Genomic DNA, 72089 nt, shown 5'->3' with positions numbered 1-72089 from the left:
TAGCACTGGGATTGGAGGGGCCCGGTCACATCTAGTGTCAGTGTAGTGGTAGCACTGGGACTGAAGGGGCACGGTCAAATCTAATGTCAGTGAAGGGGTAGCACTGTGTCTGGAGGGGCACGGTCATAGCTAATGTCAGTGAAGGGGTAGCACTGGGACAGGAGCGGCACGGTCATATCTAATGTCAGTGAATGGGTAACACTGGGACTGGAGGGACACGGTCACATCTAGTGTCAGTGTAGGGGTAACACTGGGACAGGAGTGGCACGGTCAAATCTAGTGTCAGTTTAGGGGGAACACTGGGAAAGGAGGGGCATGGTCACATCTAGTGCAAGTGTAGGGGTAACACAGGGACAGGAGGGAACCGGTCATATCTAATGTCAGTGAAGGGGTAACACTAGGACTGGAGGGGCATTGTCATATCTAACGTCAGTGAAGGGGGAAAACTGGGACGGGAGGGGCGCGGTCAAATCTAATGTCAGTGAAGGGGTAGCACTGGGACTGGAGGGGCACGGTCATATCTAATGTCAGTGAATGGGTAACACTGGGAGAGGAGGGGCCCGGTCACATCTAGTGTCAGTGAAGGGGTAACACTGGGACAGGAGGGGCACGGTCACATCTAGTGTCAGTTTAGGGGTAACACTGGGACAGGAGGGGCACGGTCATATCTAGTGTCAGTGTCGGGGTAACACTGGGACAGGAGGGACACGGTCACATCTAGTGTCAGTTAAGGGGAAACACTGGGACAGGAGGGACACGGTCACATCTACTTCCAGTGTAGGGGGAACACTGGGACTGGAAGGGCACGGTCACATCCAGTGTCAGTGTAGGGGGAACACTGGGGAAGGAGGGGCGCGGTCACATTTAGTGTCAGTGTGGGGGTAGCACTGGGACAGGAGGGGCCCGGTCATATCTAATGTCAGTGAAGGGGCAAAACAGGGACTGGAGGGGCACGGTCATGCCTAATGGCAGTGAAGGGTGAACACTGGGACTGGAGGGGCACGGTCAAATCTAATGTCAGTGATGGGGTAACACTGGGACAGGAGGGGCACGGTCACATCTAATGTCATGGAAGGGGTAACACTGGGACACGAGCGGCACGGTCATATCTAATGTCAGTGAAGGGGGTACACTGGGACTGGAGGGGCCCGGTCACAGCTAGTGTCAGTGTAGGGGTAACACTGGGACAGGAGGGGCACGGTCACATCTAGTGTCAGTGTAGGGGTAACACTGGGACAGGAGGGGCACGGTCACATCTAATGTCTGTGTAGGAGTAACACTGGGACAGGAGGGGCACGGTCACATCTAGTGTCAATGTAGGGGTAACACTGGGACAGGAGGGGCCCGGTCACATCTAGTGTCAGTGTAGGGGTAACACTGGGACAGGAGATACACGGTCACATCTAGTGTCAGTGTAGGGGTAACACTGGGACAGGAGGGGCCCGGTCATATCTATTGTCAGTGTAGGTGTAACACTGGGACAGGAGGGGCACAGTCACATCTAGTGTCAGTGTAGGGGTAACACTGGGACAGGAGGGGCACGGTCATATCTAGTGTCAGTGTAGGGGTAACACTGGGACAGAAGGGACACGGTCACATCTAGTGTCAGTGTAGGTGTAACACTGGGACAGGAGTGCCCGGTCACATCTAGTGTCAGTGTAGGTGTAACACTGGGACAGGAGGGGCACGGTCACATCTAGTGTCAGTGTAGGGGTAACACTGGGACAGGAGGGACATGGTCACATCTCGTGTCAGTGTAGGGGTAACACTGGGACAGGAGGGGCACAGTCATATCTAATGTCAGTGAAGGCGTAACACTTGGACTGGAGGGGCACGGTCATATCTAATGTCAGTGAATGGGTAACACTGGGACTGGAGGGGCAAGGTCATATCTAATGTCAGTGAATGGGTAAAACTGGGACTGGAGGGGCACGGTCTCATCGAGTGTCAGTGTAGGGGTAACACTGGGACAGGAGGGGCCCCGTCACATCTAGTGTCAATGTAGGGGTAATACTGGGACTGGAGGGGCACGGTCACATCTTCTGTCAGTGAAGTGGTAGCACTGGGATTGGAGGGGCCCGGTCACATCTAGTGTCAGTGTAGTGGTAGCACTGGGACTGAAGGGGCACGGTCAAATCTAATGTCAGTGAAGGGGTAGCACTGTGTCTGGAGGGGCACGGTCATAGCTAATGTCAGTGAAGGGGTAGCACTGGGACAGGAGCGGCACGGTCATATCTAATGTCAGTGAATGGGTAACACTGGGACTGGAGGGGCACGGTCACATCTAGTGTCAGTGTAGGGGTAACACTGGGACAGGAGTGGCACGGTCACATCGAGTGTCAGTTTAGGGGGAACACTGGGAAAGGAGGGGCATGGTCACATCTAGTGCAAGTGTAGGGGTAACACTGGGACAGGAGGGACCCGGTCATATCTAATGTCAGTGAAGGGGTAACACTAGGACTGGAGGGGCACGGTCATATCTAATGTCAGTGAAGGGGGAAAACTGGGACTGGAGGGGCGCGGTCAAATCTAATGTCAGTGAAGGGGTAGCACTGGGACTGGAGGGGCCCGGTCATATCTAATGTCAGTGAATGGGTAACACTGGGAGAGGAGGGGCCCGGTCACATCTAGTGTCAGTGAAGGGCTAACACTGGGACAGGAGGGGCACGGTCACATCTAGTGTCAGTTTAGGGGTAACACTGGGACAGGAGGGACACGGTCACATCTACTTCCAGTGTAGGGGGAGCACTGGGACTGGAAGGGCACGGTCACATCTAGTGTCAGTGTAGGGGGAACACTGGGAAAGGAGGGGCACGGTCACATCTAGTGTCAGTGTAGGGGTAGCACTGGGACAGGAGGGGCCCGGTCATATCTAATGTCAGTGAAGGGGAAAAACAGGGACTGGAGGGGCACGGTCATATCTAATGTCAGTGAAGGGGTAACACTGGGACAGGAGGGGCACGGTCATATCTAATGTCAGGGAAGGGGTAACACTGGGACACGAGCGGCACGGTCATATCTAATGTCAGTGAAGTGGGTACACTGGGACTGGAGGGGCACGGTCACATCTAGTGTCAGTGTAGGGGTTACACTGGGACAGGAGGGGCACGGTCACGTCTAGTGTCAGTGTCGGGGTAACACTGGAACAGGAGGGGCACGGTCACATCTAATGTCTGTGTAGGAGTAACACTGGGACAGGAGGGGCACGGTCACATCTAGTGTCAGTGTAGGGGTAACACTGGGACAGGAGGGGCCCGGTCACATCTATTGTCAGTGTAGGTGTAACACTGGGACAGGAGGGACACGGTCACATCTAGTGTCAGTGTAGGGGTAACACTGGGACAGGAGGGGCACGGTCACATCTAGTGTCAGTGTAGGGGTAACACTGGGACAGGAGGGGCACGGTCATATCTAGTGTCAGTGTAGGGGTAACACTGGGACAGGAGGGGCACGGTCATATCTAGTGTCAGCGTAGGGGTAACACTGGGACAGGAGGGGCACGGTCATATCTAGTGTCAGTGTAGGGGTAACACTGGGACAGGAGGGGCACGGTCACATCTAGTGTCAGTGTAGGGGTAACACTGGGACAGGAGATGCACGGTCACATCTAGTGTCAGAGTAGGGGTAACACTGGGACAGGAGGGGCACGGTCACATCTATTGTCAGTGTAGGTGCAACACTGGGACAGGAGGGGCACAGTCACATCTAGTGTCAGTGTAGGGTAATACTGGGACAGGAGGGGCACGGTCACATCTAGTGTCAGTGTAGGGGTAACACTGGGACAGGAGGGGCACGGTCATATCTAGTGTCAGTGTAGGGGTAACACTGGGACAGGAGGGACACGGTCACATCTAGTGTCAGTGTAGGGGTAACACTGGGACAGGAGGGACACGGTCACATCTATTGTCAGTGTAGGTGTAACACTGGGACAGGAGGGGCACGGTCACATCTAGTGTCAGTGTAGGGGTAACACTGGGACAGGAGGGACACGGTCACATCTATTGTCAGTGTAGGGGTAACACTGGGACTGGAGGGACACGGTCACATCTAGTGTCAGTGTAGGTGTAACACTGGGACAGAAGCGGCACGGTCACATCTAGTGTCAATGTAGGGGTAACACTGGGACAGGAGGGACATGGTCACATCTAGTGTCAGTGTAGGGGTAACACTGGGACAGGAGGGGCACAGTCATATCTAATGTCAGTGAAGGCGTAACACTTGGACTGGGGGGGCACAGTCATATCTAATGTCAGTGAAGGGGTAACACTGGGACTGGAGGGGCAAGGTCATATCTAATGTCAGTGAATGGGTAAAACTGGGACTGGAGGGGCACGGTCTCATCGAGTGTCAGTGTAGGGGTAACACAGGGACAGGAGGGACACGGTCACACCTAGTGTCAGTGTAGGGGTAACACTGGGACAGGAGGGGCACGGTCACATCTAATGTCAGTGTAGGGGTAACACTGGGACAGGAGGGGCCCGGTCACATCTATTGTCAGTGTAGGTGTAACACTGGGACAGGAGGGGCACGGTCACATCTAGTGTCAGTGTAGGGGTAACACTGGGACAGGAGGGACACGGTCACATCTAGTGTCAGTGTAGGGGTAACACTGGGACAGGAGGGGCACGGTCATATCTAGTGTCAGTGTAGGGGTAACACTGGGACAGGAAGGACACGGTCACATCTAGTGTCAGTGTAGGGGTAACACTGGGACAGGAGGGACACGGTCACATCTATTGTCAGTGTAGGTGTAACACTGGGACAGGAGGGGCACGGTCACATCTAGTGTCAGTGTAGGGGTAACACTGGGACAGGAGGGACACGGTCACATCTATTGTCAGTGTAGGGGTAACACTGGGACTGGAGGGACACGGTCACATCTAGTGTCAGTGTAGGTGTAACACTGGGACAGAAGGGGCACGGTCACATCTAGTGTCAGTGTAGGGGTAACACTGGGACAGGAGGGACACGGTCACATCTATTGTCAGTGTAGGTGTAACACTGGGACAGGAGTGCCCGCTCACATCTAGTGTCAGTGTAGGTGTAACACTGGGACAGGAGGGGCACGGTCACATCTAGTGTCAGTGTAGGGGTAACACTGGGACAGGAGGGACATGGTCACATCTCGTGTCAGTGTAGGGGTAACACTGGGACAAGAGGGGCACAGTCATATCTAATGTCAGTGAAGGCGTAACACTTGGACTGGAGGGGCACGGTCATAGCTAATGTCAGTGAATGGGTAACACTGGGACTGGAGGGGCAAGGTCATATCTAATGTCAGTGAATGGGTAAAACTGGGACTGGAGGGGCACGGTCTCATCGAGTGTCAGTGTAGGGGTAACACTGGGACAGGAGGGGCCCCGTCACATCTAGTGTCAATGTAGGGGTAATACTGGGACTGGAGGGGCACGGTCACATCTTCTGTCAGTGTAGGGTTAACACTGGGACTGGAGGGGCACGTTCAAATCTATTGTCAGTGAAGTGGTAGCACTGGGATTGGAGGGGACCGGTCACATCTAGTGTCAGTGTAGTGGTAGCACTGGGACTGAAGGGGCACGGTCAAATCTAATGTCAGTGAAGGGGTAGCACTGTGTCTGGAGGGGCACGGTCATAGCTAATGTCAGTGAAGGGGTAGCACTGGGACAGGAGCGGCACGGTCATATCTAATGTCAGTGAATGGGTAACACTGGGACTGGAGGGGCACGGTCACATCTAGTGTCAGTGTAGGGGTAACACTGGGACAGGAGTGGCACGGTCACATCGAGTGTCAGTTTAGGGGGAACACTGGGAAAGGAGGGGCATGGTCACATCTAGTGCAAGTGTAGGGGTAACACTGGGACAGGAGGGACCCGGTCATATCTAATGTCAGTGAAGGGGTAACACTAGGACTGGAGGGGCACGGTCATATCTAATGCCAGTGAAGGGGGAAAACTGGGACTGGAGGGGCGCGGTCAAATCTAATGTCAGTGAAGGGGTAGCACTGGGACTGGAGGGGCCCGGTCATATCTAATGTCAGTGAATGGGTAACACTGGGAGAGGAGGGGCCCGGTCACATCTAGTGTCAGTGAAGGGCTAACACTGGGAAAGGAGGGGCACGGTCACATCTAGTGTCAGTTTAGGGGTAACACTGGGACAGGAGGGGCACGGTCATATCTAGTGTCAGTGTCGGGGTAACACTGGGACAGGAGGGACACGGTCACATCTAGTGTCAGTTAAGGGGAAACACTGGGACAGGAGGGACACGGTCACATCTACTTCCAGTGTAGGGGGAGCACTGGGACTGGAAGGGCACGGTCATATCTAGTTTCAGTGTAGGGGGAACACTGGGAAAGGAGGGGCACGGTCACATCTAGTGTCAGTGTAGGGGTAGCACTGGGACAGGAGGGGCCCGGTCATATCTAATGTCAGTGAAGGGGAAAAACAGGGACTGGAGGGGCACGGTCATATCTAATGTCAGTGAAGGGGTAACACTGGGACAGGAGGGGCACGGTCATATCTAATGTCAGGGAAGGGGTAACACTGGGACACGAGCGGCACGGTCATATCTAATGTCAGTGAAGTGGGTACACTGGGACTGGAGGGGAACGGTCACATCTAGTGTCAGTGTACGGGTTACACTGGGACAGGAGGGGCACGGTCACGTCTAGTGTCAGTGTCGGGGTAACACTGGAACAGGAGGGGCACGGTCACATCTAATGTCTGTGTAGGAGTAACACTGGGACAGGAGGGGCACGGTCACATCTAGTGTCAGTGTAGGGGTAACACTGGGACAGGAGGGGCCCGGTCACATCTATTGTCAGTGTAGGTGTAACACTGGGACAGGAGGGACACGGTCACATCTAGTGTCAGTGTAGGGGTAACACTGGGACAGGAGGGGCACGGTCACATCTAGTGTCAGTGTAGGGGTAACACTGGGACAGGAGGGGCACGGTCATATCTAGTGTCAGTGTAGGGGTAACACTGGGACAGGAGGGGCACGGTCATATCTAGTGTCAGCGTAGGGGTAACACTGGGACAGGAGGGGCACGGTCATATCTAGTGTCAGTTTAGGGGTAACACTGGGACAGGAGGGGCACGGTCACATCTAGTGTCAATGTAGGGGTAACACTGGGACAGGAGGGGCCCGGTCACATCTAGTGTCAGTGTAGGGGTAACACTGGGACAGGAGATACACGGTCACATCTAGTGTCAGTGTAGGGGTAACACTGGGACAGGAGGGGCCCGGTCATATCTATTGTCAGTGTAGGTGTAACACTGGGACAGGAGGGGCACAGTCACATCTAGTGTCAGTGTAGGGGTAACACTGGGACAGGAGGGGCACGGTCATATCTAGTGTCAGTGTAGGGGTAACACTGGGACAGAAGGGACACGGTCACATCTAGTGTCAGTGTAGGGGTAACACTGGGACAGGAGGGACACGGTCACATCTATTGTCAGTGTAGGTGTAACACTGGGACAGGAGTGCCCGGTCACATCTAGTGTCAGTGTAGGTGTAACACTGGGACAGGAGGGGCACGGTCACATCTAGTGTCAGTGTAGGGGTAACACTGGGACAGGAGGGACATGGTCACATCTCGTGTCAGTGTAGGGGTAACACTGGGACAGGAGGGGCACAGTCATATCTAATGTCAGTGAAGGCGTAACACTTGGACTGGAGGGGCACGGTCATATCTAATGTCAGTGAATGGGTAACACTGGGACTGGAGGGGCAAGGTCATATCTAATGTCAGTGAATGGGTAAAACTGGGACTGGAGGGGCACGGTCTCATCGAGTGTCAGTGTAGGGGTAACACTGGGACAGGAGGGGCCCCGTCACATCTAGTGTCAATGTAGGGGTAATACTGGGACTGGAGGGGCACGGTCACATCTTCTGTCAGTGAAGTGGTAGCACTGGGATTGGAGGGGCCCGGTCACATCTAGTGTCAGTGTAGTGGTAGCACTGGGACTGAAGGGGCACGGTCAAATCTAATGTCAGTGAAGGGGTAGCACTGTGTCTGGAGGGGCACGGTCATAGCTAATGTCAGTGAAGGGGTAGCACTGGGACAGGAGCGGCACGGTCATATCTAATGTCAGTGAATGGGTAACACTGGGACTGGAGGGGCACGGTCACATCTAGTGTCAGTGTAGGGGTAACACTGGGACAGGAGTGGCACGGTCACATCGAGTGTCAGTTTAGGGGGAACACTGGGAAAGGAGGGGCATGGTCACATCTAGTGCAAGTGTAGGGGTAACACTGGGACAGGAGGGACCCGGTCATATCTAATGTCAGTGAAGGGGTAACACTAGGACTGGAGGGGCACGGTCATATCTAATGTCAGTGAAGGGGGAAAACTGGGACTGGAGGGGCGCGGTCAAATCTAATGTCAGTGAAGGGGTAGCACTGGGACTGGAGGGGCCCGGTCATATCTAATGTCAGTGAATGGGTAACACTGGGAGAGGAGGGGCCCGGTCACATCTAGTGTCAGTGAAGGGCTAACACTGGGACAGGAGGGGCACGGTCACATCTAGTGTCAGTTTAGGGGTAACACTGGGACAGGAGGGACACGGTCACATCTACTTCCAGTGTAGGGGGAGCACTGGGACTGGAAGGGCACGGTCACATCTAGTGTCAGTGTAGGGGGAACACTGGGAAAGGAGGGGCACGGTCACATCTAGTGTCAGTGTAGGGGTAGCACTGGGACAGGAGGGGCCCGGTCATATCTAATGTCAGTGAAGGGGAAAAACAGGGACTGGAGGGGCACGGTCATATCTAATGTCAGTGAAGGGGTAACACTGGGACAGGAGGGGCACGGTCATATCTAATGTCAGGGAAGGGGTAACACTGGGACACGAGCGGCACGGTCATATCTAATGTCAGTGAAGTGGGTACACTGGGACTGGAGGGGCACGGTCACATCTAGTGTCAGTGTAGGGGTTACACTGGGACAGGAGGGGCACGGTCACGTCTAGTGTCAGTGTCGGGGTAACACTGGAACAGGAGGGGCACGGTCACATCTAATGTCTGTGTAGGAGTAACACTGGGACAGGAGGGGCACGGTCACATCTAGTGTCAGTGTAGGGGTAACACTGGGACAGGAGGGGCCCGGTCACATCTATTGTCAGTGTAGGTGTAACACTGGGACAGGAGGGACACGGTCACATCTAGTGTCAGTGTAGGGGTAACACTGGGACAGGAGGGGCACGGTCACATCTAGTGTCAGTGTAGTGGTAACACTGGGACAGGAGGGGCACGGTCATATCTAGTGTCAGTGTAGGGGTAACACTGGGACAGGAGGGGCACGGTCATATCTAGTGTCAGCGTAGGGGTAACACTGGGACAGGAGGGGCACGGTCATATCTAGTGTCAGTGTAGGGGTAACACTGGGACAGGAGGGGCACGGTCACATCTAGTGTCAGTGTAGGGGTAACACTGGGACAGGAGATGCACGGTCACATCTAGTGTCAGAGTAGGGGTAACACTGGGACAGGAGGGGCACGGTCACATCTATTGTCAGTGTAGGTGCAACACTGGGACAGGAGGGGCACAGTCACATCTAGTGTCAGTGTAGGGTAATACTGGGACAGGAGGGGCACGGTCACATCTAGTGTCAGTGTAGGGGTAACACTGGGACAGGAGGGGCACGGTCATATCTAGTGTCAGTGTAGGGGTAACACTGGGACAGGAGGGACACGGTCACATCTAGTGTCAGTGTAGGGGTAACACTGGGACAGGAGGGACACGGTCACATCTATTGTCAGTGTAGGTGTAACACTGGGACAGGAGGGGCACGGTCACATCTAGTGTCAGTGTAGGGGTAACACTGGGACAGGAGGGACACGGTCACATCTATTGTCAGTGTAGGGGTAACACTGGGACTGGAGGGACACGGTCACATCTAGTGTCAGTGTAGGTGTAACACTGGGACAGAAGCGGCACGGTCACATCTAGTGTCAATGTAGGGGTAACACTGGGACAGGAGGGACATGGTCACATCTAGTGTCAGTGTAGGGGTAACACTGGGACAGGAGGGGCACAGTCATATCTAATGTCAGTGAAGGCGTAACACTTGGACTGGGGGGGCACAGTCATATCTAATGTCAGTGAAGGGGTAACACTGGGACTGGAGGGGCAAGGTCATATCTAATGTCAGTGAATGGGTAAAACTGGGACTGGAGGGGCACGGTCTCATCGAGTGTCAGTGTAGGCGTAACACAGGGACAGGAGGGACACGGTCACACCTAGTGTCAGTGTAGGGGTAACACTGGGACAGGAGGGGCACGGTCACATCTAATGTCAGTGTAGGGGTAACACTGGGACAGGAGGGGCCCGGTCACATCTATTGTCAGTGTAGGTGTAACACTGGGACAGGAGGGGCACGGTCACATCTAGTGTCAGTGTAGGGGTAACACTGGGACAGGAGGGACACGGTCACATCTAGTGTCAGTGTAGGGGTAACACTGGGACAGGAGGGGCATGGTCATATCTAGTGTCAGTGTAGGGGTAACACTGGGACAGGAAGGACACGGTCACATCTAGTGTCAGTGTAGGGGTAACACTGGGACAGGAGGGACACGGTCACATCTATTGTCAGTGTAGGTGTAACACTGGGACAGGAGGGGCACGGTCACATCTAGTGTCAGTGTAGGGGTAACACTGGGACAGGAGGGACACGGTCACATCTATTGTCAGTGTAGGGGTAACACTGGGACTGGAGGGACACGGTCACATCTAGTGTCAGTGTAGGTGTAACACTGGGACAGAAGGGGCACGGTCACATCTAGTGTCAGTGTAGGGGTAACACTGGGACAGGAGGGACACGGTCACATCTATTGTCAGTGTAGGTGTAACACTGGGACAGGAGTGCCCGCTCACATCTAGTGTCAGTGTAGGTGTAACACTGGGACAGGAGGGGCACGGTCACATCTAGTGTCCGTGTAGGGGTAACACTGGGACAGGAGGGACATGGTCACATCTCGTGTCAGTGTAGGGGTAACACTGGGACAGGAGGGGCACAGTCATATCTAATGTCAGTGAAGGCATAACACTTGGACTGGAGGGGCACGGTCATATCTAATGTCAGTGAATGGGTAACACTGGGACTGGAGGGGCAAGGTCATATCTAATGTCAGTGAATGGGTAAAACTGGGACTGGAGGGGCACGGTCTCATCGAGTGTCAGTGTAGGGGTAACACTGGGACAGGAGGGGCCCCGTCACATCTAGTGTCAATGTAGGGGTAATACTGGGACTGGAGGGGCACGGTCACATCTTCTGTCAGTGTAGGGTTAACACTGGGACTGGAGGGGCACGTTCAAATCTATTGTCAGTGAAGTGGTAGCACTGGGATTGGAGGGGCCCGGTCACATCTAGTGTCAGTGTAGTGGTAGCACTGGGACTGAAGGGGCACGGTCAAATCTAATGTCAGTGAAGGGGTAGCACTGTGTCTGGAGGGGCACGGTCATAGCTAATGTCAGTGAAGGGGTAGCACTGGGACAGGAGCGGCACGGTCATATCTAATGTCAGTGAATGGGTAACACTGGGACTGGAGGGGCACGGTCACATCTAGTGTCAGTGTAGGGGTAACACTGGGACAGGAGTGGCACGGTCACATCGAGTGTCAGTTTAGGGGGAACACTGGGAAAGGAGGGGCATGGTCACATCTAGTGCAAGTGTAGGGGTAACACTGGGACAGGAGGGACCCGGTCATATCTAATGTCAGTGAAGGGGTAACACTAGGACTGGAGGGGCACGGTCATATCTAATGCCAGTGAAGGGGGAAAACTGGGACTGGAGGGGCGCGGTCAAATCTAATGTCAGTGAAGGGGTAGCACTGGGACTGGAGGGGCCCGGTCATATCTAATGTCAGTGAATGGGTAACACTGGGAGAGGAGGGGCCCGGTCACATCTAGTGTCAGTGAAGGGCTAACACTGGGACAGGAGGGGCACGGTCACATCTAGTGTCAGTTTAGGGGTAACACTGGGACAGGAGGGGCACGGTCATATCTAGTGTCAGTGTCGGGGTAACACTGGGACAGGAGGGACACGGTCACATCTAGTGTCAGTTAAGGGGAAACACTGGGACAGGAGGGACACGGTCACATCTACTTCCAGTGTAGGGGGAGCACTGGGACTGGAAGGGCACGGTCACATCTAGTGTCAGTGTAGGGGGAACACTGGGAAAGGAGGGGCACGGTCACATCTAGTGTCAGTGTAGGGGTAGCACTGGGACAGGAGGGGCCCGGTCATATCTAATGTCAGTGAAGGGGAAAAACAGGGACTGGAGGGGCACGGTCATATCTAATGTCAGTGAAGGGGTAACACTGGGACAGGAGGGGCACGGTCATATCTAATGTCAGGGAAGGGGTAACAATGGGACACGAGCGGCACGGTCATATCTAATGTCAGTGAAGTGGGTACACTGGGACTGGAGGGGAACGGTCACATCTAGTGTCAGTGTACGGGTTACACTGGGACAGGAGGGGCACGGTCACGTCTAGTGTCAGTGTCGGGGTAACACTGGAACAGGAGGGGCACGGTCACATCTAATGTCTGTGTAGGAGTAACACTGGGACAGGAGGGGCACGGTCACATCTAGTGTCAGTGTAGGGGTAACACTGGGACAGGAGGGGTCCGGTCACATCTATTGTCAGTGTAGGTGTAACACTGGGACAGGAGGGACACGGTCACATCTAGTGTCAGTGTAGGGGTAACACTGGGACAGGAGGGGCACGGTCACATCTAGTGTCAGTGTAGGGGTAACACTGGGACAGGAGGGGCACGGTCATATCTAGTGTCAGTGTAGGGGTAACACTGGGACAGGAGGGGCACGGTCATATCTAGTGTCAGCGTAGGGGTAACACTGGGACAGGAGGGGCACGGTCATATCTAGTGTCAGTTTAGGGGTAACACTGGGACAGGAGGGGCACGGTCACATCTAGTGTCAGTGTAGGGGTAACACTGGGACAGGAGGGACACGGTCACATCTATTGTCAGTGTAGGGGTAACACTGGGACTGGAGGGACACGGTCACATCTAGTGTCAGTGTAGGTGTAACACTGGGACAGAAGCGGCACGGTCACATCTAGTGTCAATGTAGGGGTAACACTGGGACAGGAGGGACATGGTCACATCTAGTGTCAGTGTAGGGGTAACACTGGGACAGGAGGGGCACAGTCATATCTAATGTCAGTGAAGGCGTAACACTTGGACTGGGGGGGCACAGTCATATCTAATGTCAGTGAAGGGGTAACACTGGGACTGGAGGGGCAAGGTCATATCTAATGTCAGTGAATGGGTAAAACTGGGACTGGAGGGGCACGGTCTCATCGAGTGTCAGTGTAGGGGTAACACAGGGACAGGAGGGACACGTTCACACCTAGTGTCAGTGTAGGGGTAACACTGGGACAGGAGGGGCACGGTCACATCTAATGTCAGTGTAGGGGTAACACTGGGACAGGAGGGGCCCGGTCACATCTATTGTCAGTGTAGGTGTAACACTGGGACAGGAGGGGCACGGTCACATCTAGTGTCAGTGTAGGGGTAACACTGGGACAGGAGGGACACGGTCACATCTAGTGTCAGTGTAGGGGTAACACTGGGACAGGAGGGGCACGGTCATATCTAGTGTCAGTGTAGGGGTAACACTGGGACAGGAAGGACACGGTCACATCTAGTGTCAGTGTAGGGGTAACACTGGGACAGGAGGGACACGGTCACATCTATTGTCAGTGTAGGTGTAACACTGGGACAGGAGGGGCACGGTCACATCTAGTGTCAGTGTAGGGGTAACACTGGGACAGGAGGGACACGGTCACATCTATTGTCAGTGTAGGGGTAACACTGGGACTGGAGGGACACGGTCACATCTAGTGTCAGTGTAGGTGTAACACTGGGACAGAAGGGGCACGGTCACATCTAGTGTCAGTGTAGGGGTAACACTGGGACAGGAGGGACACGGTCACATCTATTGTCAGTGTAGGTGTAACACTGGGACAGGAGTGCCCGGTCACATCTAGTGTCAGTGTAGGTGTAACACTGGGACAGGAGGGGCACGGTCACATCTAGTGTCAGTGTAGGGGTAACACTGGGACAGGAGGGACATGGTCACATCTCGTGTCAGTGTAGGGGTAACACTGGGACAGGAGGGGCACAGTCATATCTAATGTCAGTGAAGGCGTAACACTTGGACTGGAGGGGAACGGTCATATCTAATGTCAGTGAATGGGTAACACTGGGACTGGAGGGGCAAGGTCATATCTAATGTCAGTGAATGGGTAAAACTGGGACTGGAGGGGCACGGTCTCATCGAGTGTCAGTGTAGGGGTAACACTGGGACTGGAGGGGCACGGTCACATCTTCTGTCAGTGAATGGGTAACACTGGGACTGGAGGGGCAAGGTCATATCTAATGTCAGTGAATGGGTAACACTGGGACAGGAGGGGCCCCGTCACATCTAGTGTCAATGTAGGGGTAATACTGGGACTGGAGGGGCACGGTCACATCTTCTGTCAGTGTAGGGTTAACACTGGGACTGGAGGGGCACGTTCAAATCTATTGTCAGTGAAGTGGTAGCACTGGGATTGGAGGGGCCCGGTCACATCTAGTGTCAGTGTAGTGGTAGCACTGGGACTGAAGGGGCACGGTCAAATCTAATGTCAGTGAAGGGCTGGCACTGTGTCTGGAGGGGCACGGTCATAGCTAATGTCAGTGAAGGGGTAGCACTGGGACAGGAGCGGCACGGTCATATCTAATGTCAGTGAATGGGTAACACTGGGACTGGAGGGGCACGGTCACATCTAGTGTCAGTGTAGGGGTAACACTGGGACAGGAGTGGCACGGTCACATCGAGTGTCAGTTTAGGGGGAACACTGGGAAAGGAGGGGCATGGTCACATCTAGTGCAAGTGTAGGGGTAACACTGGGACAGGAGGGACCCGGTCATATCTAATGTCAGTGAAGGGGTAACACTAGGACTGGAGGGGCACGGTCATATCTAATGCCAGTGAAGGGGGAAAACTGGGACTGGAGGGGCGCGGTCAAATCTAATGTCAGTGAAGGGGTAGCACTGGGACTGGAGGGGCCCGGTCATATCTAATGTCAGTGAATGGGTAACACTGGGAGAGGAGGGGCCCGGTCACATCTAGTGTCAGTGAAGGGCTAACACTGGGACAGGAGGGGCACGGTCACATCTAGTGTCAGTTTAGGGGTAACACTGGGACAGGAGGGGCACGGTCATATCTAGTGTCAGTGTCGGGGTAACACTGGGACAGGATGGACACGGTCACATCTAGTGTCAGTTAAGGGGAAACACTGGGACAGGAGGGACACGGTCACATCTACTTCCAGTGTAGGGGGAGCACTGGGACTGGAAGGGCACGGTCACATCTAGTGTCAGTGTAGGGGGAACACTGGGAAAGGAGGGGCACGGTCACATCTAGTGTCAGTGTAGGGGTAGCACTGGGACAGGAGGGGCCCGGTCATATCTAATGTCAGTGAAGGGGAAAAACAGGGACTGGAGGGGCACGGTCATATCTAATGTCAGTGAAGGGGTAACACTGGGACAGGAGGGGCACGGTCATATCTAATGTCAGGGAAGGGGTAACACTGGGACACGAGCGGCACGGTCATATCTAATGTCAGTGAAGTGGGTACACTGGGACTGGAGGGGCACGGTCACATCTAGTGTCAGTGTAGGGGTTACACTGGGACAGGAGGGGCACGGTCACGTCTAGTGTCAGTGTCGGGGTAACACTGGAACAGGAGGGGCACGGTCACATCTAATGTCTGTGTAGGAGTAACACTGGGACAGGAGGGGCACGGTCACATCTAGTGTCAGTGTAGGGGTAACACTGGGACAGGAGGGGCCCGGTCACATCTATTGTCAGTGTAGGTGTAACACTGGGACAGGAGGGACACGGTCACATCTAGTGTCAGTGTAGGGGTAACACTGGGACAGGAGGGGCACGGTCACATCTAGTGTCAGTGTAGGGGTAATACTGGGACAGGAGGGGCACGGTCATATCTAGTGTCAGTGTAGGGGTAACACTGGGACAGGAGGGGCACGGTCATATCTAGTGTCAGCGTAGGGGTAACACTGGGACAGGAGGGGCACGGTCATATCTAGTGTCAGTTTAGGGGTAACACTGGGACAGGAGGGGCACGGTCACATCTAGTGTCAGTGTAGGGGTAACACTGGGACAGGAGATGCACGGTCACATCTAGTGTCAGAGTAGGGGTAACACTGGGACAGGAGGGGCACGGTCACATCTATTGTCAGTGTAGGTGCAACACTGGGACAGGAGGGGCACAGTCACATCTAGTGTCAGTGTAGGGTAATACTGGGACAGGAGGGGCACGGACACATCTAGTGTCAGTGTAGGGGTAACACTGGGACAGGAGGGGCACGGTCATATCTAGTGTCAGTGTAGGGGTAACACTGGGACAGGAGGGACACGGTCACACCAATGTCAGTGTAGGGGTAACACTGGGACAGGAGGGACACGGTCACATCTATTCTCAGTGTAGGTGTAACACTGGGACAGGAGGGGCACGGTCACATCTAGTGTCAGTGTAGGGGTAACACTGGGACAGGAGGGACACGGTCACATCTATTGTCAGTGTAGGGGTAACACTGGGACTGGAGGGACACGGTCACATCTAGTGTCAGTGTAGGTGTAACACTGGGACAGAAGCGGCACGGTCACATCTAGTGTCAATGTAGGGGTAACACTGGGACAGGAGGGACATGGTCACATCTAGTGTCAGTGTAGGGGTAACACTGGGACAGGAGGGGCACAGTCATATCTAATGTCAGTGAAGGCGTAACACTTGGACTGGGGGGGCACGGTCATATCTAATGTCAGTGAAGGGGTAACACTGGGACTGGAGGGGCAAGGTCATATCTAATGTCAGTGAATGGGTAAAACTGGGACTGGAGGGGCACGGTCTCATCGAGTGTCAGTGTAGGGGTAACACAGGGACAGGAGGGACACGGTCACACCTAGTGTCAGTGTAGGGGTAACACTGGGACAGGAGGGGCACGGTCACATCTAATGTCAGTGTAGGGGTAACACTGGGACAGGAGGGGCCGGTCACATCTATTGTCAGTGTAGGTGTAACACTGGGACAGGAGGGGCACGGTCACATCTAGTGTCAGTGTAGGGGTAACACTGGGACAGGAGGGACACGGTCACATCTAGTGTCAGTGTAGGGGTAACACTGGGACAGGAGGGGCACGGTCATATCTAGTGTCAGTGTAGGGGTAACACTGGGACAGGAAGGACACGGTCACATCTAGTGTCAGTGTAGGGGTAACACTGGGACAGGAGGGACACGGTCACATCTATTGTCAGTGTAGGTGTAACACTGGGACAGGAGGGGCACGGTCACATCTAGTGTCAGTGTAGGGGTAACACTGGGACAGGAGGGACACGGTCACATCTATTGTCAGTGTAGGGGTAACACTGGGACTGGAGGGACACGGTCACATCTAGTGTCAGTGTAGGTGTAACACTGGGACAGAAGGGGCACGGTCACATCTAGTGTCAGTGTAGGGATAATACTGGGACTGGAGGGGCACAGTCATATCTAATGTCAGTGAAGGCGTAACACTTGGACTGGAGGGGCACGGTCATATCTAATGTCAGTGAAGGGGTAACACTAGGAATGGAGGTGCAAGGTCATATCTAATGTCAGTGAATGGGTAAAACTGGGACTGGAGGGGCACGGTCTTATCAAGTGTCAGTTTACGGGTAACACTGTGAAAGGAGGGTCACAGTCACATCTAGTGTCAATGTAGGGGTAACACTGGGACTGGAGTGGCACAGTCACATCTAGCGTCAGAGTAGGTGTAACACTGGGACAGAAGGGATATGGTCGCATCTAGAGTCTGTGTAGCTTTAGCAATGGGACAATAGAGAGACGATCACATCGAGTGCAATATAGCTTTAACACTGGGACAGGAGGGGCGTTGACACATCTAGTGTCAGTGTAGGTGTAGCACTGTGACAATAGACAGACGGTCACATCTAGTGCAATATAGCTTTAACACTGGGACAGGAGGGGCACGGTCACATCTAGTGTCAGTGTAGGGGTAACACTGGGACAGGAGGGGCACGGTCACATCTAGTGTCAGTGTAGGGGTAACACTGGGACTGGAGGGGCACGGTCACATCTAATGTCAGTGTAGGGGTAACACTGGGATAGGAGGGACACGGTCACATCTAGTGTCAGTGTAGGGGTAACACTGGGACAGGAGGGACACGGTCACATCTAGTGTCAGTGTAGGGGTAACACTGGGACAGGAGGGACACGGTCACATCTAGTGTTAGTGTAGGGGTAACACTGGGACAGGAGGGACACGGTCACATCTAGTGTCAGTGTAGTGGTAACACTGGGATAGGAGGGACACGGTCACATCTAATGTCAGTGTAGGGGTAACACTGGGACAGGAGGGGCACGGTCACATCTAGTGTCAGTGTAGGGGTAACACTGGGACAGGAGGGGCACGGTCACATCTAATGTCAGTGTAGGGGTAACACTGGGATAGGAGGGACACGGTCACATCTAGTGTCAGTGTAGGGGTAACACTGGGACAGGAGGGACACGGTCACATCTATTGTCAGTGTAGGTGTAACACTGGGACAGGAGGGGCACGGTCACATCTAGTGTCAGTGTAGTGGTAACACTGGGACTGGAGGGTCACGTTCATATCTAATGTCAGTGAAGGGGAAACACTGGGACAGGAGGGGCACGGTCGCATCTAGTGTCAGTGTAGGGGTAACACTGGGACAGGAGGGACGTGGTCACATCTAGTGTCAGTGTAGGGGTAACACTGGGACAGGAGGGGCACGGTCATATCTAATGTCAGTGAAGGCGTAACACTTGGACTGGAGGGGCACGGTCATATCTAATGTCAGTGAAGTGGTAACACTGGGACTGGAGGGGCAAGGTCATATCTAATGTCAGTGAATGGGTAAAACTGGGACTGGTGGGGCACGGTCTCATCTAGTGTCAGTGTAGGGGTAACAGTGGGATAGCATGGACACGGTCACATCTCGTGTCAGTGTAGGGGTAACACTGGGACAGGAGGGGCCCAATCACATCTAGTGTCAGTGTAGGGGTAATACTGGGACTGGAGGGGCACGGTCACATCTACTGTCAGTGTAGGGGTAACACTGGGACTGGAGGGGCACGGTCACATCTATTGTCAGTGAAGGGGTAGCACTGGGATTGGAGGGGCACGGTCACATCTAGTGTCAGTGTAGTGATAACACTGGGACAGGAGGGGCACGGTCACATCTAGTGCCAGTGTAGTGGTAGCACTGGGACTGAAGGGGCACGGTCAAATCTAATTGCAGTGAAGGGGTAGCACAGTGTCTGGAGGGGCACGGTCATAGCTAATGTCAGTGAAGGGGTAGCACTGGGACAGGAGCGGCACGGTCATATTTAATGTCAGTGAATGGGTAACACTGGGAATGGAGGGGCACGGTCACATCTAGTGTCAGTGTAGGGTAACACTGGGACTGGAGGGGCATGGTCACCTCTAGTGTCAGTGTAGGGGTAACACTGGGACAGGAGTGGCACGGTCACATCTAGTGTCAGTTTAGGGGGCACACTGGGAAAGGAGGGGCACGGTCACATCTAGTGCCAGTTTAGGGGTAACACTGGGACAGGAGGGACCCGGTCATATCTAATGTCAGTGAAGGGGTAACACTAGGACTGGAGGGGCACGGTCATATCTAATGTCACTGAAGGGGTAACACTGGGACTGTAGGGGCACGGTCATATCTAATGTCAGTGAAGGGGGAAAACTGGAACTGGAGGGGCGCGGTCAAATCTAATGTCAGTGAAGGGGTAGCACTGGGACTGGAGGGGCACGGTCATATCTAATGTCAGTGAATGGGTAACACTGGGAGAGGAGGGGCACGATCATAGCTAATGTCAGTGAAGGGGTAGCACTGGGACTGGAGGGGCACGGTCATATCTAATGTCAGTGAATGGGTAACCCTGGCAGAGGAGGGGCCCGGTCACATCTAGTGTCAGTGAAGGGGTAACACTGGTACAGGAGGGGCACGGTCACATCTAGTGTCAGTGTAGGGGTAACACTGGGGCAGGAGGGACACGGTCACATCTAGCGTCAGTTAAGGGGAAACACTGGGACAGGATGGACATGGTCACATCTACTGCCAGTGTAGGGGGAACACTGGGACTGGAAGGGCACGGTCACATCTAGTGTCAGTGTAGGGGTAGCACTGGGACAGGAGGGGCCCGGTCATATCTAATGTCAGTGAAGGGGAAAAACAGGGACTGGAGGGGCACGGTCATACCTAATGGCAGTGAAGGGTGAACACTGGGACTGGAGGGGCATGGTCATATCTAATGTCAGTGAAGGGGTAACACTGGGAGAGGAGGGGCACAGTCACATCTAATGTCAGTGAAGGGGTAACACTGGGACAGGAGAGGCACGGTCATATCTAATGTCAGTGAAGGGGGTACACTGGGGCTGGAGGGGCCCGGTCACATCTAGTGTCAGTGTAGTTGTAACACTGGGACAGTAGGGGCACGGTCACATCTAGTGTCAGTGTAGGGGTAACACTGGGACAGGAGGGGCACGGTCAAATCTAATGTCTGTGTAGGAGTAACACTGGGACAGGAGGGGCCCGGTCACATCTAGTGTCAGTGTAGGGGTAGCACTGGGACAGGAGGAGCCCGGTCATATCTAATGTCAGTGAAGGGGTAAAACTGGGACTGGAGGGGCACGGTCACACCTAATGGCAGTGAAGGGTGAACACTGGGACTGGAGGGGCATGGTCATATCTAATGTCAGTGAAGGGGTAACACTGGGAGAGGAGGGGCACCGTCACATCTAATGTCAGGGAAGGGGTAACACTGGGACAGGAGGGGCACGGTCATATCTAATGTCAGTGAAGGGGGTACACTGGGACTGGAGGGGCCCGGTCATATCTAGTGTCAGTGTAGGGGTAACACTGGGACAGGAGGGGCACGGTCACATCTAGTGTCAGTGTAGGGGTAACACTGGGACAGGAGGGGCACGGTCACATCTAATGTCTGTGTAGGAGTAACAGTGGGACAGGAGGGGCCCGGTCACATCTAGTGTCAGTGTAGGGGTAACACTGGGACAGGAGGGGCACGGTCACATCTAGTGTCAGTGTAGGGGTAAGACTGGGACAGGAGGGACACGGTCACATCTAGTCTCAGTGTAGGGGTAACACTGGGACAGGAGGGACACGGTCACATCTATTGTCAGTGTAGGGGTAACACTGGAACAGGAGGGACACGGTCACATCTATTGTCAGTATAGGTGTAACACTGGGACAGGAGGGGCACGGTCACATCTAGTGTCAGTGTAGGGGTAACACTGGGACAGGAGGGTCACGGTCATATCTAATGTCAGTGAAGGGGGAACACTGGGACAGGAGGGGCCCGGTCACATCTAGTGTCAATGTAGGGGTAACACTGGGACAGGAGGGGCACGGTCACATCTAGTGTCAGTGTAGGGGTAACACTGGGACAGGAGGGGCACGGTCACATCTAATGTCTGTGTAGGAGTAACAGTGGGACAGGAGGGGCCCGGTCACATCTAGTGTCAGTGTAGGGGTAACACTGGGACAGGAGGGGCACGGTCACATCTAGTGTCAGTGTAGGGGTAACACTGGGACAGGAGGGGCACGGTCATATCTAGTGTCAGTGAAGGGTTAACACTGGGGCAGGAGGGACACGGTCACATCTAGTGTCTGTGTTGGGGTAACACTGGGACAGGAGGGACACGGTCACATCTAGTGTCTGTGTAGGGGTAACACTGGGACAGGAGGGGCACGGTCATATCTAGTGTCAGAGTAGGGGTAACACTGGGACAGGAGGGACATGGTCACATCTAGTGTCAGTGTAGGGGTAACACTGGGACAGGAGGGGCACGGTCATATCGAATGTCAGTGAAGGCGTAACACTTGGACTGGAGGGGCACGGTCATATCTAATGTCAGTGAAGGGGTAACACTGGGACTGGAGGGGCAAGGTCATATCTAATGTCAGTGAATGTGTAAAACTGGGACTGGAGAGGCACGGTCTCATCTAGTGTCAATGTAGGGGTAACACTGGGACAGGAGGGACACGGTCACATCTAGTGTCAGTGTAGGGGTAACACTGGGACAGGAGGGGCCCCGTCACATCTAGTGTCAATGTAGGGGTAATACTGGGACTGGAGGGGCACGGTCACATCTTCTGTCAGTGTAGGGGTAACACTGGGACTGGAGGGGCACGTTCAAATCTATTGTCAGTGAAGTGGTAGCACTGGGATTGGAGGGGCCCGGTCACATCTAGTGTCAGTGTAGTGGTAGCACTGGGACTGAAGGGGCACGGTCAAATCTAATGTCAGTGAAGGGGTAGCACTGTGTCTGGAGGGGCACGGTCATAGCTAATGTCAGTGAAGGGGTAGCACTGGGACAGGAGCGGCACGGTCATATCTAATGTCAGTGAATGGGTAACACTGGGACTGGAGGGGCACGGTCACATCTAGTGTCAGTGTAGGGGTAACACTGGGACAGGAGTGGCACGGTCACATCTAGTGTCAGTTTAGGGGGAACACTGGGAAAGGAGGGGCATGGTCACATCTAGTGCAAGTGTAGGGGTAACACAGGGACAGGAGGGACCCGGTCATATCTAATGTCAGTGAAGGGGTAACACTAGGACTGGAGGGGCATTGTCATATCTAACGTCAGTGAAGGGGGAAAACTGGGACGGGAGGGGCGCGGTCAAATCTAATGTCAGTGAAGGGGTAGCACTGGGACTGGAGGGGCACGGTCATATCTAATGTCAGTGAATGGGTAACACTGGGAGAGGAGGGGCACGGTCATATCTAGTGTCAGTGAAGGGGTAACACTGGGACAGGAGGGGCACGGTCACATCTAGTGTCAGTTTAGGGGTAACACTGGGACAGGAGGGGCACGGTCATATCTAGTGTCAGTGTCGGGGTAACACTGGGACAGGAGGGACACGGTCACATCTAGTGTCAGTTAAGGGGAAACACTGGGACAGGAGGGACACGGTCACATCTACTTCCAGTGTAGGGGGAACACTGGGACTGGAAGGGCACGGTCACATCCAGTGTCAGTGTAGGGGGAACACTGGGGAAGGAGGGGCGCGGTCACATTTAGTGTCAGTGTGGGGGTAGCACTGGGACAGGAGGGGCCCGGTCATATCTAATGTCAGTGAAGGGGCAAAACAGGGACTGGAGGGGCACGGTCATGCCTAATGGCAGTGAAGGGTGAACACTGGGACTGGAGGGGCACGGTCAAATCTAATGTCAGTGAAGGGGTAACACTGGGACAGGAGGGGCACGGTCACATCTAATGTCATGGAAGGGGTAACACTGGGACACGAGCGGCACGGTCATATCTAATGTCAGTGAAGGGGGTACACTGGGACTGGAGGGGCCCGGTCACATCTAGTGTCAGTGTAGGGGTAACACTGGGACAGGAGGGGCACGGTCACATCTAGTGTCAGTGTAGGGGTAACACTGGGACAGGAGGGGCACGGTCACATCTAATGTCTGTGTAGGAGTAACACTGGGACAGGAGGGGCACGGTCACATCTAGTGTCAATGTAGGGGTAACACTGGGACAGGAGGGGCCCGGTCACATCTAGTGTCAGTGTAGGGGTAACACTGGGACAGGAGATACACGGTCACATCTAGTGTCAGTGTAGGGGTAACACTGGGACAGGAGGGGCCCGGTCATATCTATTGTCAGTGTAGGTGTAACACTGGGACAGGAGGGGCACAGTCACATCTAGTGTCAGTGTAGGGGTAACACTGGGACAGGAGGGGCACGGTCATATCTAGTGTCAGTGTAGGGGTAACACTGGGACAGAAGGGACACGGTCACATCTAGTGTCAGTGTAGGTGTAACACTGGGACAGGAGTGCCCGGTCACATCTAGTGTCAGTGTAGGTGTAACACTGGGACAGGAGGGGCACGGTCACATCTAGTGTCAGTGTAGGGGTAACACTGGGACAGGAGGGACATGGTCACATCTCGTGTCAGTGTAGGGGTAACACTGGGACAGGAGGGGCACAGTCATATCTAATGTCAGTGAAGGCGTAACACTTGGACTGGAGGGGCACGGTCATATCTAATGTCAGTGAATGGGTAACACTGGGACTGGAGGGGCAAGGTCATATCTAATGTCAGTGAATGGGTAAAACTGGGACTGGAGGGGCACGGTCTCATCGAGTGTCAGTGTAGGGGTAACACTGGGACAGGAGGGGCCCCGTCACATCTAGTGTCAATGTAGGGGTAATACTGGGACTGGAGGGGCACGGTCACATCTTCTGTCAGTGAAGTGGTAGCACTGGGATTGGAGGGGCCCGGTCACATCTAGTGTCAGTGTAGTGGTAGCACTGGGACTGAAGGGGCACGGTCAAATCTAATGTCAGTGAAGGGGTAGCACTGTGTCTGGAGGGGCACGGTCATAGCTAATGTCAGTGAAGGGGTAGCACTGGGACAGGAGCGGCACGGTCATATCTAATGTCAGTGAATGGGTAACACTGGGACTGGAGGGGCACGGTCACATCTAGTGTCAGTGTAGGGGTAACACTGGGACAGGAGTGGCACGGTCACATCGAGTGTCAGTTTAGGGGGAACACTGGGAAAGGAGGGGCATGGTCACATCTAGTGCAAGTGTAGGGGTAACACTGGGACAGGAGGGACCCGGTCATATCTAATGTCAGTGAAGGGGTAACACTAGGACTGGAGGGGCACGGTCACATCTAGTGCCAGTGTAGGGGGAACACTGGGACTGGAAGGGCACGGTCACATCTAGTGTCAGTGTAGGGGTAGCACTGGGACAGGAGGGGCCCGGTCATATCTAATGTCAGTGAAGGGGAAAAACTGGGACTGGAGGGGCACGGTCATACCTAATGGCAGTGAAGGGTGAACACTGGGACTGGAGGGGCATGGTCATATCTAATGTCAGTGAAGGGGTAACACTGGGAGAGGAGGGGCACAGTCACATCTAATGTCAGTGAAGGGGTAACACTGGGACAGGAGAGGCACGGTCATATCTAATGTCAGTGAAGGGGGTACACTGGGGCTGGAGGGGCCCGGTCACATCTAGTGTCAGTGTAGTTGTAACACTGGGACAGTAGGGGCACGGTCACATCTAGTGTCAGTGTAGGGGTAACACTGGGACAGGAGGGGCACGGTCAAATCTAATGTCTGTGTAGGAGTAACACTGGGACAGGAGGGGCCCGGTCACATCTAGTGTCAGTGTAGGGGTAGCACTGGGACAGGAGGGGCCCGGTCATATCTAATGTCAGTGAAGGGGTAAAACTGGGACTGGAGGGGCACGGTCACACCTAATGGCAGTGAAGGGTGAACACTGGGACTGGAGGGGCATGGTCATATCTAATGTCAGTGAAGGGGTAACACTGGGAGAGGAGGGGCACCGTCACATCTAATGTCAGGGAAGGGGTAACACTGGGACAGGAGGGGCACGGTCATATCTAATGTCAGTGAAGGGGGTACACTGGGACTGGAGGGGCCCGGTCATATCTAGTGTCAGTGTAGGGGTAACACTGGGACAGGAGGGGCACGGTCACATCTAGTGTCAGTGTAGGGGTAACACTGGGACAGGAGGGGCACGGTCACATCTAATGTCTGTGTAGGAGTAACAGTGGGACAGGAGGGGCCCGGTCACATCTAGTGTCAGTGTAGGGGTAACACTGGGACAGGAGGGGCACGGTCACATCTAGTGTCAGTGTAGGGGTAAGACTGGGACAGGAGGGACACGGTCACATCTAGTCTCAGTGTAGGGGTAACACTGGGACAGGAGGGACACGGTCACATCTATTGTCAGTGTAGGGGTAACACTGGAACAGGAGGGACACGGTCACATCTATTGTCAGTATAGGTGTAACACTGGGACAGGAGGGGCACGGTCACATCTAGTGTCAGTGTAGGGGTAACACTGGGACAGGAGGGTCACGGTCATATCTAATGTCAGTGAAGGGGGAACACTGGGACAGGAGGGGCCCGGTCACATCTAGTGTCAATGTAGGGGTAACACTGGGACAGGAGGGGCACGGTCACATCTAGTGTCAGTGTAGGGGTAACACTGGGACAGGAGGGGCACGGTCACATCTAATGTCTGTGTAGGAGTAACAGTGGGACAGGAGGGGCCCGGTCACATCTAGTGTCAGTGTAGGGGTAACACTGGGACAGGAGGGGCACGGTCACATCTAGTGTCAGTGTAGGGGTAACACTGGGACAGGAGGGGCACGGTCATATCTAGTGTCAGTGAAGGGTTAACACTGGGGCAGGAGGGACACGGTCACATCTAGTGTCTGTGTTGGGGTAACACTGGGACAGGAGGGACACGGTCACATCTAGTGTCTGTGTAGGGGTAACACTGGGACAGGAGGGGCACGGTCATATCTAGTGTCAGAGTAGGGGTAACACTGGGACAGGAGGGACATGGTCACATCTAGTGTCAGTGTAGGGGTAACACTGGGACAGGAGGGGCACGGTCATATCGAATGTCAGTGAAGGCGTAACACTTGGACTGGAGGGGCACGGTCATATCTAATGTCAGTGAAGGGGTAACACTGGGACTGGAGGGGCAAGGTCATATCTAATGTCAGTGAATGTGTAAAACTGGGACTGGAGAGGCACGGTCTCATCTAGTGTCAATGTAGGGGTAACACTGGGACAGGAGGGACACGGTCACATCTAGTGTCAGTGTAGGGGTAACACTGGGACAGGAGGGGCCCCGTCACATCTAGTGTCAATGTAGGGGTAATACTGGGACTGGAGGGGCACGGTCACATCTTCTGTCAGTGTAGGGGTAACACTGGGACTGGAGGGGCACGTTCAAATCTATTGTCAGTGAAGTGGTAGCACTGGGATTGGAGGGGCCCGGTCACATCTAGTGTCAGTGTAGTGGTAGCACTGGGACTGAAGGGGCACGGTCAAATCTAATGTCAGTGAAGGGGTAGCACTGTGTCTGGAGGGGCACGGTCATAGCTAATGTCAGTGAAGGGGTAGCACTGGGACAGGAGCGGCACGGTCATATCTAATGTCAGTGAATGGGTAACACTGGGACTGGAGGGACACGGTCACATCTAGTGTCAGTGTAGGGGTAACACTGGGACAGGAGTGGCACGGTCACATCTAGTGTCAGTTTAGGGGGAACACTGGGAAAGGAGGGGCATGGTCACATCTAGTGCAAGTGTAGGGGTAACACAGGGACAGGAGGGAACCGGTCATATCTAATGTCAGTGAAGGGGTAACACTAGGACTGGAGGGGCATTGTCATATCTAACGTCAGTGAAGGGGGAAAACTGGGACGGGAGGGGCGCGGTCAAATCTAATGTCAGTGAAGGGGTAGCACTGGGACTGGAGGGGCACGGTCATATCTAATGTCAGTGAATGGGTAACACTGGGAGAGGAGGGGCCCGGTCACATCTAGTGTCAGTGAAGGGGTAACACTGGGACAGGAGGGGCACGGTCACATCTAGTGTCAGTTTAGGGGTAACACTGGGACAGGAGGGGCACGGTCATATCTAGTGTCAGTGTCGGGGTAACACTGGGACAGGAGGGACACGGTCACATCTAGTGTCAGTTAAGGGGAAACACTGGGACAGGAGGGACACGGTCACATCTACTTCCAGTGTAGGGGGAACACTGGGACTGGAAGGGCACGGTCACATCCAGTGTCAGTGTAGGGGGAACACTGGGGAAGGAGGGGCGCGGTCACATTTAGTGTCAGTGTGGGGGTAGCACTGGGACAGGAGGGGCCCGGTCATATCTAATGTCAGTGAAGGGGCAAAACAGGGACTGGAGGGGCACGGTCATGCCTAATGGCAGTGAAGGGTGAACACTGGGACTGGAGGGGCACGGTCAAATCTAATGTCAGTGATGGGGTAACACTGGGACAGGAGGGGCACGGTCACATCTAATGTCATGGAAGGGGTAACACTGGGACACGAGCGGCACGGTCATATCTAATGTCAGTGAAGGGGGTACACTGGGACTGGAGGGGCCCGGTCACAGCTAGTGTCAGTGTAGGGGTAACACTGGGACAGGAGGGGCACGGTCACATCTAGTGTCAGTGTAGGGGTAACACTGGGACAGGAGGGGCACGGTCACATCTAATGTCTGTGTAGGAGTAACACTGGGACAGGAGGGGCACGGTCACATCTAGTGTCAATGTAGGGGTAACACTGGGACAGGAGGGGCCCGGTCACATCTAGTGTCAGTGTAGGGGTAACACTGGGACAGGAGATACACGGTCACATCTAGTGTCAGTGTAGGGGTAACACTGGGACAGGAGGGGCCCGGTCATATCTATTGTCAGTGTAGGTGTAACACTGGGACAGGAGGGGCACAGTCACATCTAGTGTCAGTGTAGGGGTAACACTGGGACAGGAGGGGCACGGTCATATCTAGTGTCAGTGTAGGGGTAACACTGGGACAGAAGGGACACGGTCACATCTAGTGTCAGTGTAGGTGTAACACTGGGACAGGAGTGCCCGGTCACATCTAGTGTCAGTGTAGGTGTAACACTGGGACAGGAGGGGCACGGTCACATCTAGTGTCAGTGTAGGGGTAACACTGGGACAGGAGGGACATGGTCACATCTCGTGTCAGTGTAGGGGTAACACTGGGACAGGAGGGGCACAGTCATATCTAATGTCAGTGAAGGCGTAACACTTGGACTGGAGGGGCACGGTCATATCTAATGTCAGTGAATGGGTAACACTGGGACTGGAGGGGCAAGGTCATATCTAATGTCAGTGAATGGGTAAAACTGGGACTGGAGGGGCACGGTCTCATCGAGTGTCAGTGTAGGGGTAACACTGGGACAGGAGGGGCCCCGTCACATCTAGTGTCAATGTAGGGGTAATACTGGGACTGGAGGGGCACGGTCACATCTTCTGTCAGTGAAGTGGTAGCACTGGGATTGGAGGGGCCCGGTCACATCTAGTGTCAGTGTAGTGGTAGCACTGGGACTGAAGGGGCACGGTCAAATCTAATGTCAGTGAAGGGGTAGCACTGTGTCTGGAGGGGCACGGTCATAGCTAATGTCAGTGAAGGGGTAGCACTGGGACAGGAGCGGCACGGTCATATCTAATGTCAGTGAATGGGTAACACTGGGACTGGAGGGGCACGGTCACATCTAGTGTCAGTGTAGGGGTAACACTGGGACAGGAGTGGCACGGTCACATCGAGTGTCAGTTTAGGGGGAACACTGGGAAAGGAGGGGCATGGTCACATCTAGTGCAAGTGTAGGGGTAACACTGGGACAGGAGGGACCCGGTCATATCTAATGTCAGTGAAGGGGTAACACTAGGACTGGAGGGGCACGGTCATATCTAATGTCAGTGAAGGGGGAAAACTGGGACTGGAGGGGCGCGGTCAAATCTAATGTCAGTGAAGGGGTAGCACTGGGACTGGAGGGGCCCGGTCATATCTAATGTCAGTGAATGGGTAACACTGGGAGAGGAGGGGCCCGGTCACATCTAGTGTCAGTGAAGGGCTAACACTGGGACAGGAGGGGCACGGTCACATCTAGTGTCAGTTTAGGGGTAACACTGGGACAGGAGGGACACGGTCACATCTACTTCCAGTGTAGGGGGAGCACTGGGACTGGAAGGGCACGGTCACATCTAGTGTCAGTGTAGGGGGAACACTGGGAAAGGAGGGGCACGGTCACATCTAGTGTCAGTGTAGGGGTAGCACTGGGACAGGAGGGGCCCGGTCATATCTAATGTCAGTGAAGGGGAAAAACAGGGACTGGAGGGGCACGGTCATATCTAATGTCAGTGAAGGGGTAACACTGGGACAGGAGGGGCACGGTCATATCTAATGTCAGGGAAGGGGTAACACTGGGACACGAGCGGCACGGTCATATCTAATGTCAGTGAAGTGGGTACACTGGGACTGGAGGGGCACGGTCACATCTAGTGTCAGTGTAGGGGTTACACTGGGACAGGAGGGGCACGGTCACGTCTAGTGTCAGTGTCGGGGTAACACTGGAACAGGAGGGGCACGGTCACATCTAATGTCTGTGTAGGAGTAACACTGGGACAGGAGGGGCACGGTCACATCTAGTGTCAGTGTAGGGGTAACACTGGGACAGGAGGGGCCCGGTCACATCTATTGTCAGTGTAGGTGTAACACTGGGACAGGAGGGACACGGTCACATCTAGTGTCAGTGTAGGGGTAACACTGGGACAGGAGGGGCACGGTCACATCTAGTGTCAGTGTAGGGGTAACACTGGGACAGGAGGGGCACGGTCATATCTAGTGTCAGTGTAGGGGTAACACTGGGACAGGAGGGGCACGGTCATATCTAGTGTCAGCGTAGGGGTAACACTGGGACAGGAGGGGCACGGTCATATCTAGTGTCAGTGTAGGGGTAACACTGGGACAGGAGGGGCACGGTCACATCTAGTGTCAGTGTAGGGGTAACACTGGGACAGGAGATGCACGGTCACATCTAGTGTCAGAGTAGGGGTAACACTGGGACAGGAGGGGCACGGTCACATCTATTGTCAGTGTAGGTGCAACACTGGGACAGGAGGGGCACAGTCACATCTAGTGTCAGTGTAGGGTAATACTGGGACAGGAGGGGCACGGTCACATCTAGTGTCAGTGTAGGGGTAACACTGGGACAGGAGGGGCACGGTCATATCTAGTGTCAGTGTAGGGGAAACACTGGGACAGGAGGGACACGGTCACATCTAGTGTCAGTGTAGGGGTAACACTGGGACAGGAGGGACACGGTCACATCTATTGTCAGTGTAGGTGTAACACTGGGACAGGAGGGGCACGGTCACATCTAGTGTCAGTGTAGGGGTAACACTGGGACAGGAGGGACACGGTCACATCTATTGTCAGTGTAGGGGTAACACTGGGACTGGAGGGACACGGTCACATCTAGTGTCAGTGTAGGTGTAACACTGGGACAGAAGCGGCACGGTCACATCTAGTGTCAATGTAGGGGTAACACTGGGACAGGAGGGACATGGTCACATCTAGTGTCAGTGTAGGGGTAACACTGGGACAGGAGGGGCACAGTCATATCTAATGTCAGTGAAGGCGTAACACTTGGACTGGGGGGGCACAGTCATATCTAATGTCAGTGAAGGGGTAACACTGGGACTGGAGGGGCAAGGTCATATCTAATGTCAGTGAATGGGTAAAACTGGGACTGGAGGGGCACGGTCTCATCGAGTGTCTGTGTAGGGGTAACACAGGGACAGGAGGGACACGGTCACACCTAGTGTCAGTGTAGGGGTAACACTGGGACAGGAGGGGCACGGTCACATCTAATGTCAGTGTAGGGGTAACACTGGGACAGGAGGGGCCCGGTCACATCTATTGTCAGTGTAGGTGTAACACTGGGACAGGAGGGGCACGGTCACATCTAGTGTCAGTGTAGGGGTAACACTGGGACAGGAGGGACACGGTCACATCTAGTGTCAGTGTAGGGGTAACACTGGGACAGGAGGGGCACGGTCATATCTAGTGTCAGTGTAGGGGTAACACTGGGACAGGAAGGACACGGTCACATCTAGTGTCAGTGTAGGGGTAACACTGGGACAGGAGGGACACGGTCACATCTATTGTCAGTGTAGGTGTAACACTGGGACAGGAGGGGCACGGTCACATCTAGTGTCAGTGTAGGGGTAACACTGGGACAGGAGGGACACGGTCACATCTATTGTCAGTGTAGGGGTAACACTGGGACTGGAGGGACACGGTCACATCTAGTGTCAGTGTAGGTGTAACACTGGGACAGAAGGGGCACGGTCACATCTAGTGTCAGTGTAGGGGTAACACTGGGACAGGAGGGACACGGTCACATCTATTGTCAGTGTAGGTGTAACACTGGGACAGGAGTGCCCGCTCACATCTAGTGTCAGTGTAGGTGTAACACTGGGACAGGAGGGGCACGGTCACATCTAGTGTCAGTGTAGGGGTAACACTGGGACAGGAGGGACATGGTCACATCTCGTGTCAGTGTAGGGGTAACACTGGGACAAGAGGGGCACAGTCATATCTAATGTCAGTGAAGGCGTAACACTTGGACTGGAGGGGCACGGTCATAGCTAATGTCAGTGAATGGGTAACACTGGGACTGGAGGGGCAAGGTCATATCTAATGTCAGTGAATGGGTAAAACTGGGACTGGAGGGGCACGGTCTCATCGAGTGTCAGTGTAGGGGTAACACTGGGACAGGAGGGGCCCCGTCACATCTAGTGTCAATGTAGGGGTAATACTGGGACTGGAGGGGCACGGTCACATCTTCTGTCAGTGTAGGGTTAACACTGGGACTGGAGGGGCACGTTCAAATCTATTGTCAGTGAAGTGGTAGCACTGGGATTGGAGGGGACCGGTCACATCTAGTGTCAGTGTAGTGGTAGCACTGGGACTGAAGGGGCACGGTCAAATCTAATGTCAGTGAAGGGGTAGCACTGTGTCTGGAGGGGCACGGTCATAGCTAATGTCAGTGAAGGGGTAGCACTGGGACAGGAGCGGCACGGTCATATCTAATGTCAGTGAATGGGTAACACTGGGACTGGAGGGGCACGGTCACATCTAGTGTCAGTGTAGGGGTAACACTGGGACAGGAGTGGCACGGTCACATCGAGTGTCAGTTTAGGGGGAACACTGGGAAAGGAGGGGCATGGTCACATCTAGTGCAAGTGTAGGGGTAACACTGGGACAGGAGGGACCCGGTCATATCTAATGTCAGTGAAGGGGTAACACTAGGACTGGAGGGGCACGGTCATATCTAATGCCAGTGAAGGGGGAAAACTGGGACTGGAGGGGCGCGGTCAAATCTAATGTCAGTGAAGGGGTAGCACTGGGACTGGAGGGGCCCGGTCATATCTAATGTCAGTGAATGGGTAACACTGGGAGAGGAGGGGCCCGGTCACATCTAGTGTCAGTGAAGGGCTAACACTGGGAAAGGAGGGGCACGGTCACATCTAGTGTCAGTTTAGGGGTAACACTGGGACAGGAGGGGCACGGTCATATCTAGTGTCAGTGTCGGGGTAACACTGGGACAGGAGGGACACGGTCACATCTAGTGTCAGTTAAGGGGAAACACTGGGACAGGAGGGACACGGTCACATCTACTTCCAGTGTAGGGGGAGCACTGGGACTGGAAGGGCACGGTCACATCTAGTGTCAGTGTAGGGGGAACACTGGGAAAGGAGGGGCACGGTCACATCTAGTGTCAGTGTAGGGGTAGCACTGGGACAGGAGGGGCCCGGTCATATCTAATGTCAGTGAAGGGGAAAAACAGGGACTGGAGGGGCACGGTCATATCTAATGTCAGTGAAGGGGTAACACTGGGACAGGAGGGGCACGGTCATATCTAATGTCAGGGAAGGGGTAACACTGGGACACGAGCGGCACGGTCATATCTAATGTCAGTGAAGTGGGTACACTGGGACTGGAGGGGAACGGTCACATCTAGTGTCAGTGTACGGGTTACACTGGGACAGGAGGGGCACGGTCACGTCTAGTGTCAGTGTCGGGGTAACACTGGAACAGGAGGGGCACGGTCACATCTAATGTCTGTGTAGGAGTAACACTGGGACAGGAGGGGCACGGTCACATCTAGTGTCAGTGTAGGGGTAACACTGGGACAGGAGGGGCCCGGTCACATCTATTGTCAGTGTAGGTGTAACACTGGGACAGGAGGGACACGGTCACATCTAGTGTCAGTGTAGGGGTAACACTGGGACAGGAGGGGCACGGTCACATCTAGTGTCAGTGTAGGGGTAACACTGGGACAGGAGGGGCACGGTCATATCTAGTGTCAGTGTAGGGGTAACACTGGGACAGGAGGGGCACGGTCATATCTAGTGTCAGCGTAGGGGTAACACTGGGACAGGAGGGGCACGGTCATATCTAGTGTCAGTTTAGGGGTAACACTGGGACAGGAGGGGCACGGTCACATCTAGTGTCAATGTAGGGGTAACACTGGGACAGGAGGGGCCCGGTCACATCTAGTGTCAGTGTAGGGGTAACACTGGGACAGGAGATACACGGTCACATCTAGTGTCAGTGTAGGGGTAACACTGGGACAGGAGGGGCCCGGTCATATCTATTGTCAGTGTAGGTGTAACACTGGGACAGGAGGGGCACAGTCACATCTAGTGTCAGTGTAGGGGTAACACTGGGACAGGAGGGGCACGGTCATATCTAGTGTCAGTGTAGGGGTAACACTGGGACAGAAGGGACACGGTCACATCTAGTGTCAGTGTAGGGGTAACACTGGGACAGGAGGGACACGGTCACATCTATTGTCAGTGTAGGTGTAACACTGGGACAGGAGTGCCCGGTCACATCTAGTGTCAGTGTAGGTGTAACACTGGGACAGGAGGGGCACGGTCACATCTAGTGTCAGTGTAGGGGTAACACTGGGACAGGAGGGACATGGTCACATCTCGTGTCAGTGTAGGGGTAACACTGGGACAGGAGGGGCACAGTCATATCTAATGTCAGTGAAGGCGTAACACTTGGACTGGAGGGGCACGGTCATATCTAATGTCAGTGAATGGGTAACACTGGGACTGGAGGGGCAAGGTCATATCTAATGTCAGTGAATGGGTAAAACTGGGACTGGAGGGGCACGGTCTCATCGAGTGTCAGTGTAGGGGTAACACTGGGACAGGAGGGGCCCCGTCACATCTAGTGTCAATGTAGGGGTAATACTGGGACTGGAGGGGCACGGTCACATCTTCTGTCAGTGAAGTGGTAGCACTGGGATTGGAGGGGCCCGGTCACATCTAGTGTCAGTGTAGTGGTAGCACTGGGACTGAAGGGGCACGGTCAAATCTAATGTCAGTGAAGGGGTAGCACTGTGTCTGGAGGGGCACGGTCATAGCTAATGTCAGTGAAGGGGTAGCACTGGGACAGGAGCGGCACGGTCATATCTAATGTCAGTGAATGGGTAACACTGGGACTGGAGGGGCACGGTCAAATCTAATGTCAGTGAAGGGGTAAAACTGGGAGAGGAGGGGCCCGGTCACATCTAATGTCAGTGAAGGGGTAAAACTGGGAGAGGAGGGGCCCGGTCACATCTAGTGTCAGTGAAGGGATAATACTGGGACAGGAGGGGCACGGTCACATCTAGTGTCAGTTTAGGGGTAACACTGGGACAGGAGGGACACGGTCACATCTACTTCCAGTGTAGGGGGAGCACTGGGACTGGAAGGGCACGGTCACATCTAGTGTCAGTGTAGGGGGAACACTGGGAAAGGAGGGGCACGGTCACATCTAGTGTCAGTGTAGGGGTAGCACTGGGACAGGAGGGGCCCGGTCATATCTAATGTCAGTGAAGGGGAAAAACAGGGACTGGAGGGGCACGGTCATATCTAATGTCAGTGAAGGGGTAACACTGGGACAGGAGGGGCACGGTCATATCTAATGTCAGGGAAGGGGTAACACTGGGACACGAGCGGCACGGTCATATCTAATGTCAGTGAAGTGGGTACACTGGGACTGGAGGGGCACGGTCACATCTAGTGTCAGTGTAGGGGTTACACTGGGACAGGAGGGGCACGGTCACGTCTAGTGTCAGTGTCGGGGTAACACTGGAACAGGAGGGGCACGGTCACATCTAATGTCTGTGTAGGAGTAACACTGGGACAGGAGGGGCACGGTCACATCTAGTGTCAGTGTAGGGGTAACACTGGGACAGGAGGGGCCCGGTCACATCTATTGTCAGTGTAGGTGTAACACTGGGACAGGAGGGACACGGTCACATCTAGTGTCAGTGTAGGGGTAACACTGGGACAGGAGGGGCACGGTCACATCTAGTGTCAGTGTAGTGGTAACACTGGGACAGGAGGGGCACGGTCATATCTAGTGTCAGTGTAGGGGTAACACTGGGACAGGAGGGGCACGGTCATATCTAGTGTCAGCGTAGGGGTAACACTGGGACAGGAGGGGCACGGTCATATCTAGTGTCAGTGTAGGGGTAACACTGGGACAGGAGGGGCACGGTCACATCTAGTGTCAGTGTAGGGGTAACACTGGGACAGGAGATGCACGGTCACATCTAGTGTCAGAGTAGGGGTAACACTGGGACAGGAGGGGCACGGTCACATCTATTGTCAGTGTAGGTGCAACACTGGGACAGGAGGGGCACAGTCACATCTAGTGTCAGTGTAGGGTAATACTGGGACAGGAGGGGCACGGTCACATCTAGTGTCAGTGTAGGGGTAACACTGGGACAGGAGGGGCACGGTCATATCTAGTGTCAGTGTAGGGGTAACACTGGGACAGGAGGGACACGGTCACATCTAGTGTCAGTGTAGGGGTAACACTGGGACAGGAGGGACACGGTCACATCTATTGTCAGTGTAGGTGTAACACTGGGACAGGAGGGGCACGGTCACATCTAGTGTCAGTGTAGGGGTAACACTGGGACAGGAGGGACACGGTCACATCTATTGTCAGTGTAGGGGTAACACTGGGACTGGAGGGACACGGTCACATCTAGTGTCAGTGTAGGTGTAACACTGGGACAGAAGCGGCACGGTCACATCTAGTGTCAATGTAGGGGTAACACTGGGACAGGAGGGACATGGTCACATCTAGTGTCAGTGTAGGGGTAACACTGGGACAGGAGGGGCACAGTCATATCTAATGTCAGTGAAGGCGTAACACTTGGACTGGGGGGGCACAGTCATATCTAATGTCAGTGAAGGGGTAACACTGGGACTGGAGGGGCAAGGTCATATCTAATGTCAGTGAATGGGTAAAACTGGGACTGGAGGGGCACGGTCTCATCGAGTGTCAGTGTAGGGGTAACACAGGGACAGGAGGGACACGGTCACACCTAGTGTCAGTGTAGGGGTAACACTGGGACAGGAGGGGCACGGTCACATCTAATGTCAGTGTAGGGGTAACACTGGGACAGGAGGGGCCCGGTCACATCTATTGTCAGTGTAGGTGTAACACTGGGACAGGAGGGGCACGGTCACATCTAGTGTCAGTGTAGGGGTAACACTGGGACAGGAGGGACACGGTCACATCTAGTGTCAGTGTAGGGGTAACACTGGGACAGGAGGGGCATGGTCATATCTAGTGTCAGTGTAGGGGTAACACTGGGACAGGAAGGACACGGTCACATCTAGTGTCAGTGTAGGGGTAACACTGGGACAGGAGGGACACGGTCACATCTATTGTCAGTGTAGGTGTAACACTGGGACAGGAGGGGCACGGTCACATCTAGTGTCAGTGTAGGGGTAACACTGGGACAGGAGGGACACGGTCACATCTATTGTCAGTGTAGGGGTAACACTGGGACTGGAGGGACACGGTCACATCTAGTGTCAGTGTAGGTGTAACACTGGGACAGAAGGGGCACGGTCACATCTAGTGTCAGTGTAGGGGTAACACTGGGACAGGAGGGACACGGTCACATCTATTGTCAGTGTAGGTGTAACACTGGGACAGGAGTGCCCGCTCACATCTAGTGTCAGTGTAGGTGTAACACTGGGACAGGAGGGGCACGGTCACATCTAGTGTCCGTGTAGGGGTAACACTGGGACAGGAGGGACATGGTCACATCTCGTGTCAGTGTAGGGGTAACACTGGGACAGGAGGGGCACAGTCATATCTAATGTCAGTGAAGGCGTAACACTTGGACTGGAGGGGCACGGTCATATCTAATGTCAGTGAATGGGTAACACTGGGACTGGAGGGGCAAGGTCATATCTAATGTCAGTGAATGGGTAAAACTGGGACTGGAGGGGCACGGTCTCATCGAGTGTCAGTGTAGGGGTAACACTGGGACAGGAGGGGCCCCGTCACATCTAGTGTCAATGTAGGGGTAATACTGGGACTGGAGGGGCACGGTCACATCTTCTGTCAGTGTAGGGTTAACACTGGGACTGGAGGGGCACGTTCAAATCTATTGTCAGTGAAGTGGTAGCACTGGGATTGGAGGGGCCCGGTCACATCCAATGTCAGTGTAGTGGTAGCACTGGGACTGAAGGGGCACGGTCAAATCTAATGTCAGTGAAGGGGTAGCACTGTGTCTGGAGGGGCACGGTCATAGCTAATGTCAGTGAAGGGGTAGCACTGGGACAGGAGCGGCACGGTCATATCTAATGTCAGTGAATGGGTAACACTGGGACTGGAGGGGCACGGTCACATCTAGTGTCAGTGTAGGGGTAACACTGGGACAGGAGTGGCACGGTCACATCGAGTGTCAGTTTAGGGGGAACACTGGGAAAGGAGGGGCATGGTCACATCTAGTGCAAGTGTAGGGGTAACACTGGGACAGGAGGGACCCGGTCATATCTAATGTCAGTGAAGGGGTAACACTAGGACTGGAGGGGCACGGTCATATCTAATGCCAGTGAAGGGGGAAAACTGGGACTGGAGGGGCGCGGTCAAATCTAATGTCAGTGAAGGGGTAGCACTGGGACTGGAGGGGCCCGGTCATATCTAATGTCAGTGAATGGGTAACACTGGGAGAGGAGGGGCCCGGTCACATCTAGTGTCAGTGAAGGGCTAACACTGGGACAGGAGGGGCACGGTCACATCTAGTGTCAGTTTAGGGGTAACACTGGGACAGGAGGGGCACGGTCATATCTAGTGTCAGTGTCGGGGTAACACTGGGACAGGAGGGACACGGTCACATCTAGTGTCAGTTAAGGGGAAACACTGGGACAGGAGGGACACGGTCACATCTACTTCCAGTGTAGGGGGAGCACTGGGACTGGAAGGGCACGGTCACATCTAGTGTCAGTGTAGGGGGAACACTGGGAAAGGAGGGGCACGGTCACATCTAGTGTCAGTGTAGGGGTAGCACTGGGACAGGAGGGGCCCGGTCATATCTAATGTCAGTGAAGGGGAAAAACAGGGACTGGAGGGGCACGGTCATATCTAATGTCAGTGAAGGGGTAACACTGGGACAGGAGGGGCACGGTCATATCTAATGTCAGGGAAGGGGTAACAATGGGACACGAGCGGCACGGTCATATCTAATGTCAGTGAAGTGGGTACACTGGGACTGGAGGGGAACGGTCACATCTAGTGTCAGTGTACGGGTTACACTGGGACAGGAGGGGCACGGTCACGTCTAGTGTCAGTGTCGGGGTAACACTGGAACAGGAGGGGCACGGTCACATCTAATGTCTGTGTAGGAGTAACACTGGGACAGGAGGGGCACGGTCACATCTAGTGTCAGTGTAGGGGTAACACTGGGACAGGAGGGGTCCGGTCACATCTATTGTCAGTGTAGGTGTAACACTGGGACAGGAGGGACACGGTCACATCTAGTGTCAGTGTAGGGGTAACACTGGGACAGGAGGGGCACGGTCACATCTAGTGTCAGTGTAGGGGTAACACTGGGACAGGAGGGGCACGGTCATATCTAGTGTCAGTGTAGGGGTAACACTGGGACAGGAGGGGCACGGTCATATCTAGTGTCAGCGTAGGGGTAACACTGGGACAGGAGGGGCACGGTCATATCTAGTGTCAGTTTAGGGGTAACACTGGGACAGGAGGGGCACGGTCACATCTAGTGTCAGTGTAGGGGTAACACTGGGACAGGAGGGACACGGTCACATCTATTGTCAGTGTAGGGGTAACACTGGGACTGGAGGGACACGGTCACATCTAGTGTCAGTGTAGGTGTAACACTGGGACAGAAGCGGCACGGTCACATCTAGTGTCAATGTAGGGGTAACACTGGGACAGGAGGGACATGGTCACATCTAGTGTCAGTGTAGGGGTAACACTGGGACAGGAGGGGCACAGTCATATCTAATGTCAGTGAAGGCGTAACACTTGGACTGGGGGGGCACAGTCATATCTAATGTCAGTGAAGGGGTAACACTGGGACTGGAGGGGCAAGGTCATATCTAATGTCAGTGAATGGGTAAAACTGGGACTGGAGGGGCACGGTCTCATCGAGTGTCAGTGTAGGGGTAACACAGGGACAGGAGGGACACGTTCACACCTAGTGTCAGTGTAGGGGTAACACTGGGACAGGAGGGGCACGGTCACATCTAATGTCAGTGTAGGGGTAACACTGGGACAGGAGGGGCCCGGTCACATCTATTGTCAGTGTAGGTGTAACACTGGGACAGGAGGGGCACGGTCACATCTAGTGTCAGTGTAGGGGTAACACTGGGACAGGAGGGACACGGTCACATCTAGTGTCAGTGTAGGGGTAACACTGGGACAGGAGGGGCACGGTCATATCTAGTGTCAGTGTAGGGGTAACACTGGGACAGGAAGGACACGGTCACATCTAGTGTCAGTGTAGGGGTAACACTGGGACAGGAGGGACACGGTCACATCTATTGTCAGTGTAGGTGTAACACTGGGACAGGAGGGGCACGGTCACATCTAGTGTCAGTGTAGGGGTAACACTGGGACAGGAGGGACACGGTCACATCTATTGTCAGTGTAGGGGTAACACTGGGACTGGAGGGACACGGTCACATCTAGTGTCAGTGTAGGTGTAACACTGGGACAGAAGGGGCACGGTCACATCTAGTGTCAGTGTAGGGGTAACACTGGGACAGGAGGGACACGGTCACATCTATTGTCAGTGTAGGTGTAACACTGGGACAGGAGTGCCCGGTCACATCTAGTGTCAGTGTAGGTGTAACACTGGGACAGGAGGGGCACGGTCACATCTAGTGTCAGTGTAGGGGTAACACTGGGACAGGAGGGACATGGTCACATCTCGTGTCAGTGTAGGGGTAACACTGGGACAGGAGGGGCACAGTCATATCTAATGTCAGTGAAGGCGTAACACTTGGACTGGAGGGGAACGGTCATATCTAATGTCAGTGAATGGGTAACACTGGGACTGGAGGGGCAAGGTCATATCTAATGTCAGTGAATGGGTAAAACTGGGACTGGAGGGGCACGGTCTCATCGAGTGTCAGTGTAGGGGTAACACTGGGACTGGAGGGGCACGGTCACATCTTCTGTCAGTGAATGGGTAACACTGGGACTGGAGGGGCAAGGTCATATCTAATGTCAGTGAATGGGTAACACTGGGACAGGAGGGGCCCCGTCACATCTAGTGTCAATGTAGGGGTAATACTGGGACTGGAGGGGCACGGTCACATCTTCTGTCAGTGTAGGGTTAACACTGGGACTGGAGGGGCACGTTCAAATCTATTGTCAGTGAAGTGGTAGCACTGGGATTGGAGGGGCCCGGTCACATCTAGTGTCAGTGTAGTGGTAGCACTGGGACTGAAGGGGCACGGTCAAATCTAATGTCAGTGAAGGGCTGGCACTGTGTCTGGAGGGGCACGGTCATAGCTAATGTCAGTGAAGGGGTAGCACTGGGACAGGAGCGGCACGGTCATATCTAATGTCAGTGAATGGGTAACACTGGGACTGGAGGGGCACGGTCACATCTAGTGTCAGTGTAGGGGTAACACTGGGACAGGAGTGGCACGGTCACATCGAGTGTCAGTTTAGGGGGAACACTGGGAAAGGAGGGGCATGGTCACATCTAGTGCAAGTGTAGGGGTAACACTGGGACAGGAGGGACCCGGTCATATCTAATGTCAGTGAAGGGGTAACACTAGGACTGGAGGGGCACGGTCATATCTAATGCCAGTGAAGGGGGAAAACTGGGACTGGAGGGGCGCGGTCAAATCTAATGTCAGTGAAGGGGTAGCACTGGGACTGGAGGGGCCCGGTCATATCTAATGTCAGTGAATGGGTAACACTGGGAGAGGAGGGGCCCGGTCACATCTAGTGTCAGTGAAGGGCTAACACTGGGACAGGAGGGGCACGGTCACATCTAGTGTCAGTTTAGGGGTAACACTGGGACAGGAGGGGCACGGTCATATCTAGTGTCAGTGTCGGGGTAACACTGGGACAGGATGGACACGGTCACATCTAGTGTCAGTTAAGGGGAAACACTGGGACAGGAGGGACACGGTCACATCTACTTCCAGTGTAGGGGGAGCACTGGGACTGGAAGGGCACGGTCACATCTAGTGTCAGTGTAGGGGGAACACTGGGAAAGGAGGGGCACGGTCACATCTAGTGTCAGTGTAGGGGTAGCACTGGGACAGGAGGGGCCCGGTCATATCTAATGTCAGTGAAGGGGAAAAACAGGGACTGGAGGGGCACGGTCATATCTAATGTCAGTGAAGGGGTAACACTGGGACAGGAGGGGCACGGTCATATCTAATGTCAGGGAAGGGGTAACACTGGGACACGAGCGGCACGGTCATATCTAATGTCAGTGAAGTGGGTACACTGGGACTGGAGGGGCACGGTCACATCTAGTGTCAGTGTAGGGGTTACACTGGGACAGGAGGGGCACGGTCACGTCTAGTGTCAGTGTCGGGGTAACACTGGAACAGGAGGGGCACGGTCACATCTAATGTCTGTGTAGGAGTAACACTGGGACAGGAGGGGCACGGTCACATCTAGTGTCAGTGTAGGGGTAACACTGGGACAGGAGGGGCCCGGTCACATCTATTGTCAGTGTAGGTGTAACACTGGGACAGGAGGGACACGGTCACATCTAGTGTCAGTGTAGGGGTAACACTGGGACAGGAGGGGCACGGTCACATCTAGTGTCAGTGTAGGGGTAATACTGGGACAGGAGGGGCACGGTCATATCTAGTGTCAGTGTAGGGGTAACACTGGGACAGGAGGGGCACGGTCATATCTAGTGTCAGCGTAGGGGTAACACTGGGACAGGAGGGGCACGGTCATATCTAGTGTCAGTTTAGGGGTAACACTGGGACAGGAGGGGCACGGTCACATCTAGTGTCAGTGTAGGGGTAACACTGGGACAGGAGATGCACGGTCACATCTAGTGTCAGAGTAGGGGTAACACTGGGACAGGAGGGGCACGGTCACATCTATTGTCAGTGTAGGTGCAACACTGGGACAGGAGGGGCACAGTCACATCTAGTGTCAGTGTAGGGTAATACTGGGACAGGAGGGGCACGGACACATCTAGTGTCAGTGTAGGGGTAACACTGGGACAGGAGGGGCACGGTCATATCTAGTGTCAGTGTAGGGGTAACACTGGGACAGGAGGGACACGGTCACACCAATGTCAGTGTAGGGGTAACACTGGGACAGGAGGGACACGGTCACATCTATTCTCAGTGTAGGTGTAACACTGGGACAGGAGGGGCACGGTCACATCTAGTGTCAGTGTAGGGGTAACACTGGGACAGGAGGGACACGGTCACATCTATTGTCAGTGTAGGGGTAACACTGGGACTGGAGGGACACGGTCACATCTAGTGTCAGTGTAGGTGTAACACTGGGACAGAAGCGGCACGGTCACATCTAGTGTCAATGTAGGGGTAACACTGGGACAGGAGGGACATGGTCACATCTAGTGTCAGTGTAGGGGTAACACTGGGACAGGAGGGGCACAGTCATATCTAATGTCAGTGAAGGCGTAACACTTGGACTGGGGGGGCACGGTCATATCTAATGTCAGTGAAGGGGTAACACTGGGACTGGAGGGGCAAGGTCATATCTAATGTCAGTGAATGGGTAAAACTGGGACTGGAGGGGCACGGTCTCATCGAGTGTCAGTGTAGGGGTAACACAGGGACAGGAGGGACACGGTCACACCTAGTGTCAGTGTAGGGGTAACACTGGGACAGGAGGGGCACGGTCACATCTAATGTCAGTGTAGGGGTAACACTGGGACAGGAGGGGCCGGTCACATCTATTGTCAGTGTAGGTGTAACACTGGGACAGGAGGGGCACGGTCACATCTAGTGTCAGTGTAGGGGTAACACTGGGACAGGAGGGACACGGTCACATCTAGTGTCAGTGTAGGGGTAACACTGGGACAGGAGGGGCACGGTCATATCTAGTGTCAGTGTAGGGGTAACACTGGGACAGGAAGGACACGGTCACATCTAGTGTCAGTGTAGGGGTAACACTGGGACAGGAGGGACACGGTCACATCTATTGTCAGTGTAGGTGTAACACTGGGACAGGAGGGGCACGGTCACATCTAGTGTCAGTGTAGGGGTAACACTGGGACAGGAGGGACACGGTCACATCTATTGTCAGTGTAGGGGTAACACTGGGACTGGAGGGACACGGTCACATCTAGTGTCAGTGTAGGTGTAACACTGGGACAGAAGGGGCACGGTCACATCTAGTGTCAGTGTAGGGATAATACTGGGACTGGAGGGGCACAGTCATATCTAATGTCAGTGAAGGCGTAACACTTGGACTGGAGGGGCACGGTCATATCTAATGTCAGTGAAGGGGTAACACTAGGAATGGAGGTGCAAGGTCATATCTAATGTCAGTGAATGGGTAAAACTGGGACTGGAGGGGCACGGTCTTATCAAGTGTCAGTTTACGGGTAACACTGTGAAAGGAGGGTCACAGTCACATCTAGTGTCAATGTAGGGGTAACACTGGGACTGGAGTGGCACAGTCACATCTAGCGTCAGAGTAGGTGTAACACTGGGACAGAAGGGATATGGTCGCATCTAGAGTCTGTGTAGCTTTAGCAATGGGACAATAGAGAGACGATCACATCGAGTGCAATATAGCTTTAACACTGGGACAGGAGGGGCGTTGACACATCTAGTGTCAGTGTAGGTGTAGCACTGTGACAATAGACAGACGGTCACATCTAGTGCAATATAGCTTTAACACTGGGACAGGAGGGGCACGGTCACATCTAGTGTCAGTGTAGGGGTAACACTGGGACAGGAGGGGCACGGTCACATCTAGTGTCAGTGTAGGGGTAACACTGGGACTGGAGGGGCACGGTCACATCTAATGTCAGTGTAGGGGTAACACTGGGATAGGAGGGACACGGTCACATCTAGTGTCAGTGTAGGGGTAACACTGGGACAGGAGGGACACGGTCACATCTAGTGTCAGTGTAGGGGTAACACTGGGACAGGAGGGACACGGTCACATCTAGTGTTAGTGTAGGGGTAACACTGGGACAGGAGGGACACGGTCACATCTAGTGTCAGTGTAGTGGTAACACTGGGATAGGAGGGACACGGTCACATCTAATGTCAGTGTAGGGGTAACACTGGGACAGGAGGGGCACGGTCACATCTAGTGTCAGTGTAGGGGTAACACTGGGACAGGAGGGGCACGGTCACATCTAATGTCAGTGTAGGGGTAACACTGGGATAGGAGGGACACGGTCACATCTAGTGTCAGTGTAGGGGTAACACTGGGACAGGAGGGACACGGTCACATCTATTGTCAGTGTAGGTGTAACACTGGGACAGGAGGGGCACGGTCACATCTAGTGTCAGTGTAGTGGTAACACTGGGACTGGAGGGTCACGTTCATATCTAATGTCAGTGAAGGGGAAACACTGGGACAGGAGGGGCACGGTCGCATCTAGTGTCAGTGTAGGGGTAACACTGGGACAGGAGGGACGTGGTCACATCTAGTGTCAGTGTAGGGGTAACACTGGGACAGGAGGGGCACGGTCATATCTAATGTCAGTGAAGGCGTAACACTTGGACTGGAGGGGCACGGTCATATCTAATGTCAGTGAAGTGGTAACACTGGGACTGGAGGGGCAAGGTCATATCTAATGTCAGTGAATGGGTAAAACTGGGACTGGTGGGGCACGGTCTCATCTAGTGTCAGTGTAGGGGTAACAGTGGGATAGCATGGACACGGTCACATCTCGTGTCAGTGTAGGGGTAACACTGGGACAGGAGGGGCCCAATCACATCTAGTGTCAGTGTAGGGGTAATACTGGGACTGGAGGGGCACGGTCACATCTACTGTCAGTGTAGGGGTAACACTGGGACTGGAGGGGCACGGTCACATCTATTGTCAGTGAAGGGGTAGCACTGGGATTGGAGGGGCACGGTCACATCTAGTGTCAGTGTAGTGATAACACTGGGACAGGAGGGGCACGGTCACATCTAGTGCCAGTGTAGTGGTAGCACTGGGACTGAAGGGGCACGGTCAAATCTAATTGCAGTGAAGGGGTAGCACAGTGTCTGGAGGGGCACGGTCATAGCTAATGTCAGTGAAGGGGTAGCACTGGGACAGGAGCGGCACGGTCATATTTAATGTCAGTGAATGGGTAACACTGGGAATGGAGGGGCACGGTCACATCTAGTGTCAGTGTAGGGTAACACTGGGACTGGAGGGGCATGGTCACCTCTAGTGTCAGTGTAGGGGTAACACTGGGACAGGAGTGGCACGGTCACATCTAGTGTCAGTTTAGGGGGCACACTGGGAAAGGAGGGGCACGGTCACATCTAGTGCCAGTTTAGGGGTAACACTGGGACAGGAGGGACCCGGTCATATCTAATGTCAGTGAAGGGGTAACACTAGGACTGGAGGGGCACGGTCATATCTAATGTCACTGAAGGGGTAACACTGGGACTGTAGGGGCACGGTCATATCTAATGTCAGTGAAGGGGGAAAACTGGAACTGGAGGGGCGCGGTCAAATCTAATGTCAGTGAAGGGGTAGCACTGGGACTGGAGGGGCACGGTCATATCTAATGTCAGTGAATGGGTAACACTGGGAGAGGAGGGGCACGATCATAGCTAATGTCAGTGAAGGGGTAGCACTGGGACTGGAGGGGCACGGTCATATCTAATGTCAGTGAATGGGTAACCCTGGCAGAGGAGGGGCCCGGTCACATCTAGTGTCAGTGAAGGGGTAACACTGGTACAGGAGGGGCACGGTCACATCTAGTGTCAGTGTAGGGGTAACACTGGGGCAGGAGGGACACGGTCACATCTAGCGTCAGTTAAGGGGAAACACTGGGACAGGATGGACACGGTCACATCTACTGCCAGTGTAGGGGGAACACTGGGACTGGAAGGGCACGGTCACATCTAGTGTCAGTGTAGGGGTAGCACTGGGACAGGAGGGGCCCGGTCATATCTAATGTCAGTGAAGGGGAAAAACAGGGACTGGAGGGGCACGGTCATACCTAATGGCAGTGAAGGGTGAACACTGGGACTGGAGGGGCACGGTCATATCTAATGTCAGTGAAGGGGTAACACTGGGACAGGAGGGGCACGGTCACATCTAATGTCAGTGAAGGGGTAACACTGGGACAGGAGGGGCACGGTCATATCTAATGTCAGTGAAGGGGGTACACTGGGACTGGAGGGGCCCGGTCACATCTTGTGTCAGTGTAGAGGTAACACTGGGACAGGAGAGGCACGGTCACATCTAGTGTCAGTGTAGGGGTAACACTGGGACAGGAGGGGCACGGTCATATCTAATGTCTGTGTAGGAGTAACACTGGGACAGGAGGAACACGGTCACATCTAGTGTCAGTTTAGGGGTAACACTGGGACAGGAGGGACACGGTCACATCTAGTGTCAGTGTAGGGGTAACACTGGGATAGGAGGGGCCCGGTCACATCTATTGTCAGTGTAGGGGTAACACTGGGACAGGAGGGACACGGTCACATCTAGTGTCAGTGTAGGGGTAAAACTGGGACAGGAGGGACACGGTCACATCTAGTGTCAGTGTAGGGGTAACACTGGGACAGGAGGGACACGGTCACATCTATTGTCAGTGTAGGGGTAACACTGGGACAGGAGGGACACGGTCACATCTAATGTCAGTGTAGGGGTAACACTGGGACAGGAGGGACACGGTCATATCTCGTGTCAGTGCAGGTGTAACACTGGGACAGCAGGGACACGGTCACATCTATTGTCAGTGTAGGGGTAACACTGGGACAGGAGGGGCACGGTCACATCTAGTGTCAGTGTAGGTGTAACACTCGGACAGGAGGGACACGGTCACATCTATTGTCAGTGTAGGTGTAACACTGGGACAGGAGGGGCACGGTCACATCGAGTGTCAGTGTAGGGGTAACACTGGGACAGGAGGGACATGGTCACATCTCGTGTCAGTGTAGGGGTAACACTGGGACAGGAGGGGCACAGTCATATCTAATGTCAGTGAAGGCGTAACACTTGGACTGGAGGGGAACGGTCATATCTAATGTCAGTGAATGGGTAACACTGGGACTGGAGGGGCAAGGTCATATCTAATGTCAGTGAATGGGTAAAACTGGGACTGGAGGGGCACGGTCTCATCGAGTGTCAGTGTAGGGGTAACACTGGGACTGGAGGGGCACGGTCACATCTTCTGTCAGTGAATGGGTAACACTGGGACTGGAGGGGCAAGGTCATATCTAATGTCAGTGAATGGGTAACACTGGGACAGGAGGGGCCCCGTCACATCTAGTGTCAATGTAGGGGTAATACTGGGACTGGAGGGGCACGGTCACATCTTCTGTCAGTGTAGGGTTAACACTGGGACTGGAGGGGCACGTTCAAATCTATTGTCAGTGAAGTGGTAGCACTGGGATTGGAGGGGCCCGGTCACATCTAGTGTCAGTGTAGTGGTAGCACTGGGACTGAAGGGGCACGGTCAAATCTAATGTCAGTGAAGGGCTGGCACTGTGTCTGGAGGGGCACGGTCATAGCTAATGTCAGTGAAGGGGTAGCACTGGGACAGGAGCGGCACGGTCATATCTAATGTCAGTGAATGGGTAACACTGGGACTGGAGGGGCACGGTCACATCTAGTGTCAGTGTAGGGGTAACACTGGGACAGGAGTGGCACGGTCACATCGAGTGTCAGTTTAGGGGGAACACTGGGAAAGGAGGGGCATGGTCACATCTAGTGCAAGTGTAGGGGTAACACTGGGACAGGAGGGACCCGGTCATATCTAATGTCAGTGAAGGGGTAACACTAGGACTGGAGGGGCACGGTCATATCTAATGCCAGTGAAGGGGGAAAACTGGGACTGGAGGGGCGCGGTCAAATCTAATGTCAGTGAAGGGGTAGCACTGGGACTGGAGGGGCCCGGTCATATCTAATGTCAGTGAATGGGTAACACTGGGAGAGGAGGGGCCCGGTCACATCTAGTGTCAGTGAAGGGCTAACACTGGGACAGGAGGGGCACGGTCACATCTAGTGTCAGTTTAGGGGTAACACTGGGACAGGAGGGGCACGGTCATATCTAGTGTCAGTGTCGGGGTAACACTGGGACAGGATGGACACGGTCACATCTAGTGTCAGTTAAGGGGAAACACTGGGACAGGAGGGACACGGTCACATCTACTTCCAGTGTAGGGGGAGCACTGGGACTGGAAGGGCACGGTCACATCTAGTGTCAGTGTAGGGGGAACACTGGGAAAGGAGGGGCACGGTCACATCTAGTGTCAGTGTAGGGGTAGCACTGGGACAGGAGGGGCCCGGTCATATCTAATGTCAGTGAAGGGGAAAAACAGGGACTGGAGGGGCACGGTCATATCTAATGTCAGTGAAGGGGTAACACTGGGACAGGAGGGGCACGGTCATATCTAATGTCAGGGAAGGGGTAACACTGGGAGACGAGCGGCACGGTCATATCTAATGTCAGTGAAGTGGGTACACTGGGACTGGAGGGGCACGGTCACATCTAGTGTCAGTGTAGGGGTTACACTGGGACAGGAGGGGCACGGTCACGTCTAGTGTCAGTGTCGGGGTAACACTGGAACAGGAGGGGCACGGTCACATCTAATGTCTGTGTAGGAGTAACACTGGGACAGGAGGGGCACGGTCACATCTAGTGTCAGTGTAGGGGTAACACTGGGACAGGAGGGGCCCGGTCACATCTATTGTCAGTGTAGGTGTAACACTGGGACAGGAGGGACACGGTCACATCTAGTGTCAGTGTAGGGGTAACACTGGGACAGGAGGGGCACGGTCACATCTAGTGTCAGTGTAGGGGTAATACTGGGACAGGAGGGGCACGGTCATATCTAGTGTCAGTGTAGGGGTAACACTGGGACAGGAGGGGCACGGTCATATCTAGTGTCAGCGTAGGGGTAACACTGGGACAGGAGGGGCACGGTCATATCTAGTGTCAGTTTAGGGGTAACACTGGGACAGGAGGGGCACGGTCACATCTAGTGTCAGTGTAGGGGTAACACTGGGACAGGAGATGCACGGTCACATCTAGTGTCAGAGTAGGGGTAACACTGGGACAGGAGGGGCACGGTCACATCTATTGTCAGTGTAGGTGCAACACTGGGACAGGAGGGGCACAGTCACATCTAGTGTCAGTGTAGGGTAATACTGGGACAGGAGGGGCACGGTCACATCTAGTGTCAGTGTAGGGGTAACACTGGGACAGGAGGGGCACGGTCATATCTAGTGTCAGTGTAGGGGTAACACTGGGACAGGAGGGACACGGTCACACCAATGTCAGTGTAGGGGTAACAATGGGACAGGAGGGACACGGTCACATCTATTCTCAGTGTAGGTGTAACACTGGGACAGGAGGGGCACGGTCACATCTAGTGTCAGTGTAGGGGTAACACTGGGACAGGAGGGACACGGTCACATCTATTGTCAGTGTAGGGGTAACACTGGGACTGGAGGGACACGGTCACATCTAGTGTCAGTGTAGGTGTAACACTGGGACAGAAGCGGCACGGTCACATCTAGTGTCAATGTAGGGGTAACACTGGGACAGGAGGGACATGGTCACATCTAGTGTCAGTGTAGGGGTAACACTGGGACAGGAGGGGCACAGTCATATCTAATGTCAGTGAAGGCGTAACACTTGGACTGGGGGGGCACGGTCATATCTAATGTCAGTGAAGGGGTAACACTGGGACTGGAGGGGCAAGGTCATATCTAATGTCAGTGAATGGGTAAAACTGGGACTGGAGGGGCACGGTCTCATCGAGTGTCAGTGTAGGGGTAACACAGGGACAGGAGGGACACGGTCACACCTAGTGTCAGTGTAGGGGTAACACTGGGACAGGAGGGGCACGGTCACATCTAATGTCAGTGTAGGGGTAACACTGGGACAGGAGGGGCCCGGTCACATCTATTGTCAGTGTAGGTGTAACACTGGGACTGGAGGGGCACGGTCACATCTAGTGTCAGTGTAGGGGTAACACTGGGACAGGAGGGACACGGTCACATCTAGTGTCAGTGTAGGGGTAACACTGGGACAGGAGGGGCACGGTCATATCTAGTGTCAGTGTAGGGGTAACACTGGGACAGGAAGGACACGGTCACATCTAGTGTCAGTGTAGGGGTAACACTGGGACAGGAGGGACACGGTCACATCTATTGTCAGTGTAGGTGTAACACTGGGACAGGAGGGGCACGGTCACATCTAGTGTCAGTGTAGGGGTAACACTGGGACAGGAGGGACACGGTCACATCTATTGTCAGTGTAGGGGTAACACTGGGACTGGAGGGACACGGTCACATCTAGTGTCAGTGTAGGTGTAACACTGGGACAGAAGGGGCACGGTCACATCTAGTGTCAGTGTAGGGATAATACTGGGACTGGAGGGGCACAGTCATATCTAATGTCAGTGAAGGCGTAACACTTGGACTGGAGGGGCACGGTCATATCTAATGTCAGTGAAGGGGTAACACTAGGAATGGAGGTGCAAGGTCATATCTAATGTCAGTGAATGGGTAAAACTGGGACTGGAGGGGCACGGTCTTATCAAGTGTCAGTTTACGGGTAACACTGTGAAAGGAGGGTCACAGTCACATCTAGTGTCAATGTAGGGGTAACACTGGGACTGGAGTGGCACAGTCACATCTAGCGTCAGAGTAGGTGTAACACTGGGACAGAAGGGATATGGTCGCATCTAGAGTCTGTGTAGCTTTAGCAATGGGACAATAGAGAGACGATCACATCGAGTGCAATATAGCTTTAACACTGGGACAGGAGGGGCGTTGACACATCTAGTGTCAGTGTAGGTGTAGCACTGTGACAATAGACAGACGGTCACATCTAGTGCAATATAGCTTTAACACTGGGACAGGAGGGGCACGGTCACATCTAGTGTCAGTGTAGGGGTAACACTGGGACAGGAGGGGCACGGTCACATCTAGTGTCAGTGTAGGGGTAACACTGGGACTGGAGGGGCACGGTCACATCTAATGTCAGTGTAGGGGTAACACTGGGATAGGAGGGACACGGTCACATCTAGTGTCAGTGTAGGGGTAACACTGGGACAGGAGGGACACGGTCACATCTAGTGTCAGTGTAGGGGTAACACTGGGACAGGAGGGACACGGTCACATCTAGTGTTAGTGTAGGGGTAACACTGGGACAGGAGGGACACGGTCACATCTAGTGTCAGTGTAGTGGTAACACTGGGATAGGAGGGACACGGTCACATCTAATGTCAGTGTAGGGGTAACACTGGGACAGGAGGGGCACGGTCACATCTAGTGTCAGTGTAGGGGTAACACTGGGACAGGAGGGGCACGGTCACATCTAATGTCAGTGTAGGGGTAACACTGGGATAGGAGGGACACGGTCACATCTAGTGTCAGTGTAGGGGTAACACTGGGACAGGAGGGACACGGTCACATCTATTGTCAGTGTAGGTGTAACACTGGGACAGGAGGGGCACGGTCACATCTAGTGTCAGTGTAGTGGTAACACTGGGACTGGAGGGTCACGTTCATATCTAATGTCAGTGAAGGGGAAACACTGGGACAGGAGGGGCACGGTCGCATCTAGTGTCAGTGTAGGGGTAACACTGGGACAGGAGGGACGTGGTCACATCTAGTGTCAGTGTAGGGGTAACACTGGGACAGGAGGGGCACGGTCATATCTAATGTCAGTGAAGGCGTAACACTTGGACTGGAGGGGCACGGTCATATCTAATGTCAGTGAAGTGGTAACACTGGGACTGGAGGGGCAAGGTCATATCTAATGTCAGTGAATGGGTAAAACTGGGACTGGTGGGGCACGGTCTCATCTAGTGTCAGTGTAGGGGTAACAGTGGGATAGCATGGACACGGTCACATCTCGTGTCAGTGTAGGGGTAACACTGGGACAGGAGGGGCCCAATCACATCTAGTGTCAGTGTAGGGGTAATACTGGGACTGGAGGGGCACGGTCACATCTACTGTCAGTGTAGGGGTAACACTGGGACTGGAGGGGCACGGTCACATCTATTGTCAGTGAAGGGGTAGCACTGGGATTGGAGGGGCACGGTCACATCTAGTGTCAGTGTAGTGATAACACTGGGACAGGAGGGGCACAGTCACATCTAGTGCCAGTTTAGTGGTAGCACTGGGACTGAAGGGGCACGGTCAAATCTAATTGCAGTGAAGGGGTAGCACAGTGTCTGGAGGGGCACGGTCATAGCTAATGTCAGTGAAGGGGTAGCACTGGGACAGGAGCGGCACGGTCATATTTAATGTCAGTGAATGGGTAACACTGGGAATGGAGGGGCACGGTCACATCTAGTGTCAGTGTAGGGTAACACTGGGACTGGAGGGGCATGGTCACCTCTAGTGTCAGTGTAGGGGTAACACTGGGACAGGAGTGGCACGGTCACATCTAGTGTCAGTTTAGGGGGCACACTGGGAAAGGAGGGGCACGGTCACATCTAGTGCCAGTTTAGGGGTAACACTGGGACAGGAGGGACCCGGTCATATCTAATGTCAGTGAAGGGGTAACACTAGGACTGGAGGGGCACGGTCATATCTAATGTCACTGAAGGGGTAACACTGGGACTGTAGGGGCACGGTCATATCTAATGTCAGTGAAGGGGGAAAACTGGAACTGGAGGGGCGCGGTCAAATCTAATGTCAGTGAAGGGGTAGCACTGGGACTGGAGGGGCACGGTCATATCTAATGTCAGTGAATGGGTAACACTGGGAGAGGAGGGGCACGATCATAGCTAATGTCAGTGAAGGGGTAGCACTGGGACTGGAGGGGCACGGTCATATCTAATGTCAGTGAATGGGTAACCCTGGCAGAGGAGGGGCCCGGTCACATCTAGTGTCAGTGAAGGGGTAACACTGGTACAGGAGGGGCACGGTCACATCTAGTGTCAGTGTAGGGGTAACACTGGGGCAGGAGGGACACGGTCACATCTAGCGTCAGTTAAGGGGAAACACTGGGACAGGATGGACACGGTCACATCTACTGCCAGTGTAGGGGGAACACTGGGACTGGAAGGGCACGGTCACATCTAGTGTCAGTGTAGGGGTAGCACTGGGACAGGAGGGGCCCGGTCATATCTAATGTCAGTGAAGGGGAAAAACAGGGACTGGAGGGGCACGGTCATACCTAATGGCAGTGAAGGGTGAACACTGGGACTGGAGGGGCACGGTCATATCTAATGTCAGTGAAGGGGTAACACTGGGACAGGAGGGGCACGGTCACATCTAATGTCAGTGAAGGGGTAACACTGGGACAGGAGGGGCACGGTCATATCTAATGTCAGTGAAGGGGGTACACTGGGACTGGAGGGGCCCGGTCACATCTTGTGTCAGTGTAGAGGTAACACTGGGACAGGAGAGGCACGGTCACATCTAGTGTCAGTGTAGGGGTAACACTGGGACAGGAGGGGCACGGTCATATCTAATGTCTGTGTAGGAGTAACACTGGGACAGGAGGAACACGGTCACATCTAGTGTCAGTTTAGGGGTAACACTGGGACAGGAGGGACACGGTCACATCTAGTGTCAGTGTAGGGGTAACACTGGGATAGGAGGGGCCCGGTCACATCTATTGTCAGTGTAGGGGTAACACTGGGACAGGAGGGACACGGTCACATCTAGTGTCAGTGTAGGGGTAAAACTGGGACAGGAGGGACACGGTCACATCTAGTGTCAGTGTAGGGGTAACACTGGGACAGGAGGGACACGGTCACATCTATTGTCAGTGTAGGGGTAACACTGGGACAGGAGGGACACGGTCACATCTAATGTCAGTGTAGGGGTAACACTGGGACAGGAGGGACACGGTCATATCTCGTGTCAGTGCAGGTGTAACACTGGGACAGGAGGGACACGGTCACATCTATTGTCAGTGTAGGGGTAACACTGGGACAGGAGGGGCACGGTCACATCTAGTGTCAGTGTAGGTGTAACACTCGGACAGGAGGGACACGGTCACATCTATTGTCAGTGTAGGTGTAACACTGGGACAGGAGGGGCACGGTCACATCTAGTGTCAGTGTAGGGGCAACACTGGGACAGGAGGGACATGGTCACATCTAGTGTCAGTGTAGGGTTAACACTGGGACAGGAGGGGCACGGTCATATCTAATGTCAGTGATGGCGTAACACTTGGACTGGAGGGGCACGGTCATATCTAATGTCAGTGAAGGGGTAAAACTGGGACTGGAGGGGCAAGGTCATATCTAATGTCAGTGAATGAGTAAAACTGGGACTGGAGGGGCACCGTCTCATCGAGTGTTAGTATAGGGGTAACACTGGGACAGGAGGGACACGGTCACATCTAGTGTCAGTGTAGGTGTAACTCTGGGACAGGAGGGGCCCCGTCACATCTAGTGTCAGTGTAGGGATAATACTGGGACTGGAGGGGCACGGTCACATCTAGTGTCAGTGTAGGTTTAACACTGGGACTGGAGGGGCACGGTCAAGTCTATTGTCAGTGAAGGGGTAGCACTGGGATTGGAGGGCACGGTCACATCTATTGTCAGTGTAGTGGTAACACTGGGACAGGCGGGGCCCGGTCGCATCTAGTGTCAGTGTAGGGGTAGCACTGGGACTGAAGGCGCACGGTCAAATCTAATGTCAGTGAAGGGGTAGCACTGTGTCTGGAGGGGCACGGTCATAGCTAATGTCAGTGAAGGGGTAGCACTGGGACAGGAGCGGCACGGTCAGATCTCATGTCAGTGAATGGGTAACACTGGGACTGGAGGGGCACAGTCACATCTAGTGTGAGTGTAGGGATAACACTGGAACAGGAGTGGCACGGTCACATCTAGTATCAGTTTAGGGGGAACACTGGGACAGGAGGGACACGGTCACATTTAGTGTCAGTGTAGGGGTAACACTGGGACAGGAGGGGCCTCGTCACATCTAGTGTCAGTGTAGGGATAATACTGGGACTGGAGGGGCACGGTCACATCTAGTGTCAGTGTAGGTTTAACACTGGGACTGGAGGGGCACGGTCAAATCTATTGTCAGTGAAGGGGTAGCACTGCGATTGGAGGGGCACGGTCACATCTATTGTCAGTGTAGTGGTAACACTGGGACAGGAGGGGCCCGGTCGCATCTAGTGTCAGTGTAGGGGTAGCACTGGGACTGAAGGGGCACGGTCAAATCTAATGTCAGTGAAGGGGTAGCACTGTGTCTGGAGAGGCACGGTCATAGCTAATGTCAGTGAAGGGGTAGCACTGGGACAGGAGCGGCACGGTCAGATCTCATGTCAGTGAATGGGTAACACTGGGACTGGAGGGGCACGGTCACATCTCGTGTGAGTGTAGGGGTAACACTGGGACAGGAGTGGCACGGTCATATCTAGTGTCAGTTTAGGGGGAACACTGGGAAAGGAGGGGCACGGTCACATCTAGTGCCAGTGTAGGGGTAACACTGGGACAGGAGGGACCCGGTCATATCTAATGTCAGTGAAGGGGTAACACTAGGACTGGAGGGGCACGGTCATATCTAATGTCAGTGAAGGGGTAACACTGGGACTGTAGGGGCACGGTCATATCTAATGTCAGTGAATGGGGAAAACTGGGACTGGAGGGGCGCGGTCAAATCTAATGTCAGTGAAGGGGTAGCACTGGGACTGGAGGGGCACGGTCATATCTAATGTCAGTGAATGGGTCACACTGGGACTGGAGGGGCACGGTCATAGCTAATGTCAGTGAAGGGGTAGCACTGGGACTGGAGGGGCACGGTCATAGCTAATGTAAGTGAAGGGGTAGCACTGGGACAGGAGGGACCCGGTCATATCTAATGTCAGTGAAGGGGTAACACTAGGACTGGAGGGGCACGGTCATATCTAATGTCAGTGAAGGGGTAACACTGGGACTGTAGGGGCACGGTCATATCTAATGTCAGTGAATGGGGAAAACTGGGACTGGAGGGGCGCGGTCAAATCTAATGTCAGTGAAGGGGTAGCACTGGGACTGGAGGGGCACGGTCATATCTAATGTCAGTGAATGGGTCACACTGGGACTGGAGGGGCACGGTCATATCTAATGTCAGTGAAGGGGTAGCACTGGGACTGGAGGGGCACGGTCATAGCTAATGTAAGTGAAGGGGTAGCACTGGGACTGGAGGGGCACGGTCATATCTAATGTCAGTGAAGGGGGAACACTGGGACTGGAGGGGCTTGGTCATATCTAATGTCAGTGAATGGGTAGCACTGGGACTGCAGGGGCACGGTCATATCTAATGGCAGTGAAGGGGGAAAACTGGAACTGGAGGGGCACGGTCATATCTAATGTCAGTGAAGGGATATCACTGGGAAGGGTGGGGCATGCTCATATCTAATGTCAGTGAAGGGGTAGCACTGGGACTGGAGGGGCACGGTCATACCTAATGTCAGTGAAGGGGTAGCACTGGGACTGGAGTGGCACGGTGGATAACGAGGGAAATTAGGGACAGCATAAAATCAAAAAAAAGGGCATATCAACTGGCAAAAAAAGCACCAGACCGGAAGATTGGTGGCAGTGCAAGATACAGCAAAAGAGGACAAAGGGATTAATCAGGAAGGGGAAAATAGAATACGAAAGTAAACTTGCAGCAAACATAAAGACAGACTGCAAAAGCTTTTATCGGTATATCAGGAGGAAAAGACTGGTAAAATCCCAAGTCGGTCCCTTGCAGTCCAATTCGGGAGAATATATAATGGAGAATAAGGAAATGGCAGACCAATTAAACTCATACTTTGGTTCTGTATTCACAAAGGAGGACACAAGTAACCTCCCAGGAATATCGGCAAACATAGGGACTAATGAGAGGGAGGAGCTGACAGAAATTAGTATCTCTAGGGATATGGTGCTGGGTAAGTTGAGGGGACTGAAGGCCGACAAATCCCCGAGGCCTGATAAACTACATCCTAGGGTACTTAAGGAGGTGGCCCTGGAGATAGCAGATGCTCTAAGGATCATCTTCCGGAACTCCATTGACTCGGGAACAGTACCCGTGGATTGGAGGGTAGCTAATGTTACCCCAATATTTAAAAAGGTGGGTAGAGAGAAAGCAGGGAATTATAGACCAGTAAGCCTTACATCGGTTGTGGGCAGAATGCTAGAGTCCATTATTAAGGATAAAATAGCGGAGCACTTGACAAATGGGGAAAGGATCGGACAGAGTCAACATGGATTTACAAAGGGTAAATCGTGTTTGACTAATCTGCTGGAATTTTTTGAGGAAGTAACTGGTAAAATAGATGGGGGAGAGCCAGTGGATGTGGTGTACCTTGACTTCCAGAAAGCCTTCGATAAGGTTCCACACAAAAGATTATCATGCAAAATTAAGGCTCATGGGATTGGGGGCAAAGTATTAACGTGGATAGAGAACTGGCTGGCGGATAGAAAACAGAGAGTTGGAATAAACGGCTCGTTTTCGGAGTGGCAGGCAGTGACCAGCGGGGTGCCGCAAGGATCTGTCCTGGGACCCCAGCTGTTCACAATATATATAAATGATCTGGATCAGGGAATTGGATGCAATATTTCCAAATTCGCTGACGACACTAAACTAGGAGGAGGGGTGGGCTCTGATGAGGATGTCAGGAGGCTACAGTGCGATTTGGACAGGTTGGGGGAATGGGCGGATACGTGGCAGATGCACTATAATGTGGATAAATGCGAGGTTATCCACTTTGGGGGTAAAAACAGGAGGGTAGATTATTATCTAAACGGCAATAGATTGGGAGATGGGGAAGTGCAGAGGGACCTGGGTGTTCTTGTGCACCAGTCACTGAAGGAGAGCATGCAGGTGCAACAGGCGATTAAGAAGGCAAATGGTATGTTGGCCTTCATATCAAGGGGGTTCGAGTATAGGAATAGGGATACCTTACTACAGCTGTACAAGGTGCTGGTGAGACCGCATCTGGAGTATTGTGTACAGTTTTGGTCGCCCCATCTGCGGAAGGATGTTCTTGCCATGGAAAGAGTGCAACGGCGATTCACCAGGCTGATACCTGGAATGGCGGGAATGACCTACGAAGAGAGATTAAATAGTTTGGGCTTGTACTCACTGGAGTTTAGAAGATTGAGAGGGGATCTCATCGAAACATATAAAATTATGGCAGGCCTGGACAGGCTGAATTCAGAGAGAATGTTTCCAATGGCCGGGGAGCACAGAACCAGGGGCCACAGTCTAAAAATAGCGGGCAAATCATTTAAAACAGAGATGAGGAAGAATTTCTTCACTCAAAGAGTGGTGAGCCTGTGGAATTCCCTGCCACAGAGGGCTGCGAAGGCTAATTCAATAAATATTTTCAAGAGAGAATTGGATATATTTCTGAAGGCTAAGGGGATTAAGGGTTACGGAGAAAAGGCGGGGACGGGGTACTGAACTGGTAAGATCAGCTATGATCTCAGACGAAGATCAGCCATGATCTCATTGAATGGCGGAGCAGGCTCGAAGGGCCGAATGGCCTACTCCTGTTCCTATCTCTATGTTTCTATGTTTCTATGTCTAATGTCAGTGAAGGGGTAGCACTTGGACTGGAGGGGCACGGTCATATCTAATGTCAGTGAAGGGGTAGCACTGGGACTGGAGGGGCACGGTCATATCTAATGTCAGTGAAGTGGTAGCACTGGGACTGGAGGGGCACGGTCATATCTAATGTCAGTGAAGGGGTATCACTGGGACTGGAGGGGCACTGTCATATCTAACGTCAGTGATGGGGTAGCACTGGGACTGGAGGGTCACATTCATATCTAATGTCAGTGAAGGGGTAGCACTGGGAATGGAGGGGCATGGTCATATCTAATATCAGTGAAGGGGTAGCACTGGGACTGGAGGGGCACGGTCATATCTAATGTCTGTGAATGGGATTACTGGGACTGGAGGGGCACGGTCCTATCTAATGTCAGTGAAGGGGTAACACTGGGACTGGAGGGGCATGGTCATATCAAATGTCAGTGATGGGGTAGCACTGGGACTGGAGGGGCACGGTCATATCTAATGTCAGTGAAGGTGTAGCACTGGGACTGGAGGGGCACGGTCACATCTAGCGTCAATTTAGCGGCAACACTGGGGCAGGGGGGACACGGACACATCCAGTGTCAGTGTAGGTGTAACACTGAGACAGGAGGGGCACGGTCGCATCTAGTGTCTGTGTAGATTTAGCACTGGAATAATAGCGAGACGGTCACACCTAGTGTCAATTTAGGGTTAACACTGGGGCAGGAGGGGCGTTGACACATCTAGTGTCAGTGTAGGTGTTACATTGTGACAGGAGGGTCACGGACTCATTTAATGTAAATGTATGTGTATCACCGGGACAGGAGGTGCATGGTCACATCTAATGTCAGTGAAACGGTAACACTGGGACTGAAGGGTCACGGATAAATCTAGTGTCTGTTTAGGGGTACCACTTTGACAGGAGGGACACGGTCACATCTAATGTCAGTGTAGGGGTAATACTGGGACACGAGGGACTCGGTTATATCTAATGTCAGTGTAGGTGTAATACTGGGACAGGAGAGGCACGGGCAAATCTCTTGTCAGTGTAGGGGTAACACTGTGTCAGGAGGGACACGGCCACATCTAGTGTCAGTGTAAGGGTAACACAGGGACAGGAGCGACACGGTTTCATCTGGTATAAGTGTCGGGCTAACACTGGGACAGGAGGGACACGGTCATATCTAGTGTCAGTGTATGAATTACACCGGGACAGGACGGTAACTGTTTCATCTAATGTCATTGTAGTGGTAACACTGGGAAAGGAGGAGCAAGGTTTTATCTGGTGTAAGTGTAGGCCTATCACTGGGACAGGATTGGAAAGATGTCATCTTTTGTCAGTGCAGAAGTAACACTGGGACAGGAGGGTCACGGTCACATCTGGTGCCAGCGTAGGGATAACACCTGGACAGGAGTGCCTCGGTCACATTGAATTTAAATTGAGATGTAACACCGGGACAGGAGGAACACGGTCACAGATAATGTCAGTGTAGTGGTAACACAATGACTGGAGGAGCATGGTCACATCTAGTCTCAGTTTAGGGGTAATACTAGAACAGGAGGGGCAAGCACAAATCCATTGGCTGTGTAGGGGCAACACTGGGGCAGGTGGGACACAGTCATAGCTTTTGTAAGTGTTGGCGGAACACTGTGAAAGGTGGGAAACGGACATATCTAGTGTAAGTGTAGGGGTAAAACTGGGACAGAAGGAACACGGTCACATCTACTGTCACTGTAACTTTAACATTGGGACATGAGGGGCAAGGTCACATCTACTGTCAGTGTATGGTTAACACTGGGACAGGAGGGACAATGTTACATCTTGTGTAAGTGTAGCTTATCACTGGAACAGGAGGGGCACTGTCACATCTAGTGTCAGTATAGGGGTAACACTTGGACAGGAGGGACATTGTCACATTTCGTTTAAGTGTAGGAGTAACACTGGGACAGGAGGGACACGGCCACATCTCATGTCAGTGTAGGTGCAACACTGGGACAGTAGGCACACGGCCACATCTAGTGTCAGTGTAGGGGTAACACTGGGACAGGAGGCACACGGCCACATCCCAAGTCAGTGTAGGGGAAACACCCGGAAAGGAGGGACACGGTCACAACTAGTTTCAGTGTAGCGGTAACACTGGGGCACAAAGGACGCGGCCACTTATAATATCAGTGCAGGGGTAACACTGGAACAGGAGGGACATGCTCACATCTAGTTGCAATGTAGGGGTAACTGAGCAGCTGGGACACTTTCATATCTAGTGTCAGTTTAGAGGATGCACTGGAACAGGAGGGACACGGTCTCATATAGTGTCAGTGTAGGGGTAAGACTGCAACAGGAGGGGCACTGTTACATCTAGTGTCAGTTAAGGGATAACATCGGGACAGTTGGGACACGTTTACATGTAGTGGTAACAGTGGGAAATGAGAGGCATGGACACATCTACTGTCACTGTCGGGGTAACACTCTGACAGGAGGATCACGGTCACATCTACTGTCAGTGTAGGTGTAACACTGGGACAGGAGGGACACGGGCACATCTAATGTAATTGTAGTGAAAAGTGGGATAGGAGGGGCACCAACACATATAGTGTCAGTGTAGGGGTAACAATGGGAATGGAGAGGCACAGTCACATATAGTGTAAATGTACGCTTATCACTGGGACAGCAGGTACACGGTCACATCTAGTGTCAGCGTAGGGGTAACACTGGGACAGGAGGGTCACGGTCACATGTAGTGTAATTGTACAGATAACACTGGGACAGGAGGGAAATGGCCACATCTGGTGTCAGTATAGTGGATCACCTGGACAGGCGGGGCTAGGCCACATCTACTGCCAGTGTATGTCTACTAATCGTTCAGGAGGGGCACGGTCATATCTAGTGTCAGTGTAGGGGTAACACTGGGACAGGAGTGGTCCGGTCTCATCTATTGTCAGTGTAGCTTTAATACTGGGACAGGAGGGGCACAGTTTCATCCAGTCTAAGTTTAGGGCTGACACTTGTACATGGTCAGATCTAGTGTCAGTGTAGGGATAACACTGGGAGAATTGGGACACGGTCACATCTAATGGCAGTGTAGGGATAACACTGCGACAGGAGGGATATACTCATAACTAATGTCAGCATAGGGTTAACTTTGTGACAGGAGGGACACGGTCATATCTAGTGTCAGTGTAGGGGTCACACTGGAACAGGAGGAGCACGGTCACATCTAGTGTCAGTGTAGGGTTATCACAGGGAAAGGATGAAGACGGTACATCCAATGTCAGTGAAGGACAAACACTGGGAGAGGAGGGACACGTTCACATCAACGTCTGTGTGGGGTAACAATGGGACAGGAGGAGCACGGTCACATCTAGTGTCAGTGTAGGGGTAACACTGGGAGAGATTCGGCATGATTACATCTAGTTTAATTGTCGTGTTAACACTTGGACAGGAGGAGCACGGTCACATCTAGTGTCAGTGTAGTTTTAACACTGGGACAGGAGAGACAGGGTCACATTTAATGTCAGTGTAGGCATATCACTGGGTCAGGAGGGGTACAGCCACATCTAGTACCAATATAGGGGTAACGATGGAGCAGAATGGTTCACGGAACATCTAGTGTCATTGCAGAGATAACACTGGGACGGGAGGGACATGGTCACATCTAGTGTTATTGTAGGGGTAACACTTGAACAGGAGGACCATGGTCACATCTACTGTCAGTGTAGGGGTAACACTGGGACAGGCGGGACATGGTCACATCTAGTGTCAGTGTAGGGGTAACACTGGGACAGGAGGACGAAGGTCACATCTAGTGTTAGTGTAGAGGTAACACTGGGACAGGAGGGACACGGTCACATCTACTGTCAGTGTAGGGGTAACACTGGGACAGGAGGGGCACGGTCACATCTAGTGTCAGTGTAGGGGTAACACTGGGACAGGAGGACCATGGTCACATCTAGTGTCAGTGCAGGGGTAACACTGGGACAGGAGTGGCCCGGTCACATCTAGTGTCAGTGTAGGGGTAACACTGGGACAGGAGGGGCACGGCCAAATCTAGTGTCAGTGCAGGGGTAACACTGGGACAGTAGGGGCCCGGTCACATCTAGTGTCAGTGTAGGGGTAACACTGGGACAGGAGGGGCACGGTCATATCTAGTGTCAGTGTAGGGGTAACACTGGGACAGGAGGGACACGGTCACATCTAGTGTCAGTGTAGGGTTAACACTGGGACAGCAGGGGCACGGTCACATTTAGTGTCAGTATAGGGATAACACTGGGACAGGAGTGGCCCAGTCACATCTAGTGTCAGTGTAGGGGAAACACTGGGACAGGAGGGGCACGGTCACATCTAGTGTCAGTGTAGGGGTAACACAGGGACAGGAGGGGCACGGTCAAATCTAATGTCATTGTAGGGGAAACACTGGGACAGGAGGAGCACTGCCACATCTAGTGTCAGTGTAGTTTTAACACTGGGACAGGAGAGACACGGTCACATCTAATGTCAGTGTACGGGTAACACTGGGACAGGAGGGGCACGGTCACATCTAGTGTCAGTGTAGGGGTAACACTGGGACAGGAGGACCACGGTCACATCTACTGTCAGTGTAGGGGTAACACTGGGACAAGAGGAGCACTGTCACATCAACTGTCAGTGTAGTTTCAACACTGGGACAGGAGGGGTACGGTCACATCTGCTATCAATATAGGGACAACAATGGGACAGAAGCAGCACGGTTACATCTAGTGTCAATGTAGGGGTAACACTGAGACAGGAGCGACATTTTCACATCTAATGTCACTGTAGGGGTAACACTGGGACAGGATGGTCACGGTCACATCTAGTGTCAGTGTAGGTGTAACACTGGGACAGGATGGTCACGGTCACCTCTAGTGTCAGTGTAGGGGTAACACTGAGACAGGATGGTCACGGTCATATCTAGTATAATTGTAGGGATAACACAGGGCCAGGAGTGGCACGGTCACATCTAGTGTCAGTGTAGGGATAACACAGGGCCAGGAGTGGCACGGTTGCATCTGGTGTAAGTTTACGGGTAACATTGGGACAGGAGGGGCACGGTCACATCTAGATTAATTGTAGGGATAATACTGGGACAGGAGGGACACGGTCACATCTAGTGTCAGTGCAGGATGCCCAGTGTCGGGAGCAGCCGGTGGGTATTTATAACCAGTTTTGCGTGTTTTTTCTGAATGCCAGTGTCGGCAGCAGCCGGTGAGTATTAACAATCAGTTTCATGGGTTATTTCAGAGGCCCAGTGTCGGGAGCAGCCGGTGAGTATTAACAATCAGTTTCATGGGTTATTTCAGAGGCCCAGTGTTGGGAGCAGCCGCTGAGTATTAACAATCAGTTTCATGGGTTATTTCAGAGGCCCAGTTTCGGGAGCAGCTGGTGAGTATTAACAATCAGTTTCATGGGTTATTTCAGAGGCCCAGTGTCGGGAGCAGCCAGTGAGTGTTAACAATCAGTTTCATGGGTTATTTCAGAGGCCCAGTGTCGGGAGCAGCCGGTGAGTATTAACAATCAGTTTCATGGGTTATTTCAGAGGCCCAGTGTCGGGAGTAGCCGGTGAGTATTAACAATCAGTTTCATGGGTTATTTCAGAGGCTTATCAATGTCACAGACTGGTGCTGGCATTCCAGAGCCAAGTTACAATTCAAAAAGTGACGGGGGCAAGATGAAGCAGCTGATTCTGTGAGTACGGCCAGGTGCAAATTTATACTACTCTATAGTTTGACAGTTAAGTTTAATAGGGTATAATATGTAGAAGTTCTTATTTTTGTGGTTTATTGTTTCTAAGATCTCTGTTGTGTAGCGGGGAGTGCTTGTAAAAAAGGGCCCTTGTGTATTTAATATCATTTAATCTTAGTGTAATTAGTGATCTTTCATTAGATGTAATTTAATTTAAGTTAATTAAAGGGTAATTCATGGCAGCACAGCTCCGACCCGTGGCACGCTCCTCCTGTGCTTTGTGGGAAATCAGGGACACAACAATGTGTGTGCTAAGTTTATCTAGATGCTGCTAATGGCAGACCACATTGCGGCACTGCAGCTGCGAATGGATATGCACTGGAGCATCCACGCAGCTGAGGGCTTCATGCATAGCACGTTTAGTGAATTGGACACACCACAGGTAAATGCTGCACAGACAGGAAAGGAATATGTGACCATCAGGCAGCGTAGTAGGCGCAGGCAGGAGGTGCAGGAGTCCTCTGTGGCCATCCCTCTCTCAAACAGATATAGCACTTTGGATATTGTTGGGAGGATGGCATTTCTGGGGAAGGCAGCAGCAGCCAAGTTCCTGGCACCATGGGTGGTTCTGCTGCACAGGAAGGGAGGAAAAAGAGCAGAAGAGCTATAGTGATGGGGATTCTAATGTAAGGGGAGTAGATATGCTTTTCTGCGGCCACAAAAGAATCTTCAGGATGGTATGTTGCCTCCCTGGTGCAAAGGTCAAGGATGTTTCGGAGCTGCTTCAGGGCATTCTGGAAGGGGAGAGGGAACAGCCAGTTGTCGTGGTGCATATAGGTACCAACGATATAGGTAAAAACCGGGACGAGGTCCTAAAAGCTGAATATAGGGATTAGGAGGTAAATTAAAAAAAAGACCTCAAAGGTATTAATCTCAGGATTGCTACCACTGCCACGTGCTAGTCAGAGTAGAAATAGAAGGATATTTCAGGATAATATGTGGCTAGAGGAATGGTGCATGGGGGAGGGATTCAAATTCCTGGGACATTGGAATGGGGGAGTTGGGATCAGTACAAACTGGATGTTTTTCACCAGGGCAGGATCGGGACCGATGTCCTAGGGGGAGTGTTTTCTAGTGCTGTTGGGGAGGGTTTAAACTAAAATGGTAGGGTGTTGGGAACCTGTGCAGGGAGGCAGAGAAAAGGGAAACAAGGATAGAAGCAAAAGATAGGAAGGGGAAAAGAAATCGTAGAAGGCAAATAAATCAAGGGTGTAAATCAAGCAGGGACACAGTTAAAAATAATTCTAAAAGTACACAGAGTTTTAAAAATACAAGCCCGAAGGCTTTGTGTCTTAATGCGAGGTGCATTCATAATAAGGTGGATGAATTAGCAGCTCAAAATAGATGTAACTGGATACGATATAATTGTGATTACGGAGACAAGGCTCCAGGGTGAGCAACATTGGGAATTCAAAATCCATGTGTATTCAATATTCAGGAACGGCAGGCAAAAAGGAAAAGGAGGTGGGGTATCATTGATGGTTATAGCGGAGATTAACACAATAGTAAGGAAGGATATTAGCTTGGATGATGTGGAATCTGTATGGGCAGAGCTGAGAAATACCATGGGGCAGAAAACTCCAGTGGGAGTTGTATACAGACCCTCAAACAATAGAGGTGAGGTTGGGAATGGCATAAAACAGGAAATTAGAGACGCGTGCAATACGGGCATAGCAGATATCATTTAATTTGCATATAGTTTGATCTAATCAAATTCGTAACAATACTGTGGAGGATGAACCCCGAGAGTGTATATGGGATGGTTTCCAGGACCAAGATGTCAAGGAACGAACTACAGATCAGGCCATCTTAGACTGGGTATTATGTAATGAGAAAGAATTACTTAGCAATCTTGTTGTGCGAGGTCCCTTGGAGAAGAGCAAAAATAATGGCCCAGAAATTTGGGTCGGGGGCTTCCCGGGGTGCAAGCCTCCAACCAGCACTTACCTAGTGAACCGGCCGTTGAGCTGTGGGCCCGCATGTGATTCCAATCCTGGGACTCCTCCAGCTGCCGGTGTGCAGTGCTTGCATATCCCATGGGCGCAGTTAGTTCGATGTGTCCCCTGGGATCACGTGGGCCATGGAGAGCCTATGGTAGCAGGTAAATGCCCATTCATAAAATTGACTGGAAGAGCTGTCAAAATTATAAATACTATATGCACCAAAATATCACTAAAACTTCAAATAAATGTTTAAAAAATTCTCATTTTGAAAATATCTGTAAATTATACAAAATAAATATTTTATACAATAATTTAAATTTTTGAAAAAATTAATTACATTTTCTAACGGGGTTAAAAATAAATTAACCTTTCTTTAAATTATTTTAAAATAATAAGTCTGTGGAACCAACGATTTAATTTTAATTAATTCACCAATTACCTTTTTAAAAGCAGCCCTTGCGCCTGATTTTTACATGTAACTCCTGGAGACTTACCCTCCTGGAAAACCTGAAAAAAAAACGTAAGTTCCATGCGCGAGCGATGCCTCTCCAGCGTACGCTTCTGACCCCTGAACCCGTTTCCTTTTAGTGAACGGAAGATCTGGTTTCCCACGCATGCGCAGTGCATGCACGAAACCGGCACTTCCGTTGAGCCTATGGGTGAGTACGTGAGTAGCTCGTACATACTCACCCGTGGAGACCCGAATTTCTGGCCCAATATGATAGAATTCTTCATTAAGTTGGATAGTGAAGTAGTTGACTCAGAGACTAAGAACCTGAATTTTAATAAAGAAAACTACGATAGTGTGAGGCGCGGTTTGGCTAGGGTGGATTCGGGAATGTTACTTAATGGGTTGTCAGTGGATAGGCAATGGCAAACATTTAAAGATCACATCGATGAACTACAGAATTTGTTCCTCCCAGTTTGGCATAAAAATAAAACAGGAAAGGCGGCTGAACCGTGCCTAACAAGGGAAATTAGGGGGAGCATAATATCCAAGGAGCAGACATATAATTTGTCTGGAAGAAGCAGTAAACCTGAGGATCGGGAGCAGTTTAGGATTCAGCAAATAGGACAAATCGATTAGTTAAGAGGTGGAAAATATACTATGAGCGTAAGCTTGCAAGGAACATAAAAACTGACTGTATAAGCTTCTATTGATACGTGAACAGTAAATGATTAGTGAAATCAAGCGTAGCTCCCTTGCAGTCAGAATCAGGGCAATATATAATGTGGAACAAAGAAACGGATTATCAATTAAATTCATACTTTGGATCTGTCTTCACAAAGGAGGACACAAATAACCTCCCAGAGAGGACACAGAACATAGGGCCTGATGAAAGGGAGGATCTGATAGAAATCAGTACTTGTAGGGAAATGGTGTTAGAGAAATTGACGGGATTGAAGGCCGATAAAACCCAGGGACTGATAATGTACATCCCAGGGTATGTAAGGAAGTCACCCTAGAAATAGTAGATGCATTGCTGGTCATCTTACAAAATTCGATAGAATCTGCAAAAGTACCCATGGATTGGAAGGAAGCTAATGTAACCCCATTATTTAAAAAAGCAGGTAGAGAGAAAACGAGGAATTATAGATATCAGTAGTGGGGAAAATGCTAGATTCCTTTATAAAAGATGTCATAGCAGGGCACTTGGAAAACAGTGACAGGATCAGACAAAGTCGACATGGATTTACAAAAGACAAATCATGGTTGACAAATCTACTGGAATTTTTTGAGGATGTAACTGGTAGAATTGAAAAGGGAGAACCAGTGAATGTGGTGTATTTGGACTTTCAGAAGGATTTCGACAACGTCCTGCATAAGAGATTAGCGTGCAAATTTAAAGCACATGGGATTGGGTGTAAGGTACTGACTTGGATAGAGAACTGGTAGGCAGACAGTAAGCAAAGAGCCGGAAAAAACTTGTGTTTTTCCGTGTAACAACAGAAAATGCTGGAAAAACTCAATAGGCCAGGCAACATCCGTGGAGAGAAATTAGAGTCAACATTTCGGGTCAAAACTCTGTATCAAGACTAAAGAGGCACAGGGAATGAAATAGATTAAGAGGCCGGGCTGGGAGAGAACAAAAGAGAAGAGACATTAAGAGGTATTCAAAACGAGACGAGATGGTGATAAGACTAGTGGAGACAAAAGAAAGCTCTAGATTAGGTGTGAAATGCGCTGGCAGAATGGGAGACAGCTGCTATGTGGGAGAGAGAAAAAAAAGGAAAAGGCGGGGGAAACCAAAACAAAGGTGTGGATAATAAATATAAGTAAAAATGTAATAGGGGCCGAGGTTATGATCTGAATTTGTTGAACTCGATATTGAGTCCGGAAGGCTGTAAATTGCCTAATCGGAAGATGAGGTGCTGTTCCTCGAGTTTACATTGAGCTTCCATGGAACAATGCAAGAGGCCAAGGACGGTGAGGTCCGAGTGGGAATGGGGCGGTGAATTAAAATGGCATGCGACCAAAAGATCAGTGTCACCCACACGGACTGAACAGAGGTGTTCTGCAAAGTGGTCACCCAATCTGCGTTTGGTCTGCCCAATTTAGAGGAGACAGCATCGTGAGCAACGAATACGGTGTACTAGATTGGAAGAAGCACAAATAAGTTGCTGTTTCACCTGGAAGGGGTGTTTGGGGCCCTGGACAGTGGGAAGGGGGGAGGTATAAGGGCAGGTGTTACATCTCCTGAGCTTGCATGGGAAGGTGCCAGACGAAGGGGAAGGGTTGCTGGGGTGATGGAGGAGTGGACTAGGGTGTCTCGGAGGAAGCAGTCACTACAGAATGCTGAAAGCGGAGGGGTGGGAAAGGTGCGTTTGGTGATGGGATCACTTTGAAGGTGGTGGAAATGGCGTAGGATGATCCATTGAATGTGGAGGCTGGTGTGGCAGGCCATGAGTAGTGGGGTACCATAGGGTTCGGTCCTAGGACCCCAGCTTTTCACAATATATATTGATGATTTAGACGGGGGAAGTAGATATAATATCTCCAAGTTTGCAGGCGACACAAAGCTGGGTGGGCGTGTGTGCTGTGAGGAGGATGCTGAGAAAATCCAGGATGATATGGACAGGCTATGTGATTGGGCAGAAGCATGGCAAATGCAATATAACGTGGATAAATGTTAGGTTATCATGTTTGGCGGCAAAAACAGGGAGGCAGATTATTATCTGAATGGCATTAGATTGAGAAAAGGGAAGGTGCAACGAGACCTGGGTGTCCTTGTGCACCATTCGCTGAAGGTAACCATGCAGGTGCAGCAGTCCGTTAAGAAGGCAAACGGTATGTTGGCCTTCATGGCGGGATAATTCGAGTACAGGAGCAGGAATGTCTTGCTGCAGTTGTACAGGGCATCGGTGATACCAGACCTCGAGTATTGTGTGCAGTTGAGGTCGCCTTATCTGTGGAAGTATGTTCTTGCTATGGAGGGAGTGCAGTGAAGATTCACCAGACTGGTACCTGAGATAGCAGGGATGTCATATGAATAGAGATTGAGTCGATTAGACTTATACTCGCAGGGATATCAGTTTCCAATATAATAATGATTTGCAACGCAACAGAACATTGCAATGAACTATCGCATTGCAATATGATCATCATTTGCAAAGCAGTAGGACTTTGCAATGTATCATCGCTTTGCAATAAAGTAGTCATTTGCAGTGTAATTGCACATTGCATTGGAATATCACTGCAATATAATTGTCATTGCAATGCAATGGAACATTGCAATAGAATATTACCTTGCAATATAATAGTCAGTTGCAATGCAAAAGCACATTGCAAGGGAATATCACTTTGCATTTTAATAGCAATTTGCAATGTAATTGCACATTGAAATGGAATATCAGTGCAGTATAATGGTCATGTGCAATGCAATAGAACATTGCAATGGAATATCACTTTGGAATATAACAGTCATTTGAAATGCAATAGAACTTTGCAATGAAATATCACATGGCAATATTATCGTCATTTGCAAAGCTATAGAACATTGCAATGGGTTATCACTGTCATATATTCGACATTTGTAGTGAAATAGCACATTGCAATGGAATATTGCTTTGCAATATGATCATCATTTGCAATGCAAAAGACATTGCAATGGAATATCATTTTGCAACATAGTCATCATTCTCAATGCAACAGAACATTGCAAAGGAATATCACTTTGCAATATAATAGTGAATTGCAATGCAATAGAACATGTCAATGCAATAGAACATTGCAGTGGAATATCACTTTGCAATACAATATTCATTTGCAGTGCAGTAGCACATTGCAATGGAATATCACCGCAATATAATTGTCATTTGAATTGCAATGGAATATCGCTTTGCAAAATGATCGTCATTTGCATTGCAAGAAGATATTGCAACGGAATAACACTTTGCAATAGAGTACTCATTTGCAATGAAATATAAAATTGGAATGGAATATCACTCAAATATAATCGTCATTTGCAATGCAATAGGATATTGCAATTGAATATTATTTTGCAATATAATAGTCATTGCAATTCAATTGTGCATTGCAATGGATTATCACTTTGCAATATGATATTCATTTTCAAAGTAATAGCACCTTGCAATGGACTATTCGCTTCCAATATATTATTCACTTGAAATGCAATAGATCATTGCAATTGAATATAGCTTTGCAATGCAATATTCTTGTAATACAATCGTGGTTTGCAATGCAATAGAACATTGCAATGGAATAGCGCTTATTATATGATCGTCATTTGCAATGCGATAGAACATTGAAGCCGAATATCACTTTGCAATATAATAGTCATTTGCAATGCAATACCACATTGCAATAGAATATCGCTGCAATGTAAACGTAATTTGCAATGCAATAGAAAATTGCAATGGAACATCACTTTGCAATATTGTAGTCTGTTGCAATGCAATTGCACATTGCAATGGAGTATTGACTTGAAATGTGATCGTC

Source organism: Somniosus microcephalus, unplaced genomic scaffold, assembly GCF_052327205.1.
Source record: "Somniosus microcephalus isolate GS21.2 unplaced genomic scaffold, FLI_Smic_1.0 unresolved_chr6, whole genome shotgun sequence".
Classification (NCBI taxonomy): domain Eukaryota; kingdom Metazoa; phylum Chordata; class Chondrichthyes; order Squaliformes; family Somniosidae; genus Somniosus; species Somniosus microcephalus.
The sequence above is the reverse complement of the archived record's forward strand: the minus strand, read 5'-3'. Positions refer to the sequence as shown.